Source organism: Nerophis lumbriciformis, linkage group LG24 (genome assembly GCF_033978685.3).
Source record: "Nerophis lumbriciformis linkage group LG24, RoL_Nlum_v2.1, whole genome shotgun sequence".
In the NCBI taxonomy this organism is placed as follows: domain Eukaryota; kingdom Metazoa; phylum Chordata; class Actinopteri; order Syngnathiformes; family Syngnathidae; genus Nerophis; species Nerophis lumbriciformis.
In genome coordinates, this window is record NC_084571.2 from 9871369 (window position 1) to 9942556 (window position 71188).

At 42.1% G+C, this 71188-nt stretch overlaps 5 protein-coding genes across 7 annotated transcripts; 3 read left to right on the plus strand and 2 right to left on the minus strand.

Annotated features, from left to right (window-relative positions):
- The first annotated feature begins 3884 nt into the window (after positions 1 to 3884).
- On the plus strand, positions 3885 to 16464 carry jmjd8 (jumonji domain containing 8). Its single transcript, XM_061982174.2, has 9 exons — positions 3885 to 4052; positions 11473 to 11559; positions 11639 to 11687; positions 11768 to 11864; positions 14834 to 14902; positions 14963 to 15082; positions 15154 to 15221; positions 15287 to 15421; positions 15553 to 16464. The coding sequence occupies exons 1-9, from the start codon at positions 3952 to 3954 to the stop codon at positions 15631 to 15633; spliced, it is 807 nt and encodes a 268-aa protein (XP_061838158.1). The 5' UTR covers positions 3885 to 3951; the 3' UTR covers positions 15634 to 16464.
- A 3536-nt stretch (positions 16465 to 20000) lies between these two features.
- LOC133620233 (heat shock 70 kDa protein 1-like) lies at positions 20001 to 23003 on the minus strand. Its single transcript, XM_061981538.2, has 2 exons — positions 22864 to 23003; positions 20001 to 22714 (listed from the first exon to the last, which is right to left on the minus strand). Exon 2 carries the CDS (start codon positions 22682 to 22684, stop codon positions 20786 to 20788), a length of 1899 nt encoding a protein of 632 aa, XP_061837522.1. The 5' UTR covers positions 22685 to 22714; positions 22864 to 23003; the 3' UTR covers positions 20001 to 20785.
- Positions 23004 to 23372: 369 nt separating this feature from the next.
- On the plus strand, positions 23373 to 36538 carry sh2b1 (SH2B adaptor protein 1). 2 transcript variants are annotated; one of them, XM_061981537.2, is made up of 10 exons: positions 23374 to 23580; positions 27673 to 29603; positions 34010 to 34111; positions 34172 to 34263; positions 34336 to 34412; positions 34480 to 34635; positions 34711 to 34922; positions 34983 to 35157; positions 35289 to 35379; positions 35697 to 35856. In XM_061981537.2, the coding sequence occupies exons 2-10, from the start codon at positions 27978 to 27980 to the stop codon at positions 35716 to 35718; spliced, it is 2553 nt and encodes an 850-aa protein (XP_061837521.1). In that variant the 5' UTR covers positions 23374 to 23580; positions 27673 to 27977; the 3' UTR covers positions 35719 to 35856. The 2 variants fall into 2 exon arrangements, with proteins under 2 accessions (XP_061837520.1, XP_061837521.1); XM_061981536.2 differs by lacking the exon at positions 35289 to 35379 and having other exon boundaries at positions 23373 to 23580; positions 35697 to 36538.
- A 4976-nt stretch (positions 36539 to 41514) lies between these two features.
- Positions 41515 to 56549, minus strand: LOC133620234 (serine/threonine-protein kinase WNK4-like). 2 transcript variants are annotated; one of them, XM_061981539.2, is made up of 20 exons: positions 55833 to 56549; positions 55438 to 55610; positions 55159 to 55379; positions 54234 to 54391; positions 54080 to 54168; positions 53794 to 54013; positions 53542 to 53730; positions 53381 to 53456; positions 53211 to 53305; positions 53084 to 53148; positions 52903 to 53026; positions 52713 to 52829; positions 50777 to 50911; positions 50657 to 50711; positions 49727 to 50091; positions 49622 to 49670; positions 49164 to 49551; positions 48908 to 49092; positions 48763 to 48848; positions 41515 to 41839 (listed from the first exon to the last, which is right to left on the minus strand). In XM_061981539.2, exons 1-20 carry the CDS (start codon positions 56184 to 56186, stop codon positions 41801 to 41803), a joined length of 3183 nt encoding a protein of 1060 aa, XP_061837523.2. In that variant the 5' UTR covers positions 56187 to 56549; the 3' UTR covers positions 41515 to 41800. The 2 variants fall into 2 exon arrangements, with proteins under 2 accessions (XP_061837523.2, XP_061837524.2); XM_061981540.2 differs by having other exon boundaries at positions 55842 to 56548.
- psmd3 (proteasome 26S subunit, non-ATPase 3) lies at positions 56486 to 69626 on the plus strand. The gene is made up of 12 exons (XM_061981541.2): positions 56486 to 56804; positions 58188 to 58378; positions 58442 to 58582; positions 58658 to 58794; positions 58862 to 59052; positions 59805 to 59908; positions 59975 to 60089; positions 60180 to 60299; positions 60374 to 60477; positions 63533 to 63688; positions 63768 to 63818; positions 69436 to 69626. The coding sequence occupies exons 1-12, from the start codon at positions 56633 to 56635 to the stop codon at positions 69511 to 69513; spliced, it is 1560 nt and encodes a 519-aa protein (XP_061837525.1). The 5' UTR covers positions 56486 to 56632; the 3' UTR covers positions 69514 to 69626.
- Positions 69627 to 71188: the final 1562 nt, after the last annotated feature.

The window sequence follows — 71188 nt, forward strand, 5'->3', positions numbered from 1 at the left end:
GACTTGAGTAGTTTTTTCACAACATACTTATTACTTTTACTCAAGTAAATATATGGGTGACTACTCCTCGCTGTCTGCAAGACTACGCCCGTGGCGAAAGGACGTCAATCCCACCCGCAGGAATCGTCAATGGAAATGTTTCAAAAATTGGCGAGCGATTCCAAGGAATTGATACTCTGGGAACTGGTACTGAACAAGAATTTTTTTTTTTTTAATTCCTATCCCTATTTATTATGTCTTCCCTTATTAAGTAATACAATCATCCTTCATTTATCACAACTAATTGGTTCCTAGCCTGACCGTGGTAAACAATTTTCCACGAGGTAGGATTACTATCAATAAATGTAATATTTTCAATAGAGCATAAATATGTTAAACATAATTAGAGCCATCTAAACATGAAATTACATTCATATATTTGCCTTTACACTATTTTCACCCAATATAGCAGCCTTGAGTGTGTTATACTGTACATTACAGTACTCACTAATAGCCCGGAGGATCCTCAAAGCATCATTGCTATGGTTGTCACCCGGCCACTACAACATATCCACTACCTGGAAGTACTTCCTCACATCCTAGTTAACTCCACTAAGTTAGAACTGGGCTTCCATTTGCTGAAACCACATGTGAAAGTTGCTCTGTGAAAACTTGGTCAACTTGACAGTCAGAGCTAGGATTATGAGCTGTGTTATTAGCGTTCTGTGTTGTTAGCATTGCACGCTCCGGGTTGTCATTCCACATCAGTCACGCCAAAGTTCTATCAATGTCACGTGGAGCTGATGATGTCGAAGATATTGAACATTGAAAGCTAACAGCGGCTGTTAGCATTGTTAGCATTAAGTGGCGCGCTGAGTCACATTGAGTCTGCCTTGTCCCGTGATTTATTTTTTGACATCGCTCACGTCAAAGTCTCACCAATGTTGAGATGTGTTATTGATGAGGCAGGGGTTGAAGATGAAGTGCATTAAAAAGTTGTTCTGACTGAAGTTGGTCAATTTCATTGTTGCAATGAAGATAGCGCCAAGATTAGCCGCCATGTTGTTAGCATTGTTAACTCAAGCCTGAAAATGGAATTCCTGCTTGGTGAATATCTTTATCCAACACCATGACATAATGTCACAACTTATCATGACACTCCTGTAATTTATCTTACAATGAAGTTTAAATATCTCTAAAAATCGTAATGTTTATTTAATTAATCTCCATGAAACGATATTACACATTTACTGTTGTCGCTGTTCGACCTTTGTTTCTGTTGATGTAGAGAACATTTCCTTAAATTTCCTCATCAAAATAAAGGAATATCCACAGATAAAAGCTTCAAAAATACATTTAATAAGAAGGCTAATACCATTTATTGGGATCATGTTGAGAATAAGCAGCACAATAAACTAGCACTTAAAACAATACAATATGTCCAAAAAGGAGTAAGAAGAAAAAAAGTTAAAGTACCCATGATTGTCACACACACACTAGGTGTGGCGAAATTATTCTCTGCATTTGACCCATCACCCTTGATCACCCCCTGGGAGGTGAGGGGAGCAGTGAGCAGCAGCGGTGGCCACGCCCGGGAATCATTTTTAACCCCCAATTCCAACCCTTGATGCTGAGTGCCAAGCAGGGAGGTAATGGGTCCCATTTTTATAGTCTTTGGTATAACAATTCAACATGTCCAAAAAGGAGTAAGAAGAAGCCGAGCTTATTTGATCCAACCTTTGTCCAATATTGAGCGTTTGAGTTCTTCTTTGTACTTTGTATACTATACTGTTTCTTAAACTGATCCATATGAGTACATTGTTTAGGTATCTCACTTAATCCATCCCACAGTTTATTTCCATTTACACGTACACTAAATGTCTTCAATGTTGTGCAAGCATACGAATGTTTAGATTAGTTCATTCCAGAGGTGGGACCAAGTCATTGTTTTGCAAGTCACAAGTAAGTCTCAAGTCTTTGCCCTCGAGTCCGAGTAAAGTCCCGAGTCAAGACAGGCAAGCCCCGAGTCAAGTCCAAAGTCAAGACTGGAAAGTCTCAAGTCAAGTCCTAAGTCCTGCATTTTGAGTTTCGAGTCCTTTCAAGTCCTTTTAACCACAGACTAATATATTAACACAGATTGTGTATGCTTTTCAAACGCTGTATTTATTTATTAAAACAAGTGCATTTTAAATTGCAGGAAAGAAAATTGTGCTGACATTGCACTTTATAATAACACTATTAACCAGTCATTTTAAACATTAACTCATTCCTTTACAGAACAAACACATTGAAAAATAAAGTGCAAATGTACTTATTTGTACAAAAGTGTTAACATTGAAAAAACATGACATATACGTGAACATAACAAAAAAGTTGTACTTTTTATATGTCAGGGCCCTATGCTGCATTGCATTTGCAAAAGACCAAATTAGCCAAGAGTCTGTCAGTCATTTGTGCACGATGGGGGCGTAGTATGATGCCACCATGGCTGAAAACTCGCTCCACTGGAGCACTGGAGGCAGGCACTGCCAAGACTCTCATGGCCACTCGGAACAGTGAAGGAAGAGTCTTCATGTTCAATGCCCAGAACAAAAGGGGGGAGAGAGTTGTTTTGGGTTGGTGCACTACTTGTAAGTGTATCTTGTGTTTTTTATGTTGATTTAATTAAAAAAAGAAACAATTATTTCTTGTGCGGCCCGATACCAATCGATCCACGGACCAGTACCGGGCCGCGGCCCGGTGGTTGGGGACCACTGAGGTAAACAACCAACAGTATGTCAGAAAGCTAGCTAAAACAGTACACATATTCATAATATAGTATACATTTTAACTGACCTTTATTTTACTATTTTTGTCTTTTTTTAGGTGGCTAAAATACGCGGTGCTGCTGACCGCCGTCTAACGTTACGTGTGATATATTGACTAACGTAACCCTGCTTGAAAAAAATCACTGAACAAAAAGTATGAATAAGGTAGTGAACTGCAACAGATTCCCGTGTTTGCAATAACGTTATAACGTTAGCAGTGAGTTTACAGCCTCACTGATTTAACTACACAGCAAATAAAAGTCACGTTACTTAGCCAATAAACGTTATCTTACATTCAAAACTTACCGTTCTTTGTGCAACTTCAAATGCCGGACGAAGTTGGAAGTTGTTGCCTCTCCATCAGTAATTTTCGAACCGCATGTGTTGCATACTGCAAACCGTTTTGTGTTGACCACCTCGTAATTTTTATACCCAAACAAAATTATTTTAGGTATCATTTTTTGTTCACTGGCGTGTGGTTTGGACATGTCTTCTTCGTTGGTTGTCCTGCAATTTGATTGGATGAATGCTGTGTGATGAAAACAAAGTATCTAATTTGATTGGCTGTTGTACTGAGAGCACACCAGCTGACACATGCAACACTGATAGACAAGTACACAATGAAAAATACGGAGCACTCCCGGATAACTTTTTCATCTTTGGGTTTTGGGGAAAGTAGCAAGTCATGTCAAGTCATGTCAATTCAAAAGGCTCAAGTCCAAGTGAAGTCACAAGTCATTGATGTTAAAGTCTAAGTCGAGTTGCAAGTCTTTTTACATTTTGTCAAGTCGAGTCTAAAGTCATCAAATTCATGACTCGAGTCTGACTCGAGTCCAAGTCATGTGACTCGAGTCCACACCTCTGGTTCATTCCTAAATTGTGTGTACATTTTCTGGTATATAGTGTTGTTTGCCATTTGTAGATTATCTTTGCGGTTTGAAAGTGTATATATTTACAGTAACGCTTCACGAAACAGTGTTCAATATAAAGTATTCATTTACAGAAAGATCGAGATTGTTTCATTTGTTGAACTTCTCACGGTGCCTGAATGCAGCACCGCGGAAGCGTTGGTTGCTTCTGATTGGCTCTTGACCAGGAAGTACGGAAGTGTTAAATGTTAGTGTTCGTGCCTTTCGGTGTTTTGTTGCTGTGACTTTTGTCTTCAATGAAAAACATCGCTGCTCACTTTCTATTAATAATTTATTTCCTCTTCGCGCTGATATGTTTTATCGCCGATGCGCAGGATCTGCTAGATGACGGTGGCTGGTGAGTTTTAGCTTGCTAATTTGCTAAGTGAGAAGCCAAATGATGATCAACATTGTTCAACAATATCGTGCAGTTTGAAAAATACAACATCAATTATTGTTTTGTATGTTGCAACACAAGACAAGAATATGTCGAATAAAACATGTGAAGAGGAGTTCTAGTGTTATCACTAACTTTACAAACCTTTCCTCTCTGAGTAAGTGGTGTGGTGCCATGTACTAGTATTTTGTAATATTAACTAGTTTACTGTAATATCATGTATTATATTGTAATATAATGTAGCATACTGTAGTATCAGTATACTGTAATATATAGCATATTGTAATATTATGTAGTATTTTGTAATATCATGCAGTATATTGTAATTTATTGTAGTATACTGTAATATCATATAGTATACTGTAATATCATATAGTATACTGTTATATGATATAGTATATTGTAATTTCATGTCAAATAAGAAGTAATGCAATGTCACGTAGTATATTGTAATAATATGTAGTATATTGTAATATACTAGGTCGGGTGCAATGTGAGCTGGGCGGTAGCCGAAGGCAGGGCACTTGGCGGTCCGATCCTCGGCTACAGAAGCTAGCTCTTGGGACGTGGAACGTCATCTCGCTGGGGGGGAAGGAGCCTGAGCTAGTGCGCGAGGTAGAGAAGTTCCGGTTGGATATAGTCGGACTCACCTCGACGCACAGCAAGGGCTCTGGAACCAGTTCTCTCGAGAGGGGCTGGACTCTCTTCCACTCTGGCGTTGCCAGCAGTGAGAGGCGACGGGCTGGGGTGGCAATTCTTGTTGCCCCCCGGCTCAGAGCCTGCATGTTGGAGTTCAACCCGGTGGACGAGAGGGTAGCTTCCCTCCGCCTTCGGGTGGGGGGACGGGTCCTGACTGTTGTTTGCGCTTACGCGCCAAACGGCAGCTCAGAGTACCCACCCTTTTTGGATTCACTCGAGGGAGTACTTGAGAGTGCTCCCCCGGGTGATTCCCTCGTTCTACTGGGGGACTTCAACGCTCATATTGGCAACGACAGTGAAACCTGGAGAGGCGTGATTGGGAAGAATGGCCGCCCGGATCTGAACCCAAGTGGTGTTTTGTTATTGGACTTTTGTGCCCGTCACGGATTGTCCATAACGAACACCATGTTCAAGCATAAGGGTGTCCATATGTGCACTTGGCACCAGGACACCCTAGGCCGCAGTTCTATGATCGACTTTGTAGTTGTGTCATCGGATTTGCGGCCTCATGTTTTGGACACTCGGGTGAAGAGAGGGGCGGAGCTTTCTACCGATCACCACCTGGTGGTGAGTTGGCTGCGATGGTGGGGGAGGATGCCGGACAGACCTGGCAGGCCCAAACGCATTGTGAGGGTTTGCTGGGAAACGTCTGGCAGAGTCTCCTGTCAGAGAGAGTTTCAATTCCCACCTCCGGAAGAACTTTGAACATGTCATGAGGGAGGTGCTGGACATTGAGTCCGAGTGGACCATGTTCCGCACCTCTATTGTCGAGGCGGCTGATTGGAGCTGTGGCCGCAAGGTAGTTGGTGCCTGCCGTGGCGGTAATCCTAGAACCCGTTGGTGGACACCGGCGGTGAGGGATGCCGTCAAGCTGAAGAAGGAGTCCTATCGGGTTCTTTTGGCTCATGGGACTCCTGAGGCAGCGGACAGGTACCGACAGGCCAAGCGGTGTGCGGCTTCAGCGGTCGCGGAGGCAAAAACTCGGACATGGGAGGAGTTCGGGGAAGCCATGGAAAACGACTTCCGGACGGCTTCGAAGCGATTCTGGACCACCATCCGCCGCCTCAGGAAGGGGAAGCAGTGCACTACCAACACTGTGTATGGTGCGGATGGTGTTCTGCTGACCTCGACTGTGGAAGTTGTGGATCGGTGGAGGGAATACTTCGAAGACCTCCTCAATCCCACCAACACGTCTTCCTATGAGGAAGCAGTGCCTGGGGAATCTGTGGTGGGCTCTCCTATTTCTGGGGCTGAGGTTGCTGAGGTAGTTAAAAAGCTCCTCGGTGGCAAGGCCCCGGGGGTGGATGAGATCCGCCCGGAGTTCCTTAAGGCTCTGGATGCTGTAGGGCTGTCTTGGTTGACAAGACTCTGCAGCATCGCGTGGACATCGGGGGCAGTACCTCTGGATTGGCAGACCGGGGTGGTGGTTCCTCTTTTTAAAAAGGGGAACCGGAGGGTGTGTTCTAACTATCGTGGGATCACACTCCTCAGCCTTCCCGGTAAGGTCTATTCAGGTGTACTGGAGAGGAGGCTACGCCGGATAGTCGAACCTCGGATTCAGGAGGAACAGTGTGGTTTTCGTCCTGGTCGTGGAACTGTGGACCAGCTCTATACTCTCGGCAGGGTCCTTGAGGGTGCATGGGAGTTTGCCCAACCAGTCTACATGTGCTTTGTGGACTTGGAGAAGGCATTCGACCGTGTCCCTCGGGAAGTCCTGTGGGGAGTGCTCAGAGAGTATGGGGTTTCGGACTGTCTGATTGTGGCGGTCCGCTCCCTGTATGATCAGTGTCAGAGCTTGGTTCGCATTGCCGGCAGTAAGTCGGACACGTTTCCGGTGAGGGTTTGACTCCGCCAAGGCTGCCCTTTGTCACCGATTCTGTTCATAACTTTTATGGACAGAATTTCTAGGCGCAGTCAAGACGTTGAGGGGATCCGGTTTGGTGGCTGCAGGATTAGGTCTCTGCTTTTTGCAGATGATGTGGTCCTGATGGCTTCATCTGGCCAGGATCTTCAGCTCTCACTGGATCGGTTCGCAGCTGAGTGTGAAGCGACTGGGATGAGAATCAGCACCTCCAAGTCCGAGTCCATGGTTCTCGCCCGGAAAAGGGTGGAGTGCCATCTCCGGGTTGGGGAGGAGATCTTGCCCCAAGTGGAGGAGTTCAAGTACCTCGGAGTCTTGTTCACGAGTGAGGGAAGAGTGGATCGTGAGATCGACAGGTGGATCGGTACGGCGTCTTCAGTAATGCGGACGCTGTATCGATCTGTTGTGGTGAAGAAGGAGCTGAGCCGGAAGGCAAAGCTCTCAATTTACCGGTCGATCTACGTTCCCATCCTCACCTATGGTCATGAGCTTTGGGTTATGACCGAAAGGACAAGATCACGGGTACAAGCGGCCGAAATGAGTTTCCTCCGCCGGGTGGCGGGGCTCTCCCTTAGAGATAGGGTGAGAAGCTCTGTCATCCGGGGGGAGCTCAAAGTAAAGCCGCTGCTCCTCCACATCGAGAGGAGCCAGATGAGGTGGTTCGGGCATCTGGTCAGGATGCCACCCGAGCGCCTCCCTAAGGAGGTGTTTAGGGCACGTCCGACCGGTAGGAGGCCACGAGGAAGACCCAGGACACGTTGGGAAGACTATGTCTCCCGGCTGGCCTGGGAACGCCTCGGGATCCCCCGGGAGGAGCTGGACGAAGTGGCTGGGGAGAGGGAAGTCTGGGCTTCCCTGCTTAGGCTACTGCCCCCGCGACCCGACCTCGGATAAGCGGAAGAAGATGGATGGATGGATGGATATTGTAATATCATGTATTATTTTGTAATATATTGTAGTATACTGTAATATCATATAGTATACTGTTATATGATATAGTATATTGTAATATTATGTAAAATAAGATATAATGTAATGTCATGTAGTATACTGTAATATCATATAGTATACTGTTACATGATATAGTATATTGTAATATTATGTAAAATAAGATATAATAGAATGTCATGTAGTATACTGTAATATCATATAGTATACTGTTACATGATATTGTACATTGTAATATTATGTAAAATAAGATTTAATAGAATTTCATGTAGTATATTGTAATATTATGTAGTATATTGTAATATAATGCAGTATATTGTAACATATTGTAGTATACTGTAATATCATATAGTATACTGTTATATCATATAGTATATTGTAATATTATGTCAAATAAGATATAATGGAATGTCATGTAGTATACTGTAATATCATATAGTATACTGTTACATGATATTGTACATTGTAATATTATGTAAAATAAGATATAATAGAATGTCATGTAGTATATTGTAATATTATGTAGTATATAGTAATATCATGCAGTATATTGTAACATATTGTAGTATACTGTAATATCATATAGTATATTGTAATATTATATCATAAAATATATAATGGAATGTCATGTAGTATACTGTAATATCATATAGTATACTGTAATATCACATAGTATATTGTAATATCATGTCAAATAAGAAATAATGCAATGTCACGTGGTATATTGTAATTGTATGTAGTATATTTTAATATCATGTATTACTTTGTAATATATTGCACTACACTGTAATATCATATAGTATATTGTAATTGTCGTCGTGGCTTGTGCAGCCCTTTGAGACACTCGTGATTTAGGGCAATATAAATACACTTTCATTAATTGATTGATAATATTATGTCAAATAAGATATAATGGAATGTCATGTAGTATACTGTAATATCATATAGTATACTGTAATATCATATAGTATATTGTAATATCATGTCAAATAATATATAATGCAATGTCATGTGGTATTTTGCAAAATCATGTAGTATATTTCAAAATCATGTGGTATATTGTGATATGTCAAATCAGATATACCGTAATGCAATGTAGTATATTGTAATATGTAAAATCAGATATAATGCAATGTAATGTAGTATATTGTGATATCATGTAAAATCCAATCATATAATGCAATTTCATGTAGCACATTGTAAAATCATGTATTATGTTGTAATGTAGTGTATTGTAATATGTACAAATCATCAGATACAATTTCATGTAATATATTGTAATGTAAATAAATAAATGATAAATGGGTTGTACTTGTATAGCGCTTTTCTACCTTCAAGGTACTCAAAGCGCTTTGACACTACTTCCACATTTACCCATTCACACACACATTCACACACTGATGGAGGGAGCTGCCATGCAAGGCACTAATGTAATATAGTATATTGTCATATCAAGTAGTATATTGTAATATGTAAAATCCGATATAATACAGTGTAATGTAGTATATTGTAATACCATGTAAAATCATATGATATAATGTAATTTCATGTAGTATATTGTAATATGTAAAAATCGAACAATATCATGCAATTGCATGTATTGTATTGTATTGTAATGTAATATGGTATGTTGTCATATCATGTTGGAATACGTACAATTATATATAATGCAGTTTCATGCAGTATTTTGTAATATCATGTCAAATAAGAAATAATGCAATTTCACGTGATATATTGTAATATTATGTAGTATTTTGTAATATCATGTATTATTTTCACGGTGGAACAGGGGTTAGTGCATGTGCCTCACAATACGAAGGTCCTGAGTTCAATCTCGAGCTCGGGTTCTTTCTGTGTGGAGTTTGCATGTTCTCCCCGTGACTGCGTGGGTTCCCTCCGGGTACTCCCCCCTCCAAAAACATGCACCTGGGGATAGGTTGATTGGCAACACTAAATTGTCCCTAGTGTGTGAATGTGAGTGTGAATGTTGTCTGTCTATCTGTGTTGGCCCTGTGATGAGGTGGCGACTTGTCCAGGGTGTACCCCGCCTTCCGCCCGAATGCAGCTGAGATAGGCTCCAGCACCCGCCGCGACACCGAAAGGGACAAGCGGTAGAAAATGGATGGATGGATACTGTAAAATGATGTATTATGTTGTAATGTAGTGTCTTGTAATATCATGTACACATCATCAGATAAAATGGAATTTAATGTAATATATTGTAATATTGCCCTGCGATGAGGTGGCGACTTGTCCAGGGTGTACCCCGCCTTCCGCCCGAATGCAGCTGAGATAGGCTCCAGTACCCCCCGCTACCCCAAAATGGACAAGCGGTAGAAAATGGATGGATGGATATTGTAATGTTGCCCTGCGATGAGGTGGCGAGTTGTCCAGGGTGTACGCCGCCTTCCGCCCGAATGCAGCTGAGATAGGCTCCAGCACCCCTGCGACCCCAAACGGGACAAGCGGTAGAAAAATGGATGGATGGATATTGTAATGTTATATAGTATTTTGTCATATCAAGTAGTATATTGTAATATGTAAAATCAGATATAATACAATGTTATGTAGTATATTGTAATATGTAAAAATTGTACAATATCATGTAATTTCATGTATTATATTATAATGTAATATGGTATATTGTCATATCATGTTGGAATACGTACAATTATATGTAATGCAGTTTCATGCAGTTCTTTGTAATATCATGTCAAATAAGAAATAATGCAATGTCACATATTGTAATATTATGTAGTATATTGTAATATCATGTATTATTTTGTAATATATTGTAGTATGCTGTAATATCATATAGTATACTGTTATATCATATAGTGTATTGCAATATTATATCAAATAAGATATAATGGAATTTCATGTAGTATACTGTAATATCATATGGTATACTGTAATATCATATAGTATATTGTAATATGTCCAATAAGATGTAATGCAATGTCATGTAATATTTTGTAAAATCATGTAGTATTTTGCAAAATCAGATATAATGCAATGTAATGTAGTATATTGTGATATCATGTAAAATCCAATGATGAAATGCAATTTCATGTAGTACATTGTAAAATCATATATTATGTTGTAATGTAGTGTATTGTAATATCATGTACACATCATCAGATACATTGCAATTTCATGTAATATGTTGTAATGTTATATAGTATATTGTCATATCAAGTAGTATATTGTAATATGTAAAATCCGATATAATGCAGTGTAATGTAGTATATTGTAGTATCATGTAAGATCATATGATATAATGTTATTTCATGTAGTATATTGTAATATGTAAAATCAGATATAATACAATGTTATGTAGTATATTGTAATATGTAAAAATCGTACAATATCATGCAATTTCATGAATTATATTGTAATGTATTATTGTCTATTGTCATATCATGTTGGAATACGTAAAATTATATGTAATGCAGTTTCATGTAGTATGTTGTAAAACTATGTAGTGTCATGTAAAATCATACAATATAATGCAATTTAATGTCATATGTGGCGACTTGTCCAGGGTGTACCCCGCCTCCCGCTCGATTGTAGCTGAGATAGGCTCCAGCACCCCCCGCGACCCTGAAAGGGATAAGCGGTAGAAAATGGATGGATGGATATTGTAATGTAATATATGGTAGTACAATGCCATATCAAGTAGTATATTGTAATATGTAAAATCTTATATAATACAATTTAATGTAATATATTGTAAAATCATGTAGTATTTTGTAATATCATGTAAAATGGTATGATACAATTCAATACTATGTAATCTTTGCTGTAATTTGCAGTCAACTATGTGTTGCTGGTGAGCGCCTCCTACTGGCATAAAAGTGTAATTGTGTTCAGGTCGTCCCAGGGTGTGCACCATGAAGGGCCGTGCAACATCCCAGTGCTGGACGGCCGCTCGCTGCCATTGCGGTACTTCCTGGACAGGTGAGTCCATCGAAGAAAAAGAACAGGTCGCATGCGTGCTACCTAGCCGCATGTCATTGTTGTGGTGTTGTTTCCATAGATACGCATACACCACACCAGTGGTGATCCGAGGTGTGACTGATAACACGGTAAGTACAGTACAGTATGTTCACCTCAAGTCCAACCTTTGATTTGTGTTCATATCTGACATCTTCTTCACCACTTGTAGAAATTCCGCTTTTTGTGCTCCAAGTCTTCGTTACTGGAAGAATACGGACAACGCAATGTACGGCTCAGTACCGCCAACACGTATTCTTACACAAAAGGTACGACTGTCAGCACTTTATTTTTCCACGGGGCTTTATAAAAAAAAGTTGGTACGGTAGCCATTTATTTTATATTTTCTGTATGTTTTATTTGTTTGACTGTATGTTTCACTGTATGTTTTAATTTGTTTATTGTATGTTTTGCTTAGGGGTGTAACGATACACAAAAAATTCGGTTCGGTACGTACCTCGGTTTAGAGGTCACGGTTCGTTTCATTTTCGGTACAGTCAGAAAACAACAAAATATAAATTTTTTGGTTATTTATTTACCAAATTTGTAAACAATGGCATAACATACATATACACACAGGGTCCATTGCCAGGGTTAATGTGGTCAACATATATAAAATAAAAACTAAATAAGATAAGGCTCAGAATGGTTTCTTAACAAAACCTTTCTACATATAAAGTGCTTTTTTTGATTGATTGATTGATTGAGACTTTTATTAGTAGATTGCACAGTACAGTACATATTCCGTACAATTGACCACTAAATGGTAACACCCGAATAAGTGTTTCAACTTGTTTAAGTCGGGGTCCACGTTAATCAACATTAAACTGCCTCAGGTTGTTGCTCAGATTAAATAAAATGACAAAACTTTTTTTCTACATATAAAAAGTGCAACATTAAACAGTTTCACGTCAACTCAGCCTCAGATTAACTTTCCCCCCCCCCCCCCAGCCTGGCTAACTTGGCAGTAAGAGGATATATGGGCTTATTGTTCTTCCACCATAGAAGTGGGTCAAAATCTAGTTTCTAATGCAACATGGTCTTAAATCTGCTGCTATAAAAACATTTGTTATTGCTTTAGCCCTGCCTGACTCGCCGAGGAGAGGCTGCTTGAATGCGGTGGTGACGCTTCAAATGGGTTAGCATGTTTGACGTGTTGTCAGAAGCAGCTGCTGAACAATGTCGGCAAACCTCCGTCCTCCATTGTTGTATCGCGCAGCCAAAGTGTTCCCAAACGGGAGATCTTAACGAGGCAGGAGGGTCTTCCAGCTCTGACTTTTGCATGTTGTCGTAGCCCGGTCGTTGCTAGCATGCCGTGTGTTGTGCCTCGGTGTGCATTGTTTACACAACGTGCGGTACGCTACTTAATATGTCCGTGTGGAAACTCGTTCGGTACACCTCCGAACCGAACCGAAACCCCCGTACCGAAACCCCCGTACCGAAACGGTTCAATACAAATGCACGTACCGTTACATCCCTAGTTTTACTGTGTGTTTACAGTCTATTCTACGGTATGTGTACTATGTTTTCCTATATGTTTTACTGTGTGTTTACTCTATGTTTACTGTATATTTACTAAATGTTTTGATTCATGTTTATTGCATGTTTACTAGATGGTTTACTTTATCTTTACTGTGTTTTATTTAAATGTTTTTCTGTACGTTTACTGTATGTTTAATATGTTTTAATCATGTTTATTGTATGTTTACTATATTTGTGACTGTGCTTGCTATATGTTTTACTGTATGCTTACTGTAAGTAAACAACAGTAAGTTTTAATTCATGTTTATTGTATGTTTGTTTACTAGATGTTTTACCGTATGTTTAACTGTATGTTTCGCTATATGTTGTAACTTTGTTTATTGAATGTTTCACTATGTTTTAAATATGTTTATTGTATGTTTCACTATGTTTTAAATAGTTTTATTGTATGTTTCACTATGTTTTACTATGTGCTTACTGTCTATTCTACTGTATGTTTACTATGTTATCCTGTTTGTTTACTGTATGTTTCACTACACGCTTTTATTAGTGTTATTGTATGTTTCACTACATGTTTTTATTAGTGTAATTGTATCTTTCACTGTATGTTTTAATTTGTTTTTGTATGTTTCGCTTTGTTTTTCTGTGTCTTTACTGTCTGTTCTATTGTATGTTTACTATGTTTTACGATATGTTTACTATATGTTATACTGTATGTTATTGTTTACTATATGCTGTACTGTATATTTACGAGATGTTTTACTCTGTTTACAAGATGTTTTACTACATGTTTTACTGTATGTTTAATGTATGTAAACTATATGTTTTACTGTTAATTTCACTGTATGTTTACTAGATGTTTTACTGTATGTTACTGTATATGTACTATTTTTTTACTGTATGTTTACTATATGTTTTACTGTATGTTTCACTGTATGCTGTTGTTTACAATATGTTTTACTGTATGTTAACTAGATGTTTCACAGTTACTACACGTTTTTATTTGTTTTATTGTATGTGTCACTGCATGTTTTAATTTATTTATGGTATGTTCACTATACTTGTTACTGTGTGTTTACTATATGTTTTACTGTGTGTTTACTATGTGTTACTGTACATTTTACTGTATGTTCACTATTTTTTTTTTACTGTATGTTTCACTGTAAGTTATTGTTTACTATGTTTTACTGTAGGTTTCACTGCATGTTACTGTTTACCACACAGTATGTTTTACTGTATGTTTACTATATATTTTACTATATGTTTTGCTGTATGTTTACAATATGTTTTACTGGATGTTTACTGGATGTTTTACAGAATGTTTACTAGACGTTATACTGTTTGTGTACTAGATGTTTTACAGTATGTTTACTAGATGTTATAATATATGTCTACTAGATGTTATACTGTATGTTTTACTGTATGTGTACTAGATGTATTCTGTATGTTTACTAGATGTTTTACTGTATGTGTACTAGATGTTTAACTGTATGTTTACAAGATGTTTTACAGTATGTTTACTATATATTACACTATATGTTTTACTTTATGTTTACGCAATGTTTTAATATATGTGTACTAGATGTTTTACCTAATGTTTTACTGTACGTTTACTAGGTGTTTTACTGTATGTTACACCCCTTTTTTTTTTCCTATTGTATATTTCACTGTATGTTGACAATGTGTATACAATATGTTGACTATATGTTTTTTTTTCCTGTTTATTTGACTGTATGACCATGTGACCTGTCCACAGTGGACGTGGCGTTCAGGAAGTACGTGGACAACCTCCTCAGACCTCAGTCGCTGGACGTACTTGGCAGCGGTGAGTAAAAGGGGCGTGTTATCCTGGCGGGTGGCGTGAAAGTGATGATGTCATCGGCAGACACGTTGTACTTTTTTGGAGACAATAACTTGACGGAGTGGCAGAACCTATTTGACGTGTACAAGCCGCCGCCGTTCCTGCTGCCCGGCACCAGCAGAGCGTACAGCTTCGGCATTGCAGGTCTCTACCCGGCGCTGTATTTATTTTGACAATGCAAAGATGCACATAAAGATCGGATATGCATTTTTCAGGTGCTGGAACTGGCGTCCCCTTCCACTGGCACGGTCCCGGCTACTCGGAGGTCATCTACGGGAGGAAGGTGAGCTTTGTCGTCTCGTTGGAGCGTACGCTCGGTTCTTGACCGCGTGTTTTGTCTCATGGCAGCGCTGGTTCCTCTACCCGCCTGAAAAGCAGCCACACTTCCACCCCAACAGCACCACCCTGTCCTGGTTGACGGACACCTACCCCAACCTGCCAGCAGACGAGGCCCCGCTGGAGTGCACCATCCGACCCGGAGAGGTAGATTTTTGCGTGGTCTTTTGGGTTTCACTTTTTGAGGGTAAAGCCTCGGCCCCAGTGCTTCTTAATTCACTGTAGACATGAAGATGTGATAAATGTGTCGGTTATGTAACACAACACTCGTCCATCAGGTGCTTTTTTTCCCCGACCGCTGGTGGCACGCCACGCTCAACCTGGACACCAGCGTCTTCATGTCCACCTTCCTGGGATGAAGACATGGAATGATGTCATCATGTCCTTAACACAAGACATATATACATGTATGTATGCATGTATAAATTAGGGGTGAGATACTTTTGGCACCTAACGATTCGAACCCATTCCGATATCTGGGTTGACGATACGATTCAGAATCGGTTCTCGATAGAAACGGATTCTCGCAATATATTATTTAATATAATATTTATAATAAAAACATTTCAAAATTGATTAGATTAGCTTCTCTCAGTTGCATGGATATGGCCTAAAAAGGTATTTTGAAAAATGTGTTCTTATATGATTTTTTTTTAATTGAATTCAAAGAATTAGGATTGTGATGTAGATGTAATGCGATTTTTTGTGCACTCTCAGCAGACTTTATATCAGCAATATGGCCGACCAAGGTGTTTACATTCCATACCAACTTTTATTTAGAAAGATATAATTTTGTTATCTGGCATTTGGATAGGTGCTTACTGGAAGCTAATTTGTGTTTCACATGACGCCAGTGACCATGGAATGTACTTTCTATTGTTTAACTGTACAGCATTGGCTTATATGACCCAATGCAAACAACCTCCCCTAGTCATGACGCAGGAAAAAAAACTAGCACACAAAGAAACAAACATGGCACATATAACACAACCTGCTCGCTGAACTTTGTGGATATAATACAAAAAAACAGCCAACCACCATAAAAAAATTTTTAATTACACCCATTGCAAGGCATGATGGGAACAATGCAAAAAACACTCATCCATGTTTGGCGAATTTTAGCTGATTGATTACAAAACTTAAGAACTTCACAAAGGTAAACAAGGTAGGAGTTGAACTTTCAAAATATATATATATATACATATATATATACATATGTATATATACTGTATATAGATATATACATATGCATATGTATATATATATATATATATATATATATATATATATATATATAGATATATAGATACATATGTATATATATATTTATATATATTTATATATAGATACATATGTATATATATATATATACTGTATATTCATATCTATATATATATATTCATATATATATGAATATATATATATATATTCATATATATATGTATATACATTTATATATATATATATATGAATATATATATATATATACATGAATATATATATATATATATATATATATATATATACACACATATATATATATTTATATATAGATACATATGTATATATATACTGTATATTCATATATATATATATATATATATACTGTATATATTCATATATATATGAATATATATATATATGAATATATATATACATATATATATATACACATATATATATATAATGTATATATATATATATATATGTATATATAGTCATGTATATATATATATATCTATATATATATATTCATATATATATGTAAATGTATATATATATATATATATATATATATATATATATATATATATATATATATATATGTATGTGTGGGGAAAAAAATCACAAGACTATTTCATCTCTACAGGCCTGTTTCATGAGGGGGGGTACCCTCAATCATCAGGAGATTTTAATGGGAGCATTCACATACCATGGTTTATATAGGGCACAGAGTGGGTGGGTACAGGCTGGTGTAGGGGCGTGGTGATTGGCTCATGTGTTAACTAGGAGGTGTTTCCGTCTGTGGCGGCATGCTGTTACAATTTCGCTGCGCTTGTTGAGGGATGACAGGTCTGGACGGTAAATAATAAACAGTTTCTCTTTCAAGCATAGGTTGCATCTTTTATTACCACTATTGTAAGGTGTGCTGGATGCAAGAATTTGCCATGTTATTGAATATTCAACATTATTGTCTTTGAGGTCCCAAATGTGTTTGCTGAGTTCTGTGGTATTCCGCAGGTTTTGGTTCCTGAAAGAAGCCTATTGATTGTTCCATCTGGTTTTGAATTCTCCTTCGGTTAATCCTACATATGTGTCGGATGTGTTAATGTCCTTGCGTATTACCTTAGATTGGTAGACAACTGATGTTTGTAAGCACCCCCCGTTGAGAGGGCAATCAGGTTTCTTTCGACAGTTACAGCCTTTGTTGGTTTTGGAGTCGCTCTGTCCGGGGGCCGACGGCTCATTTGCAATTGTTTTGTTGTGGTTTGAGATGATTTGTCGTATGTTGTTCATGCAGCTGTAGCTCAATTTAATGTTGTTCTTGTTGAATACTTTTCTTAGGGTGTTGTCTTTGGGAAAGTGTTTGTCAATCAGATTGAGGAATTTGTGTCCAATGTTAGTTGAGACGTTTTTGCTGTATGGGGGGTTGTACCAGATGATGTCGTTTCATTTTCTGTTCTTTTTTGGCTGGTTTCCTGGCGTGGGTTCATAGGTGAGGGTGAAATTGTATCCGCTTTCATCAAGGGCTTTTTGGTACGGGGGGGTTGCTTGGTCGAATTCAGCTTTGCTAGATGACAGCATCGATAGCCTTTTATTAATTCCGGTAGGTATTCTTTTCGTGTTGGTGGGTGGGTGGTTGCTGTGATGGTGCACGTATTGGAGTGTTGTGTTGGGTTTCGTGAATGGTTGGTAGCTGTTATTTCTCAGGTTGAAAGTGACGTCAAGGAAGTTGACGGTTTGCTTGTTGGCTTCAATCGTGATCCGTAGGCCGTTCTCTTTGAAAATTTGGCATATGCGCTTCTTGGTATTCTCGCTGCTCCTTGGCGAGGCGCGACACGCTGCCAGTCCGTCATCACGGTAAATACCAAGGTTCAGATTGAGGCTAGCGAGCTGGGAGAGGAGGAAACTCCCATTTACCGTGATGACGGACTGGCAGTGTGTCGCGCCTCGCCAAGGAGCAGCGAGAATACCAAGAAGCGCATATGCCAAATTTTCAAAGAGAACGGCCTACGGATCACGATTGAAGCCAACAAGCAAACCGTCAACTTCCTTGACGTCACTTTCAACCTGAGAAATAACAGCTACCAACCATTCACGAAACCCAACACAACACTCCAATACGTGCACCATGACAGCAACCACCCACCCACCACCACGAAAAGAATACCTACCGGAATTAATAAAAGGCTATCGATGCTGTCATCTAGCAAAGCTGAATTCGACCAAGCAACCCCCCCGTACCAAAAAGCCCTTGATGAAAGCGGATACAATTTCACCCTCACCTATGAACCCACGCCAGGAAACCAGCCAAAAAAGAACAGAAAACGAAACGACATCATCTGGTACAACCCCCCATACAGCAAAAACGTCTCAACTAACATTGGACACAAATTCCTCAATCTGATTGACAAACACTTTCCCAAAGACAACACCCTAAGAAAAGTATTCAACAAGAACAACATTAAATTGAGCTACAGCTGCATGAACAACATACGACAAATCATCTCAAACCACAACAAAACAATTGCAAATGAGCCGTCGGCCCCCGGACAGAGCGACTCCAAAACCAACAAAGGCTGTAACTGTCGAAAGAAACCTGATTGCCCTCTCAACGGGGGGTGCTTACAAACATCAGTTGTCTACCAATCTAAGGTAATACGCAAGGACATTAACACATCCGACACATATGTAGGATTAACCGAAGGAGAATTCAAAACCAGATGGAACAATCACAAGGCTTCTTTCAGGAACCAAAACCTGTGGAATACCACAGAACTCAGCAAACACATTTGGGACCTCAAAGACAATAATGTTGAATATTCAATAACATGGCAAATTCTTGCATCCAGCACACCTTACAATAGTGGTAATAAAAGATGCAACCTATGCTTGAAAGAGAAACTGTTTATTATTTACCGTCCAGACCTGTCATCCCTCAACAAGCGCAGTGAAATTGTAACAGCATGCCGCCACAGACGGAAACACCTCCTAGGTAACACATGAGCCAATCACCACGCCCCTACACCAGCCTGTACCCACCCACTCTGTGCCCTATATAAACCATGGTATGTGAATGCTCCCATTAAAATCTCCTGATGATTGAGGGTACCCCCCCTCATGAAACAGGCCTGTAGAGATCAAATAGTCTTGTGATTTTTTTCCCCACACATACATATATTGCGCTCTACTACGGTATCGAGCACTATTTTTTGGATAACCTTATTAAGACATATATATATATATATATATATATATATATATATATATATATATATATATATATATATATACGAAAATATTTTTAGCCCAATATGGCCCCCCAGTCAAAGAGTTTGTACACCATCCATCCATTTTCTACCGCTTGTCCCTTTCGGGGTCGCCGGGGGTGCTGGAGCCTATCTCAGCTGCACACGGGCGGTAGGCGGGGTACACCCTGGACAAGTCGCCACCTCATCAGTTTGTCCACCCCAGCTGTATATACTAAGGGTGCGCAAAAAATATTAAAACATTTCATAAGAATCAATTTTATAAAATATGTTTTTAGGCCATCTCCATGCAGCCAGAGGTGGATTTTCTAACCTGTAATCTGTTTTTAAAAAGTTTTATTGTAATTATTATACCAAATATTACAATGCGAGAATCGTTTTGACTCAAATCGTCACCCCAGGAATCAGAATCGGATTGAATTGTTAGGTGCCCAAATATTCACACCCCCAATATTTGCATGTATACATGCACGCATTTGTACAAGTGAAATTAGTGCGTGAAGTTGTAGAATAAAAACACTACCTAAGAGTTAAGCAGCAGTCAAGGTTTATTTATAAAGCACATTTAATACAAGTTCAGTAAAATTACACTGATAATAATAATATTAATAAAACAATTTACTTATAAGGCGCCTTTCTAGGCACGAAAAGACAATGTAGAAAATGTCATCATCATTGGATAAATAACAAAGATAGCCATAATTTACAGTTAATAAACAGTCAGAAATAATTGTGTTTTGAGTCTTGAAGAGGGAAAATGAGTCCATATTGTGAAGGTATGAGGGTAATGCGTTCCAAAGATGAGGGGCTAAGCGGCTGAAGGCTCGGGCCCCCATGGTGGACAGTAGATGGACAGATGACGAGGATCCTTACTGTACATTGATAAACAACTATAAAAACATCCAACAGGCTTATAATGAAGAAATAGAATATGTGATAAAACTGAATAAATTGTTTCCACCAATACAAAAAAGTCCAGTGCATAAAGATGTGACTTGAAATTTCCATAGTTTGTTACACCTCAGTCCACCTCTTCAATGGTGGGCCCCTGGGGGGCGGGCTTCGATCGTCCTCCCGCAGGCCCCGCCCCCTGACACAGCTTGCTGATGACTGGCTGACATGCTCGCTCCAGCTCGTTCTGCTTGTGCCGGAGCTCGTCTTTGTCAGCCAGCTGGTTGTTCTCCAGCCACTTGAGGGTCTCGTCACATTTGTCCATCAGCGCCTTCTTGTCCTCCTCGCCGCACTTGGCGTCCCGTACGCTGTTCTTCACGTTGAAGGCGTAGCACTCCAGAGAGTTCCTGGCGGCGACCTTTTCTCGCTGCAGCTCGTCCTCGGCCTTGTAGGTCTGGGCGTCCTGCACCATCTTGTCCATCTCCTCCTTGCTCAGACGTCCCTTGTCATTGGTGATGGTGATCTTGTTCTCCTTGCCGCTGCTTTTGTCCACCGCCGACACCTGGAGGATGCCGTTGGCGTCCACGTCGAAGGTGACCTCGATTTGCGGCACGCCTCGCGGTGCCGGCGGGATTCCGCTCAGTTGAAAGGTCCCCAGCAGGTTGTTGTCCCGGGTCATGGCTCTCTCGCCCTCGTAGACCTGAATGAAAACAGCAGTCTGGTTGTCCGAGTAGGTGCTGAAGGTCTGCGTCTGCTTGCTGGGGATGGTGGTGTTGCGTTGAATCAGCGGCGTCATCACGCCTCCCGCCGTCTCGATACCCAGCGACAGCGGCGCCACGTCCAGCAGAAGCAAGTCCTGCACGTTGCCCGAGTTGACACCAGTGAGGATGGCGGCCTGGACGGCGGCGCCGTACGCCACCGCCTCGTCTGGGTTGATGCTTTTGTTCAGCTCCTTGCCGTTGAAGAAGTCCTGTAGGAGCTTCTGGATTTTGGGGATCCGTGTGGAGCCCCCGACCAGGACGACGTCGTGGATCTGGGCCTTGTCCATCTTGGCATCCCTCAGCGCTTTCTCCACCGGCTCCAGAGTTCCTCTGAACAGCTCGGAGCACAGCTCCTCAAAGCGAGCCCTGGTGATGGAGGTGTAGAAGTCAACGCCCTCAAAGAGGGAGTCGATCTCAATACTGGCCTGGGAGCTGGAGGACAGGGTCCTCTTGGCCTTCTCGGCCGCCGTACGCAGCCTCCGCAAGGCTCGCTTGTTGTGGCCCACGTCCTTCCTGTGCTTCCTCTTGAACTCCGCCACAAAGTGGTCCACCAGGCGGTTGTCAAAGTCCTCTCCGCCCAGGTGTGTGTCTCCGGCCGTGGCTTTGACCTCAAAGATGCCGTCCTGCATGGTCAGGATGGACACGTCGAAGGTGCCGCCGCCCAGGTCAAAGATCAGGACGTTGTGTTCCTTGGTCTTGTCTTTGTCCAGACCGTAGGCGATGGCGGCTGCCGTGGGCTCGTTGATGATCCTCAGGATGTTGAGTCCTGCGATGGCGCCGGCGTCTTTGGTGGCCTGTCGCTGGGAGTCGTTGAAGTAGGCGGGGACTGTGACGACAGCTCTGGACACGGTCTGGCCCAGGTACGCCTCTGCGATCTCCTTCATCTTGGCCAGCACCATGGAGGAGATCTCCTCCGGTGAGAAGGTTTTGCCCTCCCCTTTGAACTGCACCTCCAACCTGGTCTTTCCTCCATCGGCCACTACTTTAAAGGGCCAGTGCTTCCTGTCCTCTTGTACCACCGGATCGTCGAACCTTCTTCCGATCAGTCGCTTGGCGTCAAACACCGTGTTGCTGGGGTTCAACGCCACCTGGTTCTTGGCGGCGTCGCCGATGAGCCTCTCTGTGTCGTTAAAGGCCACGTAGCTGGGGGTGGTCCTGTTGCCCTGCTCGTTGGCGATGATTTCTACTTTCCCGTGCTGGAAAACACCCACGCAGGAGTAAGTAGTTCCGAGGTCGATGCCGATAGCGATATCCTTTGATGCCGTCATCTTTAGGTTTAGTCTAATCTGGATGTCCCTCTGTGAAGACAACATGTTAACAACATAAATCAATCAATAAGGTGAAGTGTTGGACTGTTAAACATTGTAAAAACATAAAGTTAATCATCATAAAAGTTAATTTCCTGAGGAATAAAGTGAAATAATGAAGAGGAGAAGAGTCTACTTACGCTTGGATGTCCTTGGAGGAGAAATAATGATCCCCTGCTCGCCCATCAGCTCTTTTATACCCGGCGAGCTGACACTCTCGCAAGGTCTAGACGTTTCTCCATCAGTCGACGTCACCGACAGGGTCAATTTCCTGCTGGCACTGTCAAAATAAAACGGCAAAGGTTGTGTGAACGGACACTGGTTTTATTGTGAAGACAAGAAACGAGCAAGACTGTGAACATTGACGTGACTTTATCAGAACAATCTGGACTCTTCGAGATGAAGCGAGGAAATTGTAGAAGGTGTTTACTGACGTCATTTAATACCCACACTCACCTTCCTGAATCATCTAGAAAACATTGTTCTGGATTTTTATTGAAATGCTGAAACACATGACATTAACAAATTAAATAACTATTTCTAATAGAAAAATCAATGAGTCTGTTTTTAGCATGAATACAACCACGTCGCATTTTGAAACTAGGACAGATAAGATTATATATATTTTATATATTTTGTATTCGTGCGTTGAAGATGTCTCTCGCGCACCGATGTCGCGTTCTCGCCAAGTCTCGCGAGAGGAGCACAGGACGGCTCATCGCTGCAATCTTCTTGTTGAGCAACAATAACAAGCGTCAAAGGACGTGATTGTGCGGTTATGTTCACCGGACGCCGGTCGTCCTCTGGGTCGGGCCCAGTCGAACACATAGATGCCAACACCTGGCTGTGATGTACAGGTAGGTTTGTGGAGCGTCCATGCGAGGCGGTGAGCAGGTTTATTAATAGCCAGCTAGCTAGCTAACGGTTAGCATAGCTCGCTAAAGCATTCTGGATGTTAGCTGCTTGGAAATGATGACAAATGTAAACATTTCCTCACATTTTTTTCACACTAACCTCATTTTAGCTGCCTGTCACTGCAATAAAAGCCCGTTTTGCTGCTAGTGTGCGTTAAACAAGCGCATTGCTTGCTGCTTCACGTTAGCCTGCTAAAGTCTTGCAGCACATTTCAAACGGTGCATTTATCTGCTTGTATTAATATAAATAATAAAACATTTGAATGTTAGCCATCTCCTCTAAGCTTATCAAGTTTTCACCCTTTAATATTGACTTTCATGACTTTTGACACATTTCATGCATAGCTGCAAGTTACGATGACGAAGAAATGAAAAGAAAAACAATATTTCAGTATATAATAACATTTTATGTGTTCTAATAACTTCGTTATTGATAATAATTTCCTTATTATAATACCTTAATTTATGACCTTTTTCCCTATTATAATAATTTATTGATTGATTACCTTTCTTACCATTATAATAACTTCATCTATGACCTGTTTCCTTAATTTAATAATTTCTTCATTATTACTTTTTTCCCTATTATATTAACTTCTTCATTGATTACCTTTCCCTATAATAATAATAATAATAATGTATTAATTTATTGCCCTTTCCCTAATATAACTGTGTGATGTATTAATTTTTCCTTTTATAATAACATCTTCATTGATGACCTTTTTGCTATTATAATATCTTCATTTATGACCTGTTTCCTTATATTAATACCTTCTTTACTAGTACTGTTTCCCCTATTATAATAACTTGTTCATTGATTACCCTTTTTCCCTATTAATATAACTTTTGTAATTATTACTTTTCCCCATTATAATATCTTCTTTATTTATGACCCGATTCCTTATTTTAATAATGTTTTCATGTATTACTTTTTTCCCTATTATAATAACTTATTCATCGATTATATTTCCCTATAATAATAACTTCTTCGATTATTTATTTCCTAATTATATTTTCTTCTTCATTGATTATCTGTTTTCCTATTATAATAACTTCTTCATTGATAATGTATTTCCCTGTTATAACTTCTTCATTAATTACTTATTTGCCTGTTATAATAACTTGTTCATTAATTACTTAGTTGCCTGTTATAATAACTTCTTCATTAATGACCTATTTCCCTATTATAGTAGCTTCTTCATTGATTACCTATTTTCACCCTTTAATATTGACTTTCATGACTTTTGACACATTTCATGCATAGCTGCAAGTTACGATGACGAAGAAATGAAAAGAAAAACAATATTTCAGTATATAATAACATTTTATGTGTTCTAATAACTTCGTTATTGATAATAATTTCCTTATTATAATACCTTAATTTATGACCTTTTTCCCTATTATAATAATTTATTGATTGATTACCTTTCTTACCATTATAATAACTTCATCTATGACCTGTTTCCTTAATTTAATAATTTCTTCATTATTACTTTTTTCCCTATTATATTAACTTCTTCATTGATTACCTTTCCCTATAATAATAATAATAATAATGTATTAATTTATTGCCCTTTCCCTAATATAACTGTGTGATGTATTAATTTTTCCTTTTATAATAACATCTTCATTGATGACCTTTTTGCTATTATAATATCTTCATTTATGACCTGTTTCCTTATATTAATACCTTCTTTACTAGTACTGTTTCCCCTATTATAATAACTTGTTCATTGATTACCCTTTTTCCCTATTAATATAACTTTTGTAATTATTACTTTTCCCCATTATAATATCTTCTTTATTTATGACCCGATTCCTTATTTTAATAATGTTTTCATGTATTACTTTTTTCCCTATTATAATAACTTATTCATCGATTATATTTCCCTATAATAATAACTTCTTCGATTATTTATTTCCTAATTATATTTTCTTCTTCATTGATTATCTGTTTTCCTATTATAATAACTTCTTCATTGATAATGTATTTCCCTGTTATAACTTCTTCATTAATTACTTATTTGCCTGTTATAATAACTTGTTCATTAATTACTTAGTTGCCTGTTATAATAACTTCTTCATTAATGACCTATTTCCCTATTATAGTAGCTTCTTCATTGATTACCTATTTTCACCCTTTAATATTGACTTTCATGACTTTTGACACATTTCATGCATAGCTGCAAGTTACGATGACGAAGAAATGAAAAGAAAAACAATATTTCAGTATATAATAACATTTTATGTGTTCTAATAACTTCGTTATTGATAATAATTTCCTTATTATAATACCTTAATTTATGACCTTTTTCCCTATTATAATAATTTATTGATTGATTACCTTTCTTACCATTATAATAACTTCTTCATCTATGACCTGTTTCCTTAATTTAATAATTCCTTCATTATTACTTTTTTCCCTATTATATTAACTTCTTCATTGATTACCTTTCCCTATAATAATAATAATAATAATGTATTAATTTATTGCCCTTTCCCTAATATTATAACTGTGTGATGTATTAATTTTTCCTTTTATAATAACATCTTCATTGATGACCTTTTTGCTATTATAATATCTTCATTTATGACCTGTTTCCTTATATTAATACCTTCTTTACTAGTACTGTTTCCCCTATTATAATAACTTGTTCATTGATTAACCTTTTTCCCTATTAATATAACTTTTGTAATTATTACTTTTCCCCATTATAATATCTTCTTTATTTATGACCCGATTCCTTATTTTAATAATGTTTTCATGTATTACTTTTTTCCCTATTATAATAACTTATTCATCGATTATATTTCCCTATAATAATAACTTCTTCATTGATTATTTATTTCCCAATTATATTTTCTTCTTCATTGATTATCTGTTTTCCTATTATAATAACTTCTTCATTGATAATGTATTTCCCTGTTATAACTTCTTCATTAATTACTTATTTGCCTGTTATAATAACTTGTTCATTAATTACTTAGTTGCCTGTTATAATAACTTCTTCATTAATGACCTATTTCCCTATTATAGTAGCTTCTTCATTGATTACCTATTTCCCTATTATAATAACTTCTTCATAGATTACCTTTCCCTATAACAATAACGTATTCATTTATTACCCTTTCCCTATTATTATAACTGTTTTATTTATTACTTTTCCCCTATTATAATAACTTCTTCATTGATTATCTTTTTCCCATTATAATAACTTCCTCTTTTAGGACCCGATTCCTTATATTTGATAACGTTTTCATGTATACATTTTTTCTCTATAATAACTTCTTCATTGATTATCTATTTCCCTATTATAATAACTTCTTCATTGATAACGTATTTCCCTGTTATAACTTCTTCATTAATTACTTATTTGCCTGTTATAATAACTTGTTCATTAATTACTTAGTTGCCTGTTATAATAACTTCTTCATTAATGACCTATTTCCCTATTATAGTAGCTTCTTCATTGATTACCTATTTCCCTATTATAATAACTTCTTCATAGATTACCTTTCCCTATAACAATAACGTATTCATTTATTACCCTTTCCCTATTATTATAACTGTTTTATTTATTACTTTTCCCCTATTATAATAACTTCTTCATTGATTATCTTTTTCCCATTATAATAACTTCCTCATTTAGGACCCGATTCCTTATATTTGATAACGTTTTCATGTATACATTTTTTCTCTATAATAACTTCTTCATTGATTATCTATTTCCCTATTATAATAACTTCTTCATTGATAACGTATTTCCCTGTTATAACTTCTTCAATAATTACTTATTTGCCTGTTATAATAACTTTTCAATAATTACTTATTTCCCTATTGTAATAACTTCTTCATTGATTACCTATTTCCTTATTATAATAACTTCTTCATTGATTACCTATTTCCCTATTATAATAACTTCTTCATTGATTACCTATTACAAACTCTTGTAGTTGTGTTACAACAGCAACATCGTAAAAGCAAAGGTCATGTTGCAAAAAGTCTGTTGCAGTTGACATTGTTTGTGTCGACAGGATGTGGCGCCGCTCCTCTGGATGTTTGACGTTTGTGACCGAGAGGAAGACTTCACACATCTTGCCTCGTCGCCACTTGACCGCCGCTTTTGCATCTGGTATGAGGAAACATGGACGCCGCCAGGATCATGTAGCATAACTCTCTGGGCTCTCATAATGCATTGTGCTGCCAAGACAGGTTCTTAGTTTGCACTTTTAGTGTAAGCAAACAGACCGATGTGTGGCGTCTTCGCCCGCTCGACTCGCTTCCTCCAGCTGTGCATCTTGTGTTCAGACTGATCTGATTGGCCGCCGTCGGCGAGAGAATGAACGGCTCTCTTTTGACCCCGCCCAGCCCGCGGGCCACAAGTTCCTCCCCCTTACCCCCTTCACCGTCCCCCTCGCCGTCCCCGCCTTCCCCGCCGTCCCCCTCCCTCCTGCCGCTGTGCCCGCGACCTCCTCCCCTCCCCCCTCTGGTGTGCCCCCCGCCCCAGTCCCACCCCTTGTCGCTGTCAGACACGCCCACGCCGTCGCCCTCGCCCTGCCTCAGCTGGACTGAATTCTGTGAGCTTCACGCCCGTGTGGCTGCCGGAGACTTTGCACGCCACTTTCGGGCGTTCCTCCTGGAGAACCCACACTACACCCCCGACTCGGCCGCCGCTTTCTGCCGCCGCTTCACGGACCGCTTCGTTCGCCACTTCCAGAGCGAGCTGGAGGGGGCACTGCCGCCCAGCTGTGCTTCTGGAAGGGATGATATGGTGAGCTGGGCTCCCCAGTCGGATGCCACCTCCCTGGAAGAGGAAGCCACGTCCCCGCTGTCGGCGTCCGGGGCAGCCGTCCCGTCCTCTACTGTGACACGGCCCGCCTCCAAAGCTGCGCCGACACGCCTCGTGTTGGACGGCCGCGGCAGTGACAGATTTCAAGACTCTTACGCCCATGGCCAGCTCCTGCCGCCGTCCTCATCGTCGTCCTGCTGCTCCTCTGTTGGAGGAAACAACGGCAGGCGGGACGACAAAGGCGCCGCTGTGACTTCCGGCAACGGCGAAGCGCCCGTGGAAGAAGAGGAGGACAGCTGGCTCGGGGCGGCGTCTGTAGGGGAAGACATGGAGCCGGAAGAGCAGGACGCTGAGGCCGTGGAGACGGACGGCTCCCCCTGTGCGCCCCACACACCTCCCTCCTCCTCCTCGGTCACACCCCCGCCCAGCGCCGCCTCCAAAAACAAAGTGAAGAAACGCTTCTCTCTGCGCAGCGTGGGACGCAGCGTGCGCGGGAGCGTGCGCGGCATTCTGCAGTGGCGCAGTGCGTCCAGCGACTCGGCGCCGAGCCCGCTGCCTGCCAGCTACAGCTACACTGTGGGCGTGCAAGATGCCGCATTCTCCAGGAACGCCGCAACCCAGCCTCCCACGCCCACCTCCTCCATGCCCGTGTCTCTTTCCATGCCCCTCGCCCTACCCCACTCTTCCTCCCTCCCCCCCTCATCCTCCAGCAGCGCCACCTCTCTGTCTCTCTCGGACCGGCGGCGGAGCAACGGCGAGGGCGGAGAAAAGGACAAGTGGAGCCTGCGTCTGGAAAAACTGCGGCTGACGCGATCCCCGCCTCCCGTCCTCACCGCAAGCACCGCCTCCTCCGTGCTGCCTGCCGGCAGCGGCGCTGGCTTGGTCCCGTCAAGGAAGGCGGGCCGTCTGGTACGGGAAGGCGCCGTGAGCGTCAGTTCGACCAACGACGAGCTTAGCGGAGGTCACGGTTTTTCGGGCTTCTCCTTCGCACTTCTTCATCACGGCGCCGACAACAACGCCACCCAGGTGGCTACAGCGCCGCCTCTGGCGAGTGGCGGGAACGTGCCCTGGAAGGGCGGTCGCTGGCATAAGTGTCGTCTTGTCCTCCGAGAGAGGGAACGAGAAGGCGGTGACCGCGGCGATGACTTCTACCTGGAATTCTTCATTCCACCAAAGGTATGTCACGATGAGGCAGCCATGTTATTAAATGTATGTCAAGTTGAACGTCTTCAGAGAATATCCATACGTTAGAGCAAACTTTTTCCACTGAAAATCAAAGCATGCGAGGGCCATTTTGATATTTTAAATTTTTCAAATCAATAAATTGTATAGATTTTTTCCCCTAACCTTCAGGGCTCCCCTTGAATTTGGCCCCGGTACCTGGAAGGGTCTCAGTCACAAACATTTTGAAAATAAGTAATATAACATTTATTTTTCCTATTATTATTTAACGCTCTAATATCTAGATAAACTTATATATTTCGATATAAAGTAAAAAAAAAATGTTTTATGCCCTTTTTGTCAAACAAAACCATGTTTTTGATGGCAAAACACAAAATATGCAATATTTTCCCCCAAAAAATGTCATAGTGGAATTTTAGATGTGAAGTAATTGGAGCCTTAAATAAGTCAATGATTCATAAGACTATGGATAATAATTATTTTTTTGTGCATTACATTTTATTTTTTTTAATTAAAATGATTGGAGACCCAAAAGGGCCCCACTCATAAAAGTGTAAAAAATAAGTCATACACTTTTATATTGTCTCTTCAAATATATTCGTTGAGTATAATTTATTACTATTTTTTGAATGTTTTATTTTTTTCAATTTGTTTGTTTTATGCCATTTTTGTGAAAGAAAACTCATTTTCTTTATATGGCAAACACAAAACTTACAATATTTGCCCCCAAAAATATTTCAAAGTGGAATATTTGATGTGAAGTAATTTGATCATTGAATAGGTCAATAATTCATAACATTGATTTAAATTATTATTATTATTTTCGAACAAGCCTGCATGGCAACATTTCACCTTTTTCTTGACATTTCACCTGTATGCTCTTTTTTTCCACTTTTATATGTTTTAAAAACATTTTAAATCTATCCATCCATCCATTATCTACCGCTTGTCCCTTTCGGGGTCGCGGGGGTGCTGGAGCCTATCTGTGCTCATTAATTCATTTATCGTATTTTTAGAATGTGCCTCTGGCCGTTAAAAAATTAGCTGTGGACCGCAAATGGTTGCTTTATGAAACTCACGTCCTCCACAATTACATTCATAATATGAACAAAATAGAAATATTAGTGTACAAAGTCAAAATAAAGACGTATCATTTGATGAATGCGATACAGGGATCGAAAGATCAATTGTAATGGTGATGCTGACATGCAAATACGATAGTGCAGTAATGTGTGATTGGTTCTGTGATGCAGCTCGTAATTCAAAGTAACCCTAACCCAAATCAATCTTAGCCCCTAATAACAGCGAAATTGTAATATTTAACGATTTTTAATAATAAAAACAAACTTTTAGGTAATGACTATTGTATAAAAACAGTACAATAGAATGTAGTACAAAAAAATACAGTAGTTTTATGAAGTAATGTAATAATAATGTACAGCATTTATTAGGGGTGCACAAAAACAATTATTAACATCCGAATCGCAATTTTTATCCATCCCGATTCTAAATCGATTGAAACATTTCTAAAATTGATTTAAAAATACAATTACATTTTTTTATTTTGCGTATATATTTTTTTTATAATATTAAATTAAAAAAATGTGTTTAGGCCATATCCTTGCAACCAGAAGGAGCTTTTCTAACCTGTTTTGAAAAAGTTTCATTATAATTATTATACCAAATAATACATTTCGAGAATTGGTTTGAATCGAGAACTGATTATAAATCGAATTGTCACCCCAGGAATCGAAATCGGATCGAATCGTTAGGGGCCTAAAAATTCACACCTCTAGTGTTTACCCTGTGGACTTCTAAGGTATCTCCTTCCAGCTGCTTCTCCGTCAAACACCATCAGCAGCTTCTCCATATTTTCTGGATGAATGTCCTCCCTTGAGATATTACTTTACCTTCCTTGGCTGGCGTTATTCTATCCTTGATGGCCTCCCTCTGCTTCTGTGATGCAGGTTGTAAAGTGTTGTACACATGTACCGGGTCACCAAATCAGCTACTCACACACCTCTATCCATCCATCCATCCATCCATTTTCTACCGCTTATCCCTTTCGGGGTCGCGGGGGCTGCTGGAGCCTATCTCAGCTGCATTCGGGCGGAAGGCGGGGTACACCCTGGACAAGTCGCCACCTCATCACAGGGCCAACACAGATAGACAGACAACATTCACACTCACATTCACACACGAGGGACCATTTAGTGTTGCCAATCAACCTATCCCCAGGTGCATGTCTTTGGAGGTGGGAGGAAGCCGGAGTACCCGGATGGAACCCACGCAGTCACGGGGAGAACATGCAAACCTAACTCTCGTTTTTGATTAGTTGTTTCCTTAATTCAACGAAAATCATCCACTTCTTTTCCTCAGCACTTGAAAAAACTAACTAACTTACGAGATCATGCTAGCACACAATTTGGTCAGATCTTAAAGGTTGTACTGTGTCTTTAAAAACCATCTTCTCCCGCTTATCCGAGGTTGGGTCACGAAGGCAGCAGCCTGAGCAGAAAAGCCTAAACTTCTCTTTCCCCAGCCAGTGTCTACCCAATGTGCCCTGGGTCTTCGCCATGGACTCTTACCAGTCAGATGTTCTGTAAACACCTCCACTGGGAGGTGTCCGGTGGGCATCCTGACCAGATGCCCAAACCACCTCAGATAGCTCCTTTCAAAGTGGAGGAGCAGCAGCTTTACCCTAGGCTCCTCCCCAATGGCGGAGCTTCTCACCCTATCTCTAAGGGAGAGCCCGGCCACCTGACGGAAGACACTCATTTTGGCTGATTGTACGCGTGATCTTGTCCTTTTGGTCACGACCCAAAGGTCATGATCATAGGTGAGGATGGGAACGTAAATCGACCGATAAATTGAGAGCTTTGACTTCCTGCTCACCTCCTTCTTTACAACGACGGATCGATACAGGGTCTGCATCACTGCAGACATCAGCACCGATTTGCCTGTCGATCTCACGACCCACTCTTCACTGGTGAACGAGACTCTGAGGTACTTGAACTCCTTCACTTGAGGCAAGATCTCCTCCCCAACACTGAGAGGGCACGCCACCCTTTTACGGGCGAGAACCATGGACTCGGACATCTGCAAAAAGCAGAGACATAATCCTGGAGCCACCAAACGGGATCCCCTCAATGCCCTGACTGTGCCAATAAATGATGTCCATAAAAGGTATGAACAGAATTGATGACAAAGGGCAGCCACAATCACGCGGTCCGATACCCCAAACTCTGTAAGCACCACCCACAGGACTTCCAGAGGGACACGGTCGAATGCCTTCTCCAACCAGTTTACAAAACACATGTAGACTGGTTGGGAAAACTCCCATGCACCCTCGAGGACCCTGCCGAGAGTATAGAGCTGGTCGACAGTTCCACGACCTGGATGAAAACCACACTGCTCCTCCTGAATCCGAGGTTCGACTCTCCGGCGTAGCCTGCTTTCCAGAATACCTGAATAGACCTTACGGAAAGGGTGAGGAGTGTGATCCCGCAATAGTTGGAACACACCCTCCGGAACAGCCCCCGATGTCCATGGAATGTTGCAGAGTCCTGTCAACCACGACAGCCCCACAGCATCCAGAGCTTTAGGAAACTCCGAGTGGATCTCATCCAACCCCGGGGCCCTGCCACTGAGGAGCTTCTTAACTACCTCGGCAACCAGAAATAGTAGAGCCCACCACAGAGTCCCCAAGCATTGCTTCCTCATAGGAAGACATGTAGGAGGGATCAAGGAGGTCTTCGAAGTATTCCCTCCACTGATCCACAACATCCCAAGTTGAGGTCAGTGCACTGCTTCCCTCTAAGGCGGCGGTTGTGGGTCCAGAATCGCTTCGAAGCCGTCTACCTCCCTCGTGACTTGTTCAAAGTTCTCCCAATGGTGGGAATTGAAACTCCCTCTGACGAGAGACTCTGCTAGACATTACCAGCAGACCCTCAACAATGACTTTTGGTCTGACTGGCATCCTACCCCACCATGCCTCTACGGGCTATGCCCGGTCAGGCCCCATGGGGACAGGCCAGGCATCAAGCCCCACCTCCGGGCCTGGTTCCAAAGGGGGGGCCCAGTGACCCGCGTCCGGTTGAGGGAACTCTGAATCCTTGGCTATTCCTTTTTATAGAGATGCTCTTTGTCTGGTCCCTCACCTAGGACCTGTTTGTCTTGGGAGACCATACCAGAAGCCCCCAGACAACATAGCCCCTCGGATCATTGGGATACACAAACTCCTCTACCACGATAAGGTGGCAGTTCAGAGAGGAGTTACATGCAGTAAAGATGGTAGTTAATTGCACATCATGAGAAGAGTGAGGATGTAGTGTTTTGTGTCCTGGTGTGAACCCACAACAATGGTTGCCAAGTAGTCAGAGCATGTTTCGTGTGTCCAGTCGTCCAAAGCGCGGCTGACGATCCCGTGCGCCTCCATTGTGGACGTGAGGAGCACGACGGCGCAGGAGCTTCCCGACAAAGAGAACACCTTTCTGCTACAGGTAACCCAAGGCCTCATGCGGCGCGGCCAAGCGTCAATGACGGCTTGTGTGTCCTCTCAGTTGGAAGGCTCCACCCAGTACGTGATGGAGACACGAGACGCCGTCCAGATGAGAGCGTGGCTCAGCGACATCCACAAAGGCATCTGTCTCAGGTGAGGAGGGTAGACTGGAAGGGGGCGACATACCACATGCAGCATGCACGCTGACATCTGTGTCTCCCGCAGTGGACAGGAGGATCCAGAAGGTGGCACTGCGTTGGAAGGGAGCGCCATGCCGGAGATTGTGGAGCGTCTGTCACAAGGTGAGCTTGTCAACAAACACTTCCGACATGGCGACGAGCGTCATGCCGCTTCCTCTGCTCACCGCAGTCTGTTATGGCGGCCTGGGAGGCTCCTCCCCTCTGATGGACGGTCTTCCGCCCGAGTTGCCGCCCCGCGCCCCTCTGGACGAGCCTGACGGGCGCGTTCCTGGAGGAGGTGGGGCTAGCCTGGGTACGCCGTTTGCCGAGACCCCAGACGCTACAGGTAATGCGACGAATTGTCCTTGATGATGGTGATGATGATAATGATAATGATAATGACCGCCCCTCTCCCACACAGGCTCCTTTTTGTTCTCAGAGGTGACGTCCGCCGAGGCGCTGGAGCACCCGCTCAGCGAGTGTCAGTGGTTCCACGGCACCTTGTCTCGCCTCAAAGCGGCCCAGTTGGTTCTGGCGGGCGGTCCGGCCAGCCACGGCGTCTTCCTGGTTCGCCAGAGCGAGACGCGGCGCGGGGAATACGTCCTCACCTTTAACTTCCAGGGCAAGGCTAAGGTGAGCGGCTCGTCTGCTTTGACGTGGCGGGCCTTTTCCAACATGGCGTCTCTCCTCCAGCACCTGCGCCTGTCGCTAAACGAGAACGGCCACTGTCGAGTGCAGCACCTGTGGTTCCAGTCCATCTTCGACATGCTGGAGCACTTCCGGGTGCATCCCATCCCTCTGGAGTCCGGCGGCGCTTCCGACGTGACGCTCATGAGCTTCGTGGGCGCGGCGGCCGTTCGCCAGCCGGGTAGGAGCGAGCTCATTCGCGCATTGCGCTGCTATTGTTGCCTTTTTAGCGCTCACCAGAGCGGCTGCTTTAAACGAGCGACGCCCACCTGTCGCTGACGCGTGTCTTGTGTCCGTGACTCGTCCTTGCAGGCCGGGACAGGGCGGGCAGTCGGCCTACAGTCTGTGATGTCATCACCACGCGCCATCCCGACTCTCCATCAACACCCATCTCTGACTGTGTGTAAGTGCGACCGGGCGCGCGTGCGAGTGAGCGAGTGATTGGCGGTCAAATGATCAAGCTAGCATGCTAGCTTCCTGCGCTGGAGGACAACTTCCTGCAGCTCATGGCTGCCACGAAGTAATGCACTGGTTTAGCCACGCCTCCTTCAAAGTACATAATGGAAGCGATGCTAGCTTGTTCAGGTGTGGACCGGCCCACTGTTTCCATGACAACCATGGCCTCCATAACAACCGTCATTTTGTCTCTCCCCCCCAACCCCACGTCACTTAGTCCCTCGTTTTCCTCCCTGTTGACGTTTTTATCCTTGCTCTCCGCAGACTTGACCAGCAGACCCCGTAGTCCTCCTCAGCCGCCCCCGCTGCCGCCGGGACGCCCGCCGCCGCCAACTCCACCCCAAGAGAGAGGAAGCGAGGCGGAGCCGGAAGGGGCGGCATCAGGCGGCGGAAGTGGAGGCGCGGCGGAGGACTGGGAGGACCGGGACGCTCCTCTCCGCCAACTGGAAGCTGCGGAAGGGGAAGAGCTGGAGGCAGCGAGGGCGCCACGAGCCGTCGATAACCAGTACTCCTTCTTTTGAGGAGCGTTTGTTTTGGTCGCCAGGTGAGCAGCAGGTGGCGCCACTAACACTAAAGGGGCGAAACAAGATGGGACGCCCGCTGAGAGCGTCTCCACAACACTAACGAGCACGACGAGTCCACCAGCTTAGCTTCCTTACCTCGCTGGAGTCCGACCACGCTGTGATGTCACAAAAGTGGAGGTGCTGCGATGTCACGACTCCGCCCCCTCGCTCTCCACATGAAGAAGACCTCGTCAAGAATAGTATTCATTTTGTTTATTCACATGTCTTTGTGCCTTTTTGTTTGGGGATCAAAGGATGGAGAAAAAAAAGAAAAAAAGATTGGTTATCTTCTGCGGGCGGTCTCTCTGCCGCACTGTTGTGACAAAACGAGAGCTGAGCCAGAAGGCAAAGCTCTCGGTCTACCGAGCTATCTACATTCCTACACTCACCTATGGTCATGAAGTGTGGGTCATGACCGAAAGAATAAGATCGCGGATACAAGCGGCCGAAATGAGTTTCCTCAGAAGGGTGGCTGGCATCTCCCTTACAGGTAAAAGCCAGTAAATTAGAATATTTTGAAAAACTTGATTTATTTCAGTAATTGCATTCAAAAGGTGTAACTTGTACATTATATTTATTCATTGCACACAGACTGATGCATTCAAATGTTTATTTCATTTAATTTTGATGATTTGAAGTGGCAACAAATGAAAATCCAAAATTCCGTGTGTCACAAAATTAGAATATTACTTAAGGGTAATACAAAAAAGGGATTTTTTAGAAATGTTGGCCAACTGAAAAGTATGAAAATGAAAAATATGAGCATGTACAATACTCAATACTTGGTTGGAGCTCCTTTTGCCTCAATTACTGCGTTAATGCGGCGTGGCATGGAGTCGATGAGTTTCTGGCACTGCTCAGGTGTTATGAGAGCCCAGGTTGCTTTGATAGTGGCCTTCAACTCTTCTGCGTTTTTGGGTCTGGCATTCTGCATCTTCCTTTTCACAATACCCCACAGATTTTCTATGGGGCTAAGGTCAGGGGAGTTGGCGGGCCAATTTAGAACAGAAATACCATGGTCCGTAAACCAGGCACGGGTAGATTTTGCGCTGTGTGCAGGCGCCAAGTCCTGTTGGAACTTGAAATCTCCATCTCCATAGAGCAGGTCAGCAGCAGGAAGCATGAAGTGCTCTAAAACTTGCTGGTAGACGGCTGCGTTGACCCTGGATCTCAGGAAACAGAGTGGACCGACACCAGCAGATGACATGGCACCCCAAACCATCACTGATGGTGGAAACTTTACACTAGACTTCAGGCAACGTGGATCCTGTGCCTCTCCTGTCTTCCTCCAGACTCTGGGACCTCGATTTCCAAAGGAAATGCAAAATTTGCATGGTTGGGTGATGGTTTGGGGTGCCATGTCATCTGCTGGTGTCGGTCCACTCTGTTTCCTGAGATCCAGGGTCAACGCAGCCGTCTACCAGCAAGTTTTAGAGCACTTCATGCTTCCTGCTGCTGACCTGCTCTATGGAGATGGAGATTTCAAGTTCCAACAGGACTTGGCGCCTGCACACAGCGCAAAATCTACCCGTGCCTGGTTTACGGACCATGGTATTTCTGTTCTAAATTGGCCCGCCAACTCCCCTGACCTTAGCCCCATAGAAAATCTGTGGGGTATTGTGAAAAGGAAGATGCAGAATGCCAGACCCAAAAACGCAGAAGAGTTGAAGGCCACTATCAAAGCAACCTGGGCTCTCATAACACCTGAGCAGTGCCAGAAACTCATCGACTCCATGCCACGCCGCATTAACGCAGTAATTGAGGCAAAAGGAGCTCCAACCAAGTATTGAGTATTGTACATGCTCATATTTTTCATTTTCATACTTTTCAGTTGGCCAACATTTCTAAAAATCCCTTTTTTGTATTAGCCTTAAGTAATATTCTAATTTTGTGACACACGGAATTTTGGATTTTCATTTGTTGCCACTTCAAATCATCAAAATTAAATGAAATAAACATTTGAATGCATCAGTCTGTGTGCAATGAATAAATATAATGTACAAGTTACACCTTTTGAATGCAATTACTGAAATAAATCAAGTTTTTCAAAATATTCTAATTTACTGGCTTTTACCTGTGTATATATAGGGTGAGAGTTTAGTCACCAAAGAGAGACTCGGAGTAGAGCCGCTGCTCCTTCGCTTGGAAAGGACCCAGCTTAGATGGTTCGGGCATCTCGTGCGGATGCCTCACGAGCGTCTCCCTAGGGAGGTCATCGTTGCACGTCCCACTGGGAGGAGACCCCGCGGCAGGCCAAGGACCAGATGGGGGATTACATCTCCTCTCTGGCCTGGGAACGCTTCGGGATTCTTCAGGAGAAAGTTGCTAATGTTGCTCTGGAGAGGGAAGTTTGGGGGTCTCTGCTGGAGCTGTTGTCCCCGCGACCCGATTCCGGATAAAGCGGTTGAAGATGGATGGATGGATGCGGGTTTTCCCCGCGTCTTTCTAACGCCGTCGTCGCCTCCTTGCCCTCGCCATTCATTCAGCAAAAAAGAAAAGAAGGGGGAGGGGCAGGGGGATGAACGTTTTCTACTGTGCCTTTCTGTGTTTGCTCCGTTTAACGCTTTCCTTTTTTGCGCCTCATGTTGTGTTGTCACTTTGACCACTCTTTGTGCCTTTCTGTCTCTTCTCGCCCCCTGTGGTTAGTTTCAGGTACTACATCGATTCTAATATAAATAGTGAAACCTTACCGCTCTTCTTCTGTGTTTGTGACCACAACGCTTCACCCACGTCAACACTCCAAGCACAAACACATTAGTATGGTGGCCAGCTGTCAATCAAAGTGGACGTAAGACGCTTTTAGCCACGTGGATCAGGTTTGATTGGCGCGGGGCTCAACCAATGAGAAGCTAGATCGCGCTGCCGTCCACAATGGGCGCTCGTTTTAATTACCAGCCCCTCCCGAGTCCCGGGCAAGGGTGTTAGGAATTATTCATACATGAATATTATTTACAATATAAAGTAAACGGTGCAAATTAGTGTATATAACTAACGTCCTGTGTCCAATAACAATACCACTTGATCAATAACACAACACATATTTGTGAAATAAAGATAAAAAAGGAACTGAAGATAAAAAATATCATTTATTTAACTGAAGATGAGCCATATCTCATCTGATTGATACTCGTACTAGTCGTTGGTAGTTTTCCCTGACCGATACATGTTGGATCAATATGTATAGATACTGTACATGTTGAATAAATAGATTTATTGATAGATGTATAGATACTGTTGGATCAATAGATGTCTCGATACCGGAATCAGCTCTGGTGAGATGGAGCAAGTTCAGTGGCGAAGAAGAAGAAGATTGTCGTGAATGTCAGGAGATTGCAGGTGAGAAATGTTTAATCTTCATTATTTTTTGATTAAGTACCTTTTGTCTGTGAAACAATGTTAGCATGTTCCTTCTTAGCTATAGCAACATCGTGCTAATTATTCTCCTAATTATTTACCTTTTGTCTGTGTAACAATGTTAGCATGTTCCTATTTAGCTTAGCAACATCATGCTAATTATTCACCTTCCCACTCTTCCAGCCCTTAATAACCTTCACTGAAGCGTTGTAACGAACCCCAGCACTATTTAACATCCAGCAACCGTTTGTAACGCTTTTTAAAGTCCACCGACACATTGTTACATTCACTAACACTTTTTCCCCATTTACCAACACATTGTAACGTCTACTAACCTTTTGTAACGCTTTTTATGGTCCACTAACACTTTATTTTACATTTACTGACACTTTTAAACATCTACTAACACGTAACATCTACTAATATTTGTTTTACATTTACTAACACTTTGTAATGTTCCCTAACAGTTTGTGACATTTACTAACACCTTTTTACATTTACTAGCAGTTTTTAATGTTTACTATTTTTTTTACATTTACTAACGCTTTGTAATGTTCACTAACGTTTGTAACATTTACTAACACTTTTTTACATTTACTAACACTTTTTTGTTTTTACATCAATAACAGTTTGAAATGTTCACTAACACTTTGTAACATCCACTTACACGTTTTCCCCATTTACCATAACATTGTAACGTCTACTTTGTAACGCTTATGAATACTTTGTAACGTCTTTTTATGGTCCACTAACACTTTTATTTAGATTTACTGACACTTTATTACATCTACCATTTTGTAACATCCACCAACACCTTTTTTATTTACATTTACCGGTACTAACATTTTGCAATGCTCACTATCACTTTTTTACGTTTACTGACACTTTGTTACATTCAATAACACTTTGTGACATCCACTAACACATTTTTACATTTACTAACACTTTGTAATGTTCACTAACAGGTTATAACATTTACTAACACTTTTTTTCTTTACATCAATAGCATTTTGTAACATTCTCTAACACTTTTTGTTACATTCACTTACACTTGTTTTATATTTACCAACACTTTGTAACATTCAATAACACTTTCTGACATCCACTAACATGTTTTTTACATTTACCAACACTTTGTAATGTTCACTAACAGCTTGTAACATTTACTAGCACTTTTTTTTTTTTTACATTTACTAACACTTTTTTTTACATCAACATTTTGTAACATTCCCTAACACTTTTTGTCACATTCACTAACACTGTTTTATATTTACCAACACTTTGTAATGTTCACTAACACTTTTTTTTTACATTCACTAACATTTTGTAATGTTCACTATCACTTTTTAAGTGTACTAACACTTTGTAACATTCCCTAACACTTTTTGTTACAACCATTAACACTTTTTTATATTTACTAACACTTTTTAATGTTCACTAACCGTTTGTAACATTTACACACCTTTTTTTTTTTTTTTTTACATTTACTAACAATTTTTACATCAGTAACACTGTAATGTTCACTAACAGTTTGTAAGAGTTACTAAAACTTTTTTACAGCAGTAACACTTTGTACATTTTATAAGCTGTTAGTGAACATTACAAACACTCATTTGACATTTACACTTTTTTACATCAGTAACATTTTCTAATGTTCACTAACAGTTTGCAACATTTACTAACACTTTCTTTTACAGCAGTAACACTTAGTAATGTTCACTAACCGTTTGTAACATTTACTAAGTGTTACTGAATTTAAAAAGAAGTGTTAGTAAATGTTACAAACGGTTAGTGAACATTACAAAGTGTTGATGAATTTAAAAAGTGTTAGTTAATGTAAAAAAACAAGTTTGTAATATTGTTTGTAATGTTCACACAGCTTGTGACATTTCCTAACTCTTTATTACATTTACTATCACTGTAATGTTCACCAACACATTTTACATGTATTGATCTGATTGCTGTTGTGTTATTGATCTGATCAGTGATGCGTAACAACACACCTTTCAGGTAAACATCATGTGTGATCAAATTAAATTGGGTGATTAATCTGCCTTTATTGTTAATTAAACTGTGAAGTAATTAATGAAATAGCTCAACAAACATATCATTTTACATTCATTTGATCATAATTTCAATTTTGATTAATTAATGACACATTTACATAATTATTTAAATATTTATTCATGACATTAGCTCGTTGATTATGCAGACATACATCATGATGAATAATAATTGTTATTCATTATTAGAATTCATGACGTTTCCGTGACAACACAGCTGACAACAATCCGATAAGCTAATCCACTTCATTCAACCAATGTGCTCTTGTCTCGTTGCCGTGGCCACTGGGGGGCTTCGCAGGTGGAAAAAGAAGGCGTAGCCACCTGAGGCCACAACATTTGCCGCACACCAAAACTTTCTGGGATTCGAACAATGGCACGCCGGCCGTCACGTTGCTTCTTCATTAATGTTGGCGTTGATGGGAGGCTGAAAGGTCAAAGGTTAGCATGAGGACGTTAGCATAAGGACGTCAGCATGAGGACATTAGCATGCAGACATTAGCATGAGGATGTTAGCATTAGGACATTAACAGGGACGGTGTAGCTCAGTTGGTAGAGTGGCCGTGCCAGCAACTTGAGAGTTCCAGGTTCGATCCCCGCTTCTGTCATCCTAGTCACTGCCGTTGTGTCCTTGGGCAAGACACTTTACCCACCTGCTCCCAGTGCCACCCACACTGGTTTAAAAATGTAACTTAGATATTGGGTTTCACAATGTAAAGCGTTTTGAGTCACTAGAGAAAAGCGCTATATAAATATAATTCACTTCACAACAGACATCAGCATGAGGACGTTAGACTGAGGATTTATGAGGACATTAGCATGAGGTTGTTCGAATGAGGACATCGCATGATGAAGTTAGCATAAGGACATTAGCATGAGGATGTTAGCATACGACAGGCTAATCGCACCACTAGTTATGCGAATATAGTTGTACACGTTGGCTCCAATGACACTAGAATGAGACAGTCAGAGATTACAAAGAGAAACATAGCCAGGACTTGTGATCTCGCTAGAAAGATGTCCAGGCATCGAGTAATTGTCTCTGGCCCCCTGCCTGCGAGAGGCAATGATGAGAGATATAGCAGATTAGTCTCGCTTAACAAGTGGCTGGCTAGCTTCTGTAGACAACAGGGACTAACGTTTATTGATAATTGGCCCTCTTTCTGGGGCAAACCAGGCTTGCTGATGAGAGACGGCCTTCACCCTAACCAGGAAGGCGCCATCATCCTGGCTAAAAACATAGACTACTGTTTAAGTCACATTTGACTAACTACACTAGAGCAAGCCCGGTCACAGGCAATTACAGAGCCTGCTAGTCCGGGTGAGGAGTCAGTTAAGCTAGAACTAGCCAGCGCCAGGCTGGATAATTTCTGTACGCATAGCAAGTCTCTTAGAATAATACACAACTCACATAATGTGTTTTCTGTTGTGAATGTGTCAGAGGTAGATATGCATTCTACTGAGGTGGCAAATCATGATGCGTTCAGTCTATCGCAGCATCAAGCAAACAATCTGAAAATTCCTGTCGTATCAATTCCTAGATATGGTCGAAACTATTTAAAGTGCACTATGTATAATAAACGCAACATTATTAATATTGCTACTACGGATAATTTAAACAAAAACTCGTCAAAACAGCCCAATACTTATAATATGGGCTTTTTAAACATAAGATCATTGTCTCCCAAAACGTTATTAGTTAATGAGGTCATTAGAGACAACAATCTTAACGTCATTGGTCTTAGCGAAACCTGGCTCAAACCAGACGATTTTTTTGCGCTAAATGAGGCATCTCCTCCTAACTATACGAATGCGCATATTGCCCGTCCCCTCAAAAGGGGTGGGGGGGTCGCACTAATATACAATGAAAACTTTAACCTTACCCCTAACCTAAATAATAAATACAAATCGTTTGAGGTGCTTACTATGAGGTCTGTCGCACCGCTGCCTCTCGATATGGCTGTTATCTACCGCCCCCCAGGGCCCTACTCTGACTTTATCAATGAATTCTCAGAGTTCGTTGCTGATCTAGTGACGCACGCAGACAATATAATCATAATGGGGGACTTTAATATCCATATGAATACCCCATCGGACCCTCAGTGCGTGGCGCTCCAGACTATAATTGATAGCTGTGGTCTTACACAAATAATAAATGAACCTATGCATCGCAATGGTAATACGATAGATCTAGTGCTGGTCAGGGGTGTCACCACCTCCAAAGTTATGGTACTCCCGTATACTAAAGTAATGTCCGATCATTACCTTATAAAATTCGAAGTTCTGACTCATTGTCAACAAACTAATAATAATAATAACTGCTATAGCAGCCGCAACATTAATGCTGCCACAGCGATGACTCTTGCTGACCTACTGCCTTCGGTAATGGCACCATTCCCAAATTATGTCGGCTCTATTGATAACCTAACTAACAACTTTGACAATGCCCTGCGCGAAACCATTGATAGTATAGCACCGCTAAAACAAAAAAGGGCCCCTAAAAGGCGCACCCCATGGTTTACAGAAGAAACCAGAGCTCATAAATTATCATGTAGAAAGTTGGAACGCAAATGGCGCGCGACCAAGCTTGAGGTTTTCCATCAAGCATGGAGTGATAGTTTAATATCGTATAAACGCATGCTTACCTTAGCTAAAGCTAAATATTACTCAAATCTCATCCGCCTCAACAAAAACGACCCTAAATTTTTGTTTAGTACAGTAGCATCGCTAACCCAACAAGGGACTCCTCCCAATAGCTCCACCCACTCGGCAGATGACTTTATGAATTTCTTTAATAAGAAAATTGAACTCATTAGAAAGGAGATTAAAGACAACGCATCCCAGCTACAACTGGGTTCTATTAACACAGATACAACTGTATCTACGACGGATACTGCAATACAAAATAGTCTCTCTCTTTTTGATGAAATAACATTAGAGGAACTATTACGGCGTGTAAGTGGGATAAAACAAACAACATGTTTACTTGACCCACTTCCTGGGAAACTTATCAAGGAGCTTGTATTATTAGGTCCATCAGTGCTAAATATTATAAACTTATCACTTTCCTCTGGCACTGTTCCCCTAGCATTCAAGAAAGCGGTTATTCATCCTCTGCTCAAAAGACCTAACCTTGATCCTGACCTCATGGTAAACTACCGACCGGTGTCCCACCTTCCCTTTATTTCGAAAATCCTCGAAAAAATTGTCGCACAGCAGCTAAATGAACACTTAGTGTCTAACAATCTCTGTGAACCTTTTCAATCCGGTTTCAGGGCAAATCACTCTACGGAGACAGCCCTCGCAAAAATGACTAATGATCTACTGCTAACGATGGATTCTGATGCGTCATCTATGTTGCTGCTTCTTGATCTTAGCGCTGCTTTCGATACTGTCGATCATAACATTTTATTAGAGCGTATCAAAACACGTATTGGTATGTCAGACTTAGCCTTGTCGTGGTTTAACTCTTATCTTACTGACAGGATGCAGTGCGTCTCCCATAATAATGTGACCTCGGACTATGTTAAGGTAACGTGCGGAGTTCCTCAGGGTTCGGTTCTTGGCCCTGCACTCTTTAGTATTTACATGCTGCCGCTAGGCGACATCATACGCAAATACGGTGTTAGCTTTCATTGTTATGCTGATGACACCCAACTCTACATGCCCCTAAAGCTGACCAAGACGCCGGATTGTAGTCAGCTGGAGGCGTGTCTTAATGAAATTAAACAATGGATGTCAGCTAACTTCTTGCAACTCAACGCCAAGAAAACGGAAATGCTGATTATCGGTCCTGCTAAACACCGACATTTATTTAATAATACCACCTTAACATTTGACAACCAAACAATTACACAAGGCGAATCAGTAAAGAATCTGGGTATCATCTTCGACCCAACTCTCTCGTTTGAATCACACATTAAGAGTGTTACTAAAACGGCCTTCTTTCATCTCCGTAATATCGCTAAAATTCGTTCTATTTTATCCACTAGCGACGCTGAGATCATTATTCATGCGTTCGTTACGTCTCGTCTCGACTACTGTAACGTATTATTTTCGGGTCTCCCTATGTCTAGCATTAAAAGATTGCAATTGGTACAAAATGCGGCTGCTAGACTTTTGACAAGAACAAGAAAGTTTGATCATATTACGCCTATACTGGCTCACCTGCACTGGCTTCCTGTGCACTTAAGATGTGACTTTAAGGTTTTACTACTTACATATAAAATACTACACGGTCTAGCTGCGTCCTATCTTGTCGATTGTATTGTACCATATGTCCCGGCAAGAAATCTGCGTTCAAAGAACTCCGGCTTATTAGTGATTCCCAGAGCCCAAAAAAAGTCTGCGGGCTATAGAGCGTTTTCTATTCGGGCTCCAGTACTATGGAATGCCCTCCCGGTAACAATTAGAGATGCTACCTCAGTAGAAGCATTTAAGTCCCATCTTAAAACTCATTTGTATACTCTAGCCTTTAAATAGACCCCCCTCTTAGACCAGTTGATCTGCCGTTTCTTTTCTTTTCTCCTCTGCTCCCCTCTTTCTTGTGGAGGGGGGGGGGGGGGGGGGGGGCACAGGTCCGGTGGCCATGGATGAAGTGCTGGCTGTCCAGAGTCGGGACCCGGGGTGGACCGCTCGCCTGTGCATCGGCTGGGAACATCTTTGCGCTGCTGACCCGTCTCCGCTCGGGATGGTGTCCTGCTGGCCGCACTATGGACTGGACTCTTACTATTATGTTGGATCCACTATGGACTGGACTCTCACAATATTATGTCAGACCCACTCGACATCCATTGCATTCGGTCTCCCCTAGAGGGGGGGGGTTACCCACATATGCGGTCCTCTCCAAGGTTTCTCATAGTCATTCACATCGACGTCCCACTGGGGTGAGTTTTTCCTTGCCCTTATGTGGGCTTTGTACCGAGGATGTCGTTGTGGCTTGTGCAGCCCTTTGAGACACTTGTGATTTAGGGCTATATAAATAAACATTGATTGATTGATTGATATGGCTTTTTTGCCAATATCCGATATTTCGATATTGTCCAACTCTTAATTACCGATACCGATATCAACCGATACCGATATATACAGTCGTGGAATTAACACATCATTATGCCTAATTTGGACAACCAGGTATGGTGAAGATAAGGTCCTTTTTTTTTTTTAATTATAAATTAAAATAAGATAAATAAATTAAAAACATTTTCTTGAATAAAAAAGAAAGTAAAACAATATAAAAACAGTTACATAGAAACTAGTAATTAATGAAAATGAGTAAAATTAACTGTTAAAGGTTAGTACCATTAGTGGACCAGCAGCACGCACAATCATGTGTGCTTACGGACTGTATCCCTTGCAGACTGTATTGATATATATTGATATATAATGTAGGAACCAGAATATTAATAACAGAAAGAAACAACCCTTTTGTGTGAATGAGTGTAAATGGGGGAGGGAGGTTTTTTGGGTTGGTGCACTAATTGTAAGTGTATCTTGTGTTTTTTATGTTGATTTAATAAAAAAAATACGATACCGATAATAAAAAAAACGATACCCATAATTTCCGATATTACATTTTAAAGCATTTATCGGCCGATAATATCGGCAGGCCGATGTTATCGGACATCTCTAATAAGGACATTAACGCAAGGACATTACCAGACATCAGCACGAGGGCAATAGCATGAGGAAGTTAGCATGAGGACGTTAGCATGAGGATGTCAGCATGAGGATTTATGAGGACATTAGCATACCTGCCAACTACTCCGGTTTTCCCGTAATTAGTACGGTTTTCATCAACCTATTCCGGGTTACGGTTGCAGTGATAAAAAATACGGTTTTTCATTAATTAAAAAAAAAATTTTTTTTTAAATGCGCGAGGCTATTTATAGCACCGCTGCCAAGCACGAGGCATTGTTTCCAAACGAGCGAACGATCATGGAATCAGCCGGAGAAAAATCGCAAACGAGTCTTAAACCGAAAAGAAAACTGCAGTCATTCCGTGAAGAATATTCAAAAGCCTATCCGGGAATAATTATCCGTTCCAAAAAGGGTGAAAACTACGCGAATTGCACCTTGTGCAGACAAGATTTTTCGATCGGACACGGAGGAAATAGTGATGTAAAAGACCACGTTGGGACAAAAAAACACAAGTCTAATGCCGTTGCTAGCAATACAAGTGGAAAACTTTCAACGTTTTTCGGATTTTAGCCACAAAAAGGTAATGACACTAATGTTATCTATTGGAATTGTTTAGTACTGTTATACTGTTAAAAGTGTTTATACTATTTATGCTTTCAAGTCCAAGTTGAAGAAATCTTGTTAAATGTTGACAGCATAACTACCAAAATACAGAAGTATGTCCTTAATATTTTTGCAGTGCTATTTCTGTTGAAAAGTTAAAATGATTACATTAGAGATGTGATGTGCCACTTTTCAAGTGTCTGATGGCTTAAATTAATTTTCATTAATTTTTCATATTTTGAATTCTTTTGAAAGGCTTACAAAAAAACGACATTTGAATTGTAATTCCATGCTATTGACAGGACTATTAATTTTAATGAAGTTAGCTTACCATGTTTACAGTATGATAATTGTGATAGAAATGTGAATTTTAGGCACAGAATATTTTTTACAATTGAACAAGGCAGTAGATTATACAAGCTTGGACAGAAAGTTAATAATGACACCAATTTTTTTTTTAATGGAATTGTTTAGTACTGTTTTACCATTTGTTTACTGTAAAAAGTGTTTATACTGTTTATACTTTCAATTAACAAATTGAAGTCTTGTGAAAGGTTGACAGGATAACTGGCATTAACTGTCAAAATAGTTTCAAACTATTGAAGTTAGCTTACAGAATAAACATGTCAATCAACCCATATGATTTTTGCTGTAATATTTTTGTTTTGAAAAGTCACTGTGACTGATAGAAAAGTGATGGTTTTTGCAACATTTTAACCTGTCTGAATGCTAATAATCATTTTGCGTCGGGGGGCGAAGCCTGAACCCCCCACCAGGACTTTGTCCTGGACCTACCGGGGCCTGCGGCCCCTGGACCCTGGCTACTAGGTTTTTCTGATTTCAAAAGTTGGCAGGTATGCATTAGCATGAGGGCGTTAGCATGAAGGCGTTAGCATGAGGTTGTTCGAGTGAGAACATTAGCATGCAGACGTTAGCAGACATTAGTATGAGGATGTTAGCATAAGGACATTACCAGACATCAGCATGAGGACGTTAGAATGAGGACGTTAGCATGAAAGCGTTTAAATGAGGGTGTTTACATGAGGATGTTAGCATAAAGGCGTTAGCATGAGAATGGTAGCATGAGGACGTTTCAGTCTCGCTCACCATGCAGGTGTGTTCGGGGGCAAAGGTCACACCTCTGCACGGCCGCTCCTGAGATCCGCCGCTGACCGAGCGCTTCCTCATGATACCTGGAGAGCAGGACAGGTGAGGTGACTCGTCATGTGACCTCCTCCATGTAACCACCCACCTGCGGGGGGCAGCACTTCCACTCGCTGAAGGCTGTTTCTGCGTGCGGGGGGGAAGCCGCGCTGTCGGCTGAGTACGGCGGCCGGAGAGACCACGCCCAGGGGCGGGACCTTTCCCATCCTCAGGTAGAGCTCCTCGATCTCTCGCCTCTGATTGGCCTGCAGCTCGTGCGCCTCCAACAGGTGTCTGGGACAAGGGGGCAGGGGCTTACAAAAGCATCGCGGCTGACGGAAGTGTTTCCATGGCAACATGTTCACCTTTCCCGTAGCTCCTTCAGCCCCTCACACGACTCCTCGTTCTCGGATTCGTCAGAACTGACGTAGGATGCGGGGCGGTTGCGCGATTGGCCGGCAGGTGGCCCCTCCCACATGCTGCCAGTCAGCCTGCGGCCCGCCCCCCTCCTCCTCCTCTCCTCCCCTCTCTCCGATTGGCTCTCTTCGTCCGTGATGCTCTCCGAGCTCTCGCATTGGCTCATCCGAGACGGGGGCGGGGAGTGTGTGGTGGGTGTGGCCTTCTGAAGTGGGCGGAGCTCAGGGTGTTGGCCATCCGCAGGGTCCTCAGAGCGCGCCACGTGGAAACGACCAACGCTGAAAGCGGAAGGCGTTGTTACTGGAGGAGACTCGGCAGGCGGGGTGGGGGCGGGGCCTGCAGCAGGAAACAAACACAATCAGGGCGCACTGGCGAGGGCGTGGCACTGGCGAGTGATGTCATTTACCAGGAGAGGGCGGAGCCAGGCCGTCTCTAAGCTGCGGCGGACTTTGACGCTGGAACAAAGCAACAGGTGAGTACTGATACCCCACCCCCACACTGACCCACTCACCTCTCCCGGACTCCAACTGGGTGAAGCCCATTGCCCGCTGTTGTGGGCGGCGCCTGGCTGAGGCGACGGAGTTGCAGACCAGGAGGCGTGGCCCTGAGGGCGGAGCTCCGAGCCCGAAGAGGGGGACAACGGGGGGGAGAAGGGAAGGTGCGGGGCCTGGGAGGGGAAGCTCTGAGTGGGGGTCCCGTGGGGGGGCATGAAGGACTGGGCCACGCTCATGGCTAACGATAGCATGTTAGCTAGCGAGAAAAGGGGCTGGTCGGGGGGGGGCCACTGAGCCACCGGGGAGGCGGGGGGAGTGAGGAGGGAGGAGTAAGGGGGGAAGTGGGGAGACATGGGGTGATACGGCGAAGGAGGCGGAGCTTCTGTGCAGAAAGACAGGTGAGGGCACTCATTAGAGGAGGGGGCGTTCACACGGAGGCTACCTGAATAACTGTGTAATGGCGGCAGCTACGGCCGTCTGGACAAGGGAGGATGTTAGCATGGGGACGTTAGCATGAAGAAATTAACATGAGGACTTTAGCACGAGGATGTGAGAATGAGGACATTAGCTTGAGGATCCATCCATCAATCCATTTTCTACCGCTTCTCCCTTTCGGGTTCGCGGGGGGTGCTGGAGCCTACAATACATTATCATGAGGATGTTAGCATGAGGACGTTAGTAGGAATACATTAGCATGAGGATGTTAGCATGAGGACATTAGCACAAGGACGTTAGCATGAGGATGTTAGCATGGGAACGTTAGCATTAAAACATTAGCATGAGGACGTTAGCACGACAATGTTAGCATGAGGATGTTAGCACGAGGAGGTTATTATGAAGATGTTAGCAGGAATACATTAGTAGGAGGACGTTAGCATGAGGATGTTAGCATGAAAACATTAGCTTGTAGACGTTAGCATGAGGACGTTAGCATCCTTCCGTCTTACCAGTTAGCGATGAGCTGGATGGCGTCCTGGGGAGATTCTGAGCTGCTGTCTTTTGCTGGTGACACAGACAGACAGGAAGTCAGTGCGGGTCACTTCCTGCTGCTGTTTGTTCCAACACACCTGGGACTCGGGAAGGGGCGGGGCGTCTTTTGGCCGCTGGTGCTGATGTATCGTTGACTCCGCCCTGTCGATGATGTCATACATGCGCATGATGAATTCTTCTCTCTCAGGCCGCAGGATGAAGTCTCTGTGGATCTGTCAAAGACATCATGAAACTGAGATAAACTACTTAAATGACTCAAACTATAAATGACATAAAACCAAAATAAAACACAAAAATTGTGATATTGTATTTAACTATGTAGCGGTATAGTATGTACAGTATATATGATATAGTATATATAGTAGTGATATAGTATGTACAGTATATAGTATGTATATAGTACATAGAGTAGTGATATAGTATATACAGTATATAGTATATAGAGTAGTGATATAGTATATACCAGACCTGGGCATTCTGCGGCCCACGGGCCACATCCGGCCCTTCGTGCGTCCCTGTCCGGCCCGTGTGAGGCCAATCATGAATTACAAAATAAAGTTTAAAAAACATCTATGTCGTGCGCGCAATACAACTGTGCTGCTTTTATTTTGAAAAGTGTTATTTTTGGGCGTATGTCCGGGTGTAACCTGTGAGTGAAGGTGCACAGCGACAAGTGATGAGACGCTAAAAAGAGAAAAGTTGATATACAAATGCCGTGTTTCCAACAAGACATGGACTGCCAAGTATTTCTTTACATAAATTAAAGGTAAAGCCGTGTGCTTAATTTGTGGTACACAGGTTGCTGTGTTTAAAGAATATAATTTGAATCGCCACTACACAACGAAGCACGAGGAAAAATACCGGAATCTGTCTGATGAAGCGCGCGCAAGGGAGGCTGATGCGTTGATGGTAAAACTGCAAACCCAACAAGGACTTTTTGCCAAATTTCACACCCCAGAGATGCAGCTGTCAGGACAAGTTTCGTCATTCCTCACAAAATCGCCAGAAAAAGTAGGCGTTTTCTGGTTTTCTGACGGAGAGTTTATTAAGGAGTGCTTATTGGACTCTGTTGCGCTGATAATGCCTGTGCTGGATAATGCACCCCCAGCGTAGAATGCACCCCCTGACGGGAGTGTTATATCAACTAAAGCCCACATTTAAAGTTTCCACGTGCAAGATTGAATCTATTTAAAAAAGTTATTTAATAAGAAGCCAAAAGTGCAAAAGCAATAATGTTCGTGTTGTGATGTGTGAGGGAGCAGGGTTGGGGTTGGGGCGGGGTTTGGTGGTAGCAGGGGTGTATAATGTAGCCCGGAAGAGTCAGGGCTGCATGGGATTCTGGGTATTTGTTCTGTTGTGTTTATGTTGTGTTAAGGTGCAGATGTTCTCCCGAAATGTGTTTGTCATTCTTGTTTGGTTTTGGTTCAAAGTGTGGCGCATTATTAGTAAGAGTCTTAAAGTTGTTTTATATGGCCACCGTCAGTGTAACCTGTGTGGCTGTTGACCAAGTATGACTTGCTGTCACTTACGTGTGCAAGCAGAAGATGCATACAACAAGAGGCGGAGCTGGCACGCTGTTAATACAGATTGTAGAGGGCGCTAAATTCTATACCATCATGGCACGCCCTTATTATTATTGTAAGGGTGAAAATCAGAGAATATTAATCCCAGGAGTTTTCTGCGAGAGGCACTGAAATCCGGAAGTCTCCCGGGAAAATCGGGGGGGTCGGCAAGTATACAGCTGAGCCGCATCAGAGTGATCAAAGAGCCGCATGTGGCTCCGGAGCCGCGGGTTGCCGACCCCTGACATAGGTAAATGCGTGTTTGGACATGTTAGGACTGAAATGGGACAAGCTGGCAGGTGTGACAATCCAATCCAATCCACTTTATTTATATAGCACATTTAAACAACAAAAATAGTATGTATATAGTAGTGATATAGTATGTATAGTAGTGATATAGCATGTAGCAGGTATAATCTTCACAGGAAGTAAGGGCCCAGGCTTGCCTCACCATCACAGAGGCGATGTCTTCGGGGTCGTCTCCGTCCAGGTCGAACTTGAAGGTGACCATCTTGCTGTCGTGGGTGGTCAGCTGACATTCCACCACACGGTCGCCCAGGTTGGACACCTGTAAGGACGCAGGTGACGTTACACAAACACAGATGCGTCTGCCTTGAAGTACCCAGTGTTGGTCTTCTCACCCCTGTGATCCTCAGGCGCGCCCACGTTCTTTTCCTCAACTTCCTGCCACTCACTTCCTGGTTTCTCTTTTCCGATTGGCCGTCGTTGCCGTCGCTCAAACCCGAGGTCACGTCAGAGGCGCAGCTGTGAGGCAGAAGGAGAAGTAGCATCTTTGGAGGAAGGTTGATGTGGGGGCGTTACCTGTCCACAGGTGAAGAAAAGCCGCCGACTGACACGGATGGTGGTCGCTCCGACACTGCGATGCTCTGTGGGAACGACAAACAAAATGTTAGCTGCTGCGCCAATCTTGGCCACGCCCCCTGCTTACCCTGGGGAAGCGCAGCACAGGAAGGGGCGGAGGCTTTGACGCACGGGCCCTGGGAATGACAGGAAGAGGCGGAGCTTCTGCATTGTGTCGGACACCTGACAACAAGAAGGGGACAATGTCAAGGGCGGAAAGACGAACTACAGGCCAACGACAAAGTACTCAAGTCTGACTGTCTCTAGCCGCCAACTTGTTCCCGTCTCCTTGGGTCCTGCTGCTGGTGGGCGGGGCTTGTCTTGGAGCGGCGTTCTGTTGGATTTGTGACATAAGATTGCTCATTGGCACCCTAAACTACAGGTAACATTGACACACGTGAACGCATTGCAGTGGTCACCTGTTCCGCAGTAGGTGAGCTCGCGGGTCCTTGCTGACTAGAAGTCTGGCGTTCCCTGCCTGCCTCCTGCAAGTCGCCCTGAGCCAAGCGGCGGCGCTCCTCGCGTTGGTGCTTTATGGCGGTGACGCGGTCTCTGAGGGTCTTGGCCACCAGCTTGTAGTCGCCCTCGGACACAAAGCCCAGCACCACCTGGAAGGAGGCGGAGCAGGTGAGGGCGGGCAAGCTCATGACGGTGACATGATCAGGCGCTACCATCTCCTGGGCCACCTCCTCCGGAACGTCCTTGTAGAGCTCAAAGAGAAACTCGATGGCGTTGTTGTCCTTGTATTTGCCATGGAGCCGCTTGGTGCCGTCCATCCTCAGCCACAGTTTCAGCGCCGCTTTCCTCCCATCGTCGTCCTCGGCCAGCTCCACGTGGACGCCCAGCCGGCCCTGGAAGAAGCGGTGGTCCAGAAGGTCCTGGACTGTGTATCTAAAGGTGTGAGGGGAGGGTCAGGAGGCGTGAAGTTAATGATGCTAACGGTCCAGCAAGTCCTACCTCTCGCTGATGTTAGTGCGGATGCAACCCTCGATGATCTCCTTCAGCTCCACCACTTGGACTTGGGAGAAGGCGTCAGGTTTGATTCCCTGCGAGGTGAAGCAAGTGAGACGTGCGGATGAGGCAGAGACCAACTCAGCTGGACGCTACTTACGTTGGTGACTTTGCGGTAGATCTGGGCGGCGTTCTCACACTCCGAGTACGGATACTCGGACGTGGCCATCTCCAGGATGCACATTCCGAATGCGTAGACGTCCACGGCCTCGTCGTACTTTTCCTCGTACATTTCCGGGGCCATGAACTCTGGCGTCCCTGAAGGCATGGCACGCCCATTGATGCGTTTCCATTGCAGTTTTTCGCAAAATAAAAAGCGATATTTCTAAAATTTGCGACTTGTAAGTGTTTCCATTAAATTATGTTTTGCGTCATGAGCTGTAATTCTCGTAAAATCATATCCTGGAAGACTCCACTTTGAGGAAGTTGGAAGCTTTGCAACTCCATGGTTTTGGAGCTGTGATTACAGTTTGCAGCCACTGCTGTTGCTGTGGTTGTCAGTAGAAGACGAAAGCAGCATAAATGGCCCCTATGACATTGTTCGGGCATGTGGGTCTCTACGAACCTGCAGGTCAGCCTCTATTTCCGGGAAGGGGCCTGCGAGACGTGCCGCCTCGGTCCCCCTCAGTCGACCGATCGGAGACTTACAACCCTCTTGAGATTGTTCAGGCATGTGGGTCTTTACAAGCCTGCAGGTCAGCCTCTATTGGACGACCTGCGAAACGGCCCGGTGCGGCGGTGCCACCTTGCTGGCCCCCAGCTGACAGATCAGAGATTTATGGCCACCTTGACATTGTTTGGGCATGTGAGTCTCTATGAGCCTGTGGGCCAGCCTCTATTGGCGGGAAGGCACCCAAAACCCAAAAAACACCAATGAGAGCGCAAAACATTTTCTGCGATATTTGAAAGGTTTTTCCAAATATGGATGTTTCCATTACCAGTTTCTTACTGCGATATTTAGGTTTTGCGCATTGCTAGAGGTAATGGAAACGCAGTTATTGTGATGTCATCGCAGAGGCTCTTACCGATAACACTCTTGGCGAAGGAGGCCTTCTTGAGCGTAGCGAGGCCCAGGTCTCCAATCTTGACGGAGGCAGAGGGTCCCGTGATGAAGATGTTGTCGCACTTGAGGTCGCGGTGCAGGATGGGGGGGCAGCGCGAGTGCAGGAAGTGCAGACCTTTGAGGATCTGGAAGCTCCAGCGCTTCAGCAGCTTCAGCTTCATCTGACGGAATCTGCGCAAGTACCTGAGGGGGAGGAGTCCGTGAGACAGGAAGTAGTGGGCGGGTACCTCAGCAAACTCACGTCTTGAGGGTCCCTGAGGTCATGAGCTCTGTCACCAGGATGGTGCACTTGGGACCTCTCTGCGACGACTTCCACGAGTCGAAGAAGCGTACGATGTTCGGATGCTGGAGACCTTTCAGCATCTCCACCTCCTCGGTGAACCTCTGACGCTCCGCCTTGCTCAGACGCTGCGTCTACGGGGTGAAAGGTCGTCAGCATGTTTGTGTGCTGTTATCAACACCAGCCAGATGGCGCTGGTGGGCTCTGTCAAGCGCTGAGTCATCGTATGCGCTTTATCTCACACGCGCATGCAGCTGCTTGATGAGGCCTGCGGTGACATCACTGCAGGCCAATCGTAGCCCAAGAGGTCAAGGTGGCACAAAAAGTGTGTGTGTGTGTTTGGCGTGTGTGTGCACCTGTGGTACCTGCAACTCGCACCAGGCTACCTCCACGGTGGTCTCAGTGTCGAGACCCTTGTAGACGGACTTGAAGGATCCTCGGCCGATCTCGATGTTGAACTTGAGAAAGCGTCCGTCCGGAGAAGACGCCACCGCCTTGGTCTCCACTTCATCGCGCTCCTCCTCTTCCCTCTGTTGCCACGGTAACTCTTCCCTGTCGAACGACAACAACGCCGCCGCCATGTCTTCGCTCTCCTCAGAGCTGCTGTCCATTTGGACGTCCAGTGGACCGTCCTCGTGGATTGTCCCAGGAAAAGTAGGAGGAGGAAGAGGAGGAGGAGGAAGGGTGTTCTCGTCCCCGAGTGTCTTCATGATGTGTCCTCCTTGCTGGACATTGTGTGCCAGTGAAGACAAGATCAAACTAGTGGATGTTCCTTCAGACCTCTGACTGCTCTATCAGCTGAGTTCAGATGGTAGGAGGAGTTAGCACAAGCCCCACCCCTCAGACACCTGAAGTCCAACTTTTAGAGATTATGTATATCAACTATTTATACCACGTTTTTTTTACGTCTAATTCAAAAATGAAGAATATAAAGTAAAAGTTTATTGCACATTCCAGCACTGCGCTGAGCATGACGGCGGAAGTCGATTATTTAGGTCCTATGAATGCTTTCTAGGATCGACTCGTACGGCCTGTCTCCTCCCACAATGCTTTGCGCTCCAAAATAGTTGCCAGTCATTGTAGCAAACATCTGAGAGGACGTCAGCTTGTCCCAATTTGTCTTTTCGCTGCGAACTTCTTCTTTTCCGAACACATCATGAAGGAGACCGCGGCCAAGCGGCGGGACCGAGCGGGCGGTCGAGACCGGGACTCGAAGGCCGAGAAGCCGAAGGAGGTCGGCGCCGAGCCGCAGGACGTGGAGATGCCCGAGGCGGAGGCTGCTAGCTCGGCCAAGCAGCCCAAAGAACTGGACAGCCTCACGTTGGACGGTAAAGTGGACCGGTACCGCTGACACCACATAGTGGTTCTTCCCCGTACCCAACACGCTTAAACTCGAGGTCTTGTACGCGAGCTTTAGTTAGCTTATTAGCGCCGGCGGTTAGCTAGCTGGTGACGTCACTGAGCTAACGCAACATAATTATAGCTCAGTAATAAAATTACACGAGCGAAATAAGTGCATGAAGAAACGCTGAGGTTATGTAGATTTATTATAGCATCTTTTTTGGATTTTCTTTTTCATTCACTGTTTTTAATTAAGACCAGAACACATGTGTTTTTCTTTTTTTATGCAATCTAATTCGCAAAGAAACATTAGCAAGAGTCAGCTAGCAATAAAGTCAATTAGAGTTGCTCTATTCCAACTATAAGGCCCTCGAAAACATCCATAATGCCTCCATCAAGGTTTTATATATGTGTTGTAAGTATATATGTAATGTAGTAACAGGCACATTCATAATAATATGTAATATTTATGTATTTTGCTCATTTTAAGCATACGGCTGTGTATTAATTTCACCAATGCATCACAATATTCGTTTTTTCCTTCAACAACAGTACTACCGGTAATCATGGCATATTCAAGTGAGACTATAAAGACTACTTTGGGACAAATGATGGACCAACAACTTAGACGTTTTTATCCTGAATATAAGGAGAATGATCTACAAGTTTTAGAAATTGTGTGCTCAACTGATCCAGCTTTAGTGAAACACGAAGCATCATGTAGCAGTATTGCTAAGTGCTAAACAAGATATGCAAACTATGAACATAGTAAAAACAATCACTTTCTGAACAAAGTCTGCTCTCACTGGGGTGCCGACTGATGGGATGTTCATATCTTCCTGTTTTTATGAAGAATTAATCATAAACCTCACGTAGGTTAAAAAACAAGCGTCTTTTCGTGTCTCTCTCACCATCTACGAATCTAAGTTGAATGTCAAAGCTGACCCAACTTCTCGGTTTCTGTCAAAAACCTTCTACTATCCAGGTGAAAAACATGACTTATGATCGAGAATTAACTTTCGCCAACTCAGAAGCGATGCAGCTGCTCAATGTGTCAATATAGCAGCACAAGCACGTTCGCTCTCTGTGATCAATGCGTGGTGTTACTAAAAGTAGTTCCTCTGTGTTAGCGTATTGTATTGTTGGCGGTTTTTGGATAGATGTTTTTTACAGGACTTTATGGGCGGAATAGTGTACTGCTGTTGTTAGCCACCTCATACTTGCCATATTTTACGAGTTAGAATGCATAAAAAAGAAAAACATGAATTCTGAAGTTGTGAATGATAGACAAAATTTCCCCCCAAAAAGTGCAGTTCTCTTTAAATCTTGCTTACACAATGAAGTCACTGAGTTCTTGTCTTGGCGGTCAGACATCAAGGAGCACGTCAAGCAGATCGAGAAGGCCGTGTCGGGGAAGGAGCCGCGTTTCGTCCTGCGAGCGCTGCGAGCGTTGCCGTCCATGAGTCGCCGCCTCAACACGCTGGTGCTGCACAAAGCCATAGGCGGCTTCTTCACCAACAACGCCGCCACCAGAGACTTCCTGCTGGCCTTCCTGGACGAGGTGAGTCGGTGCGAGTCACGCCGTCTTCCTACAGGCGTCTGACTGCCCCATGTTTGCGCTCAGCCAATGGACATGGTGGACGGAGACGTTCCGTTTCGTCCCAGGACGGGGAAGGCAGCGTCTAATCCGCTGCTACCGGAGGTTGAAGCCTACCTGCAGCTGCTGCTGGTGGTCCACCTGACCAACAACAAGAGGTTCACCGAGGTCAGGGCAACACGCTGCGCCTCGCTAGGCGCACTCCTATTGGTCCGTCTCTCATCGTGTGACTGTTGGCTCCAGGCGCAGAAAGTGGCTGATGACCTGCTGCACAAGATCGCCTCCAAGAACCGCAGGGCTCTGGACCTGGTGGCCGCCAAGTGTTATTACTACCACGCCCGAGTCTACGAGTTCCTGGGCCAGTTCGATACCATCCGCAGGTATGCGTCTCGTACGTCTCTCATGCCTCTCTGGCATCAGCTGACCCTCCGTCCTCGCCGCCCGCAGCTTCCTGCACACTCGCCTACGCACGGCGACTCTGCGCCATGACGCCGACGGCCAGGCGGTTCTTCTGAACCTCCTGCTGAGGAACTACCTGCACTTCAACCTGTACGACCAGGCCGAGAAGCTTGTCTCCAAGTCCGTCTTCCCTGAACTCGCCAATAACAACGAGTGGGCCCGATACCTTTACTACACAGGTGCACTGGATTTATACATGATCTAAAATATAATATTTATAAATAGTATTTTCTTTTTGTTATGTTTAGGGCTTTGCAATATGGCTGAGAACTATGTCACAATATGTGTTTTTTATATCAGTTGATATCGAGAATTATTAATATTTTTTATGACCTATAGAAAATAAGGAGCAGGAAAAAAATGTATTATCTCAAATGTAACCATCCTCTGGTTATAATATCCTCAGCTATCAAGGCAGAAAGTAAATATCAACCCAAAAATGGAAAATTCAAACAATATAAACATCAATCCATTTTCTACCGCTTGTCCCTTTCGGGGTCGCGGGGAGTGCTGGAGCCTATCTCAGCTGAATTCGGGCGGAAGGCGGGGTACACCCTGGACAAGTCGCCACCTCATCGCAGGGCCAACACAGATAGATAGACAACATTCACACTCACATTCACACACTAGGGCCAATTTTAGTGTTGCCAATCAACCTATCCCCAGGTGCAATGTTTTTGGAGGTTGGAGGAAGCCGGAGTACCCGGAGGGAACCCACGCAGTCACGGGGAGAACATGCAAACAAAATTGTAGAATCAAATTGAACACTTAACAATAAGCTTCGCAACTTCTGATTTCTTCTGACAAAGATGGTAAAAAAATGAAATATTTTATCCAATGCATTTTTTATTGGCAATATATATTAATACCCTTTTATCGCCCAGCCCTAGTTTTTTTTGTATTCCTGACCCAGGTGTCATGTGACATGCAGGTCGCATTAAAGCCATCCAACTGGAGTACTCGGAGGCTCGCAGGACTCTAACCAACGCACTGAGGAAAGCACCCCAACACACTGCTGTGGGCTTCAAACAGACGGTAGAGGCACACACACACACACACACTTTTAGCCACCATGCAGCAAGCGTGTGCATGTGCGTGCAGGTTCACAAGCTGCTGATCGTGGTGGAGTTGTTGCTAGGAGAAATTCCTGACAGACTTCAGTTCAGACAGCCTTCACTCAAGAGGTCTCTGATGCCCTACTTCCTGCTGACTCAGGGTCAGTGCTGGCTACCGTTAGCGCCGCCTGCTGCAGGACACCAGCCATGGTGACCGTCGATGATTGTTGTGTGTGTGTGTGCACGTGCAGCGGTGAGAACGGGCAACCTGTCCAAGTTCAACCAGGTGTTGGAGCAGTTTGGAGAGAAGTTCCAGGCCGACGGCACGTACACGCTCATCATCCGCCTGAGACACAACGTCATCAAGACCGGTGAGCCGGCCGCTCTGCACCCCCGCTGTGACGTCACACGCTCTACAGACGGACAACCGTGTGTGTGTTTTCAGGTGTGCGCATGATCAGCCTTTCCTACTCTCGCATCTCGCTGGCCGACATCGCGCTCAAGCTGCAGCTGGACAGTCCAGAAGACGCAGAGTTCATCGTGGCTAAGGTAGCTTCCACATGCTTCTTCTCTATTGTTGGTCATCTTACCTTAAAAAAGTCATTATAGTTACAAATGACTTCTCTCAAAACGTCATTGATTTAGTAACTCGGTTACCACATTATAGGAATAACTACCGTATTTTCCAGACCATAGGGCGCATCGGATTATAAGGGGCCCTACCGACAAATGGTCTATTTTTTTATCTTTTTTCATATATTATAGGGCGCATTAAAGGAGTCATATTATTTTATTTTTCCAAATGGAAAACACTTCCTTGTGGTCTGTAATGGTGGTTCTTTGGTCAAAATGTTGCATAGATGATGTTTTACAGATCATCTTCAAGCCGCTTTCTGACAGTTGCTTCTGGATGCGCCGTTTTGTGGGCGGTCTTATTTACGTGGCTCACCTTCGACAGCGTCTTCTCCCCGTCATCTTTGTTGTAACGGTGTAGCGTGCAATGACGGGAGTGGAAGAAGTGTTAAAAGATGGAGCTAACTGTTTTATTGACATTCAGACTTTACTTAAATCAAAAACGAAGCAGCATCTCCTCCTACGGAAACAACAACACCGGAAATGTGTCCCGTGTAAAACCGTCCGACCGGAACTGTCTAATAACTAAAGTTCCTTGGGTGAATAATGTAAAGTCACTACACCGGCATGTTTTAGCGCTTTCATGGCGAGTTTACTGACAGATATAAGTAAGAACTTGACACTACTTTATATTAGAAATGGCAACAGCGAAGGATGAATGTCCCATAACAAGAAGACAGAGGGAAAAGAAGAAGCTTATCAACTACGGTGTTGGCGCGGACATGTGCAATTTTTCAGGATTTATGCAGATCCCAAATACAGATCAGCAGATACCAGAAGGTAAGAAAAGTTGCTTTTGCGTAATATTGCAAAACAAAACGCCAGATGATATGTCTTACCTTATACACACACCATAATAATACTCGTATGTTTAATGCGACGACAATCCTTTAAGTGGTGCGGCTTCATAGCTTACCGAAGTCGTACTAAAACATTTTGATAGATTTTTGAGTGCCGTGTGTAATGTTCTATATTTTCAATGGAACATATAAAATGTTGGTGTTGTTGACTTGAGTGATATTGCAGTCTACAAGTATCTCTTCTGTGTAAACTGGTCACACTTATCATTACACCATGTACCAAATAAAATAGCTTCGAGGTGGGTGAGGTCAACCAAACTTATTCTTTACATTAGGCGCACTGGGTTATAAGGCGCACTGTCGAGTTTTGAGGAAAAAAAGGATTTTAAGTGCGCTTTATAGTCTGGAAAATACGGCAGTTACTCAGCAAAGTAACAAATGTTATGTTTCATTTCGTTATTTTTACGTTTGATGACATTTTAAGGTCAAATATGTTTATATTTACTGATTGAAGAATACAAACACTGTGTTCAGTATTTTAGAACATTTGGCATTTATCTGAACGCAATAGATTGCAGTCTGCCGTATGATATGCAGAGCAATAAAAATCTATAAAAAAAATATTCTGTAAACATTAGATATTGAACTTAGGTAAAAAGACACAAAAGAGCATTTGGCCTTTAAGTAGTGAAATAAAAAAAATACAAGTTAAATAAATAAAATAAAGTATCCTTCATCCACGTTTTATCAACCATCACAACAATTATCTTAACGAGATGGCCTAATACTTAAATTGACTTTACACACAATCGCAATATTTACAAAACTGAGAAGTAGTAGTCTTATGAATGATACACAAACATTATTTTCAAACTAATTTATCATCAGGTCAGCTGCATCACGTCTCAAAGTTTATGTATTGTCCACTTATTTACACAGAGAAGCATTTTAATGCTACGGCTCTGGATATGTACTGTATGTGTGTTGTTGTGAAAGGGAGTTACGATGCATGCCTTCATCATGTGTTTGAGTGCAGTAGAAGCAGTAAATGCACGTAGCTCACTTACAGCCTGGCTGATGGCGCCAAAAATAAAAGGTGCCCTCTTTACTATTCACATCTAACGGGGTGGAAAAAATCCACACATTTTTGTTTTGGCGCTGCTGAACAGAATTTCAACTTCCTAAACAAGGAAGGAAAGGTATCTAATTGGCTCGACATCGTTGCTCTAACCCCTCTCCCATATTTGATGCTATTAAAGAGATGTAATTGGATATATTCCGAATTTGTCCCACCCATCGACAAGATTAAATTAAATATAATTGGATTTTATGTTTGTCAACACTGGTTTACTCTAACGGCAAAATTCCCAACACTTCTGAAAACTGTGTCACGATACAAGCAACTTTACCTCGAAGGTGCGCAGGCGTTTGCTGCGCACAGCAAATATATGCCGCGCACAAAATCAAATCCCATCTGAACTCTAAACAAAATAAACGCATAACAATTTATTCTGTATTATTTTGCAATGCAACTGCAACAGATAGAACAACGTTTGTCAACACTACTCAATTATTGTAATGTTATTGTAAAGTGCCAGGAAGTTACAGCTGTGCTCTAAAGGGTGAGCAAGGCTAACGTGGTGTGGTGTTAGAGATCTTGGTGCATCATTTACAGACCACATTTGTCTGACTACGGTCCCTTTCAAAAAATCCAAAACCTGTCCAGGTGACTTTTCCTCTTTTATATACAATTTATTCATTTTCACTGTCTCTTCTCACTCCATGCAAAGAAGCAACCAGCAGACAACACTTATTTGATTGGCTGGTCTCTTCCACTGATCAGTGATCATTTTCTGCGTTGCTCGGTTACCATAGAGCGTGTGCCTTTGTTAATGCAACCAACCTTGCTTTGCAACGTCCGATTTCTTATGACCAAAATGTGTGTGTGTGTATGTATATATATATATATATATATATATATATATATATATATATATATATATATATATATAATATATAGTCTGTCAAACGCATGTTTTAGTAATATCGATTGTGTGTCGCGATATATATTGATATCATTTGATCCACCCAGCCCTATGTTTCTCACACCACTACTCAGCTCCACAGTGACACCAGTGTGTGTGTGCATGTGTGCGTGCGTGCGTGCGTAGGCCATCAGAGACTGTGTGATCGAGGCGAGCATCAACCACGAGAAAGGCTTTGTCCAATCCAAAGAGACCATGGACATCTACGGGACCCGAGAACCGCAGCTGGCTTTCCACCAGAGAATCTCGTTCTGCTTGGACATACACAACATGTCTGTCAAGGTAACCACATGATCACATGACTGTGCACACAGGTCACATGATCACATGAGGTGTGATGTTTCCTATGTTTGTCTTTCAGGCAATGAGGTTCCCACCAAAAGCTTACAACAAAGACTTGGAGTCAGCAGAGGTAACGATTATACACACACACACACACACACACACACACTGATACAATGCAGTGTATTGTTATATATATATATATATATATATATATATATATATATATATATATGATATATACGATGAGTTGGCGACTTGTCCAGGGTGTACCCCGCCTTCCGCCCGATTGTAGCTGAGATAGGCTCCAGCGCCCCCCGCGACCCCAAAGGGAATAAGCGGTAGAAAATGGATGGGATGGATATATATATATATATATATATATATATATATATATATACAGACAATACAAAACCAGGGAAGTTGGCACGTTGTGTAAATGGTAAATAAAAACAGAATACAATGATTTGCAAATCCTTTTCAACTTATATTCAATTGAATAGATTGCAAAGACAAGATATTTAATGTTCGTACTGAGAAACTAGATTTTTTTTTTGCAAATAATCATAACTTAGAATGTAATGGCAGCAACACATTGCAAAAAAGTTGACACGGGCATTTTTACCACTGTGTTACGGTACATGGCCTTTCCTTTTAACAACACGCAGTAAACATTTTGGAACCGAGGAGACCAATGTTTGAAGCTTTGCAGGTGGAATTATTTCCCATTCTTGCTTGATGTACAGCTTAAGTTGTTCAACAGTCCGGGGTCTCCGTTGTCGTATTTTACGCTTGATAATGCGCCACACATTTTCAATGGGAGACGGGTCTGGACTACAGGCAGGCCAGTCTAGTACCCCCACTCTTTTACTACAAAGCCACGCTGTTGTAATACGTGCAGAATGGGGCTTGGCATTGTCTTGCTGAAATAAGCAGGGGCGTCCATGATAATGTTGCTTGGATGGTAACATATGTTGCTCTAAAACCTGTATGTACGTTTCAGCATTAATGGTGCCAGATGTATAAGTTACCCGTGCCTTAGGCACTAATACACCCCCATACCATCACAGATGCTGGCTTTTCAACTTTGCACCTAGAACAATCCGGATGGTTCTATTCCTCTTTGTTCCGGAGGACACAACATCCACAGTTTCCAAAAACAATTTGAAATGTGGACTCGTCAGACCACAGAACACTTTTCCACTTTGCATCAGTTCATCTTAGATGAGCTTGGGCCCAGCAAAGCCGGCGGCGTTTCTGGGTGTTGTTGATAAATAGCTTTCGCTTTGCATAGTAGAGTTTTAACTTGCACTTACAGATGTAGCGGCGAACTGTAGTTACTGACAGTGGTTTTCTGAAGTGTTCCGGAGCCCATGTGGTGATATCTTTTACACATTGACGTCGCTTTTTGATGCAGTACCGCCTGAGGGATCCAAGGTCACGGGCATTCAATGTTACGTGCAGTGATTTCTCCAGATTCTCTGAACCTTTTAATGATATTACAGACCATAGATGGTGAAATCCCTAAATTCCTTGCAATAGCTGGTTGCCAAATATTGTTCTTAAACTGTTGGACAATTTGCTCACGCATTTGTTCACAAAGTGGTGACCCTCGCCCCATCCTTGTTTGTGAATGACTGAGCATTTCATGGAAGCTGCTTTTATACCCAATCATGGCACCCACCTTTTCCCAATTAGCCTGTTCACCTGTGGGATGTTTCAAATAAGTGTTTGATGAGCATTCCTCAACTTTCTCAGTCTTTTTTGCCACTTGTGCTAGCTTTTTTGAAACGTGTTGCAGGCATCAAATTCCAAATGAGCTTAAATTTGCAAAAAATAACAAAGTTTTCCAGTTCAAATGTTAAATATCTTGTCTTTGCCGTATATTCAGTTGAATATAGGTTGAAAAGGATTTGCAAATCATTGTATTCTGTTTTTATTTACCATTTACACAACGTGCCAACTTCACTGGTTTTGGGGTTTGTATATGTATATGTCCAGTCAAAACACTTGTTAAAGTTCTGATCGTGCAAACGTTGATGCTTGGGTGTTAGGGGTGTAACGGTATTGTAGATACCGCGGTATTGCGGTTTCAAAGTCTTCACATTAATACAACCTGACGGTATCAAACAAAAACTTGGTGTGTAGTTTTTAGCGTTGGCCGAGTCTGAAAATAACTTACATCTCCCAGAAACCTCTGCTGCAGCGGGAGGGCGGCAAGGTGAGGGTGTGGAACGCCATAAGCAGGAAGTGAGGCGTATTCGTAGTAGATTAGTAAAATAGTTTTTTTGGACATTTCTTGAACAATTCATCAAATTATATCCATAACTGTTTGAGTTATGTTGCTAACAAACAGACAAACAAACCCTGGCGAAAACATAACCTCTTTGGCGGAGGTAAAAAAGTCTGCTTTCACGCAGGTAATCACCAAAAAAAAAAAGGTTCAACACAGGAAATACGAGGAATCTCAAAAACTACTTGATAAATTATCAATCCATCCATCTATTTTTCCACTGCTTGTCTCTCTGGATGTCGCGGGGGCTGCAGCCTGTCCAGCTGCACTCGGGTGGAAGGCAGCATCCACCCTGGACAAGTCGCCTCCTCATAAAATGTCACACAAAAGATATTTAAAGCCAACCATCAGTTTGTGAGCTATTTACATTATTAAAAGTTAAATTGTTAGTTAACTTTTTTAAGAAACAGCGTATCGCAGACTGATACAAACATGTCCACTGTGGAGGACACTGCTTCTTATAAAGTTAAAGTTAAAAGACACTAAAGTGAACATTATTGTGTTACACTGAATGTTTGCATTGTTACTTTAAAAACACGCAACTGTAATTTAAAATTTTTTTTTTTATAACAGTAGATGTCCTTGCACAATTATTTGCACTAAAAAAATTATAAATATTATTTAGAACATTTGATAATTATATTTGTGTTCAATTACAGTAAGTGTTTGTCATAAACATTCATGCCACTTCATTTTACACATTATAACTTTTATTTAAGTACATTATTGTACTTGGTAAACATGACATCTTGTGAGACAGCGCCCTCTGCTGGTTTCATAGCTGCATCACGCTCTGCCTACCCCTGCAGATAGCGCCATTATCCATGCCATTATAAACTCCATCCATCCATTTTCTACCGCTTATTCCATTATAAACTATCATGCTAATTACTGACAGTGTTGCCCAGATTATTGCAGGGTTACAAATATAATCCATAATTCATACATTCCACACCCCTGTGGTAACTGAATTTCTGCACTGTAGGGACACAATATATTTTTATGATTTGTATTTTTATGTAGTCTTTGTAAACCCTCCACACACACTCTTTTATAGACACTTTAAATTGTCCTAAAATATATTTAATCAATCAATCTTTTTAATTGTACAGCCCTAAATCGCAAGTGCCTCAAAAGGGCTTCACAAACCCCAACGACATCCTCTGATCTGAAACCACATCTGGGCAAAGATGGACCATTCTGTCTGAATACTTATGACCATGTGATATTTCAGTTTTTCTTTTTCTAAAAAATTAGCTAAAATTTCTACAATGTTGTTGTTTTTTCTGTCAAGATGGGTTAGTACATTAATAAGAAATAAAATGAACGACTTGGATTTCAGCACAATTAAAGACGTAACAGGGTCTGAATACTTAGTGTATATGTATATATATGTGTAAATATATGTATGTATATATTTATGTGTGTATATATATATGTCTGTGTGTGTACATGTCTGTGTGTATGTATATATGTGTGTATACACACATGCATATATATATATATATATATATACACATATACTTTTATATACACACACACATATATATATATATATATATATATATATATATATATTAGGGCTGCAACTAACGATTAATTTGATAATCGATTAATCTTTTGATTATTACTTCGATTAATTGATTAATAATCGGATAAAAGAGACAAACTACGTTTCTTTCCTTTCCGGTATTTTATTGAGAAAAACCAGCATAATGGCAGCATACTTATTTTGATTATTGTTTCTCAGCTGTTTGTACATGGTGCAGTTTATAAATAAAGGTTTATAAAAAAATTGCCTATGCGCATAGTATAGATCCAACGAATCGATGACTAAATTAATCGCCAACTATTTTTATAATCGATTTAATCGATTAGTTGTATGTATATATATATATATATATATATATATATATATATATATATGTGTATGTGATATATAAGATGGTAAAGATGGACACATTAAATCGATGAGTAGTTAAAAGGTCAAATTCCTTCTGTGTTAAACATACTTGGACAGTAAAGATGATTCTGAAACTATTAATTTTCTAAAAAAATATGTTTACCTCAGCATTACATCTCACACACACACACACACACACACACACACACACACACACACACACACACACACACACACACACACATACATATAAAAAGTAATTCAAATAACGAGCCTGTTTGCAAAGTGAAAACTAGAAATATGGATGCTTAGATGTTTCAGTCAGGTTATGTTGACGCTGCGCCTCTACTCCCATGTTTGTTCATGTCTGTCTTATCATTTTCATCTCAGTATTAAGCGTACAACTGAGATGTTTTCCCAGGCCTCTTCAGGGGCAGCATGGCTCAGGTGGTAGAGTGGTACTATTCCCAGTCCCCTGTGACCATGCGCAAGTACCCTTGAGCAAGACAGTTGCCCTGCTGCTGCGTCATGTGCTAACAGTGTGGAAGCGCTATGAAGGTAGACAAGTCCAATCTTGTGCTCGTAAAAGTGATGTGACTCCGGTCTCAGCTCACATAAAAGTCAGCATTCCTTACCAAAACACTCTCACTGGGCAGAAAACCTAAGGTGACATCAAGGTGGCGCCACTGCGAGCTCCGCCTCCTGACACACAAACTTTGTCTCCCGCGTGAAATAATCCAGTTAAAAATATTTTACTGCACTCGCACAAAAGCCTTGAAGTGTCCAAAATGTGTGAGGATGTAAAGTGGAATGAATCATGATTGTTGTGTAAAGAGAGGCAGTCGTCATGCCTTATAACACATGTGTGTTACTTCACTCTCATTGCTCTCATACATGTGTGCTGACATCACTTGTTTACTCATACAATCATTTAACATCTACTTTGGACATTACAGTGCCATATACATGTACACCATATTTGTATCAAATACAGTATGTCCAATCATAAACAACTCTTGTACCGGTAGTAGCATGACCGTCTCCTGTGTAAGTCTAATGTAGATCTACATTAGATCTAATGTAGATCTACACGAGATGTAGGTATACACTAGATCTAATGTACATCTACATTAGATCTACACTTGATCTAATGTAGGTCTACACTAGATCTAATGTACATCTACATTAGATCTACACTTGATCTAATGTAGGTCTACACTAGATCTAATGTACATCTACATTAGATCTACACTTGATCTAATGTAGGTCTACACTAGATCTAAAGTACAGTTACATTAGATCTAATGTAACTCTTAAAACAGATCTACATTAGATCTAATGTAACTCAAGTAGATTTACATTTACATTAGATCTAAAGTAGAGCTACATTAAATCTAATGTAACTCTTAAAGTAGATCTACCTTAGATCTAAAGTACATTTACATTAGATATAATGTAACTTTAGAGTAGACCAATGCTTCTTGACAGCTTTGCCTTTAGAACACACCATCAAAGCTTCACACCTAAGACCAGGATTGTGTGTGTGTGCAGGAGCGTCGGGAACGTGAACAGCAGGATTTGGAGTTTGCCAAAGAAATGGCGGAAGATGATGATGACAGCTTCCCCTGAGCTCCTCTGTTGACTTCCTGTTTGAACAGGAAGTGGTTATTTGTTATCCACAAACTTTTTTTTTTTTTTTTTTTTTGCTGTGGTGTTTGAACCAATAAAAGACGTCGACTTTGTCCAGGTGTCCATTGTCTTTGATACCACTGCAGCTTTTCCAATGTTGCACTTCCTGTCATTTTTCTCCACACAATACACCTATATGCAATAATTATTGCATTCAACTTTATTAAATATATATAAATATATATATATATATATATATAAAGTTAAAAAGTTAAAGTACCTATGATTGTCACATACTAGGTGTGGCAAAATTATTCTCTGCATTTGACCCATCACCCTTGATCACCCCCTGGGAGGTGAGGGCAGCAGCGGTGGCCGCGCCCAGCAATCATTTTTGGTGATTTAACCCCCAATTCCAACCCTTAATGCTGAGTATCAAGCAGGGAGGTAATCAGTCCCATTTTTATAGGCTTTGGTATGACTCGGCCGGGGTTTTGAACTCACAGCCTACCGATCTCAGGGCGGACACTCTAACCACAATGTATGTAGGTATGTATAAATATATATATATATGTATATATATATCACATATATATATATACACACATATATATAGACATTTATATATATATACACACACACATATATACACACACATATACATATATATACACATTATATACATATATACACATTATATATATATATATATATTAACACACACACATATATACATACACATTATATATATATATATATATACACACACATATATATATACACATTATATACATATATATATATACACACATATATATATACACACATATTATATACACATTATATATATATATATACACACACACACACACACACACACACATATATGGCACAATTCAAAGACAATCTTAAAATAGTTTACAAAAGTAGAACTGTGTAAAATAAAGACAAAACATCACATATCCAATTTTTCTTTAAGTTAAACACAATTTACAGTTAATAATGGATTATATCCTACTGGTGATTTTTTAAACAAGAATATAACATTATGGTTGGCAACTGTTCTATATCTGTAATGCTATAGTACTGGTACACACACTCTATCTAGTGGCACGCCAAATAATCACATATACAAACACAGTGTTACCGTTCAAACTGTGTGTAATGTTACAGTCCCCAAAAATATTAAATACATTTGTTAAAAAAACCTCTGCCTTGATTTTAATGAATACTTAGGCCTACTAAGCTTCACTGTTGGTCACTATGGTGGTAGTTGGAGAGCCAAGTGTTTTCTGAGGTGCTACTTGGTGATAAAAGTTTGAGAACCACTGCTATAGAATATGTGAATCCTTACTTTTGTACATTTATTTAGGGAGATTAGAGATTGGCTGAAAGATAAAGACATAGAGATGTCCCCATTCACGAATAAATTAAATTTGATATATTTATGAAAGATATCGATATAAAATTATTATTATTAACATGTTGCAAGCTATATTTTTCATACATTAAAGTTGATTTTTCTGAAAGTGAAACCCACATTTTCCTTTTGGATGAATTATTTCTAATTATTAATACAATATTGTAAAACAGTTAAAAATAGAAAAAAAAATGATTGTCTGTGAGAAAGTTAAGTTGTGTTACATAAACCCAATCTTTATTAATCGATTTTTGT

What these genes read in the sequence shown, in the direction of transcription:
- jmjd8 (XM_061982174.2), top strand. Translation starts at nt 3,952, where the DNA reads ATGAAAAACATCGCTGCTCACTTTCTATTAATAATTTATTTCCTCTTC. An exon ending in AGGTCATCTACGGGAGGAAG is followed by an intron (nt 15,222 to 15,286) that starts GTGAGCTTTGTC and finishes GTCTCATGGCAG; the next exon opens with CGCTGGTTCCTCTACCCGCC. An exon ending in GCACCATCCGACCCGGAGAG is followed by an intron (nt 15,422 to 15,552) that starts GTAGATTTTTGC and finishes CTCGTCCATCAG; the next exon opens with GTGCTTTTTTTCCCCGACCG.
- LOC133620233 (XM_061981538.2), bottom strand. Translation starts at nt 22,684, where the DNA reads ATGACGGCATCAAAGGATATCGCTATCGGCATCGACCTCGGAACTACT.
- sh2b1 (XM_061981536.2), top strand. Translation starts at nt 27,978, where the DNA reads ATGAACGGCTCTCTTTTGACCCCGCCCAGCCCGCGGGCCACAAGTTCC. An exon ending in AATTCTTCATTCCACCAAAG is followed by an intron (nt 29,604 to 34,009) that starts GTATGTCACGAT and finishes TCGTGTGTCCAG; the next exon opens with TCGTCCAAAGCGCGGCTGAC. An exon ending in CGAGACCCCAGACGCTACAG is followed by an intron (nt 34,636 to 34,710) that starts GTAATGCGACGA and finishes TCTCCCACACAG; the next exon opens with GCTCCTTTTTGTTCTCAGAG.
- LOC133620234 (XM_061981539.2), bottom strand. Translation starts at nt 56,186, where the DNA reads ATGAAGACACTCGGGGACGAGAACACCCTTCCTCCTCCTCCTCTTCCT. An exon ending in GCTCACCTACTGCGGAACAG is followed by an intron (nt 53,457 to 53,541) that starts GTGACCACTGCA and finishes CAAATCCAACAG; the next exon opens with AACGCCGCTCCAAGACAAGC. An exon ending in CGCGCCTGAGGATCACAGGG is followed by an intron (nt 52,830 to 52,902) that starts GTGAGAAGACCA and finishes GCGTCCTTACAG; the next exon opens with GTGTCCAACCTGGGCGACCG.
- psmd3 (XM_061981541.2), top strand. Translation starts at nt 56,633, where the DNA reads ATGAAGGAGACCGCGGCCAAGCGGCGGGACCGAGCGGGCGGTCGAGAC. An exon ending in TGCTGGCCTTCCTGGACGAG is followed by an intron (nt 58,379 to 58,441) that starts GTGAGTCGGTGC and finishes GTTTGCGCTCAG; the next exon opens with CCAATGGACATGGTGGACGG. An exon ending in ACACAACGTCATCAAGACCG is followed by an intron (nt 60,300 to 60,373) that starts GTGAGCCGGCCG and finishes GTGTGTTTTCAG; the next exon opens with GTGTGCGCATGATCAGCCTT.